Source organism: Callithrix jacchus, chromosome 1 (genome assembly GCF_049354715.1).
Source record: "Callithrix jacchus isolate 240 chromosome 1, calJac240_pri, whole genome shotgun sequence".
NCBI lineage: Eukaryota > Metazoa > Chordata > Mammalia > Primates > Cebidae > Callithrix > Callithrix jacchus.
Genome location: NC_133502.1, coordinates 57,517,517 through 57,589,605, shown reverse-complemented (window position 1 = coordinate 57,589,605; position 72,089 = coordinate 57,517,517). Strand labels below are relative to the sequence as shown.

Below are 72,089 nucleotides of genomic sequence, written 5' to 3'. Positions count from 1 at the left end.
AAAAAAGATTTGAAAAAAGATTCGAGGAAATGATAACAAAAATGGATACCTTAGAGAGGAATATGAATGAATTAAAGGAGCTGAAAAACACAATACGAGAACTTCGTGAAGCATGCACATGTTTCAATAGCCGAATTGACCAAGCAGAAGAAAGAATATCTGAAGTTGAAGACCAACTCAATGAGATAAAATGAGAAACCATGATTAGAGAAAAAAGCGCAAAAAGGAATGAACAAAGTCTCCAAGAAATGTGGGACTATGTGAAAGACCTAACCTACGTTTGATAGGTGTACCAGAAGGAGATGAAGAGAATGAATCCAAGCTGGAAAATACTCTTCAGGACATCATCCAGGAAAATTTCCCCCACCTAGCAAGACAGGCCAACACTCAATTGCAGGAAATACAGAGAACACCACAAAGATATTCCGCAAGAAGAGCAACGCCAAGGCACATAATCGTCAGATTCAACAGGGTTGAAATAAAGGAGAGAATACTAAGGGCAGCCAGAGAGAAAGGTCGGGTCACCCACAAAGGGAAGCCCATCAGACTCACAGCAGATCTCTCGGCAGAAACACTACAAGCCAGAAGAGAGTGGGGGCCAATATTCAACATCCTTAAAGAAAAGAACTTTCAACCCAGAATTTCATATCCAGCCAAACTGAGCTTCAGAAGTGAAGGAAAAATAAAATCCTTTGCGAACAAGCAAGTACTCAGAGATTTTGTCACCACCAGGCCTGCTTTACAAGAGCTCCTGAAAGAGGCACTACACAAAGAAAGGATCAACCAGTACCAGCCATTCCAAAATCACACTGAATGCTAAAGAGCATCAACATAATGAAGAATCTACAACAACTAACAGGCAAAACAGTCACTTAGCATCAAAATGGCAGTATCAAATTCACACATAAAAATATTAACCCTAAATGTAAATGGACTAAATGCACCAATCAAAAGACACAGACTGGCAAATTGGATAAAAACCCAAAACCCATCAGTGTGCTGTATACAGGAAACCCATCTCACATGCAAGGATACACAAAGGCTCAAAATAAAGGGATGAAGGAAGATTTACCAAGCAAATGGAAAGCAAAAAAAAGCAGGAGTTGCAATTCTCATCTCTGATAAAATAGACTTTAAAGCAACAAAGATCAAAAGACACAAAGAAGGCCATTACATAATGGTAAAAGGATCGATACAACAAGAAGAGCTAACGATCCTAAACATATATGGACCCAATGCAGGAGCACCCAGATACATAAGGCAAGTTCTTAAGGACTTACAAAAGGACTTAGACTCCCACACAATAATAGTGGGAGACTTTAACACTCCACTGTCAATACTAGACAGATCAACCAGACAGAAAATCAACAAGGATATCCAGGACTTGAACTCGGACCTGGAGCAAGCAAACCTGATAGACATTTACAGAACTCTCCACCCCAAATCCACAAAATACACATTCTTCTCAGCACCACATCACACCTACTCTAAAATTGACCACATAATTGGAAGTAAAGCACTGCTCAACAAATGCAAAACAACTGAAATTATAACAAACAGCCTCTCAGACCATAGTGCAATGAAGTTAGAACTCAGAATTCAGAAACCGACCCAGAACCGCACAGCTTCATGGAAACTGAACAACTGGCTCTTGAATGTTGACTGGGTAAACAATGAAATGAAGGCAGAAATAAAGAAGTTCTTCGAAACCAATGAGAACAAAGAAACAATGTGCCAGAATCTCTGGGACACATTTAAAGCAGTCTCTAGAGGAAAGTATATAGCAATAAGTGCCCATATGAGGAGAATGGAGAGATCCAAAATTGACACCCTATCATCAAAATTGAAAGAGCTAGAGGAGCAAGATCAAAAAAAACTCAAAACCCAGCAGAAGACAAGAAATAACTAAGATCAGAGCTGAACTGAAGCAGATTGAGACATGAAAAACCCTTCAAAAAATCAATAAATCCAAGAGCTGGTTTTTTGAAAAGATCAACAAAATAGACAGACCACTAGCCATATTGATTAAAAATAAAAGAGAGAACAACCAAATAGATGCAATAAAAAATGATAAAGGGGAAATCACCACAGATTCCACAGAAATTCAAACCATCATCAGAGAATATTACAAACAACTCTATGCGCATAAACTAGTAAACCTGGAAGAAATGGATAATTTCCTGGACTCCTGTGTCCTCCCAAGCCTAAACCAGGAGGAAGCTGAAACTATGAATAGACCAATAACAAGGTCTGAAGTTGAGGCAGCAATTAAGAGCCTACCACACAAAAGAAGCCCAGGTCCAGACGGGTTCACAGCCGAATTCTACCAGACACACAAGGAGGAGCTGGTACCATTCCTTCTAAAACTATTTCAAACAATCCAAAAAGAGGGAATCCTTCCCAAATCATTTTATGAGACCAACATCATCCTGATACCAAAACCAGGCAGAGACCCAACGAGAAAAGAAAACTTCAGGCCAATATCCATGATGAACATAGATGAAAAATCTTCAATAAAATATCGGCAAGCCGATTGCAGCAGCAAATCAAAAAACTTATTCATCATGATCAAGTAGGATTCATCCCGGGGATGCAAGGCTGGTTCAACATACGCAAGTCTATCAACGTAAGTCACCACATAAACAGAACCAAAAACAAAAACCACATGATTATCTCAATTGACGCAGAGAAGGCCTTTGACAAAATTCAACAGCCCTTTATGCTAAAAACCCTCAATAAACTCAGTATCGATGGAACATATCTCAAAGTAATAAAAGCTATTTATGACAAACCAACAGCCAATATCATACTGAATGGGCAAAAACTGGAAGCATTCCCTTTGAAATCTGGCACTAGACAAGGATGCCCTCTTTCACCACTCCTACTCAATATAGTACTGGAAGTTCTAGCCTGAGCAATCAGGCAAGAAAAAGAAATAAAGGGTATTCAAATAGGAAAGGTGGAAGCCAAATTGTCTCTATTTGCAGAAGACATGATAGCATACCTAGAAGACCCCATTGCCTCTGCCCAAAAACTCCTGAAACTGATAAGCAACTTCAGCAAAGTCTCAGGATATAAAATCAATGTGCAAAAATCACAAGCATTCGTCTACACCAATAACAGACTTAAAGAAAGCCAAATCAAGAATGAACTGCTATTCGCAATTGCTACAAAAAGAATAAAATACCTTGGAATACAACTCACAAGGAACGTAAGAGACCTCTTCAAGGAGAACTACAAACCATTGCTCAACGAAATCAGAGAGGACACAAACAGATGGAGAAACATTCCATGTTCATGGTTAGGAAGAATTAACATCGTGAAAATGGCTATACTGCCCAAAGTAATTTACAGAATCAACGCTATCCCCATCAAGCTACCATTGACTTACCTCACAGAACTGGAAAAAACCACCATGAACTTCATATGGAACCAAAAGAGAGCCCGCAAAGCCAAGTCAATTCTAAGCAAAAAGAACACAGCAGGGGGCATCACACTACTGGATTTCAAACTATACTACAAGGCTACAGTAATCAAAACAGCATGGTACTGGTACCAAAACAGAGATATAGACCAATGGAACAAAACAGAGGCACCGGAGGCAACACAACATACATACAACTATACAATCTTTGATAAACCTGACAAAAACAAGCAATGGGGAAAGGACTCCATGTTTAACAAATGGTTTTGGGAAAACTGGCTAGCCATGTGCAGAAAGCAGAAACTGGACCCCTTCCTGACACCTTACACTAAAATTAACTCCAGATGGATTAAAGACTTAAACATAAGACCTGGCACCATAAAAACCCTAGAAGGAAATCTAGGCAAAACTATCCAGGACATAGGAGTAGGCAAGGACTTCATTAACAAAACACCAAAAGCATTGGAAACAAAAGCCAAAATAGACAAATGGGACCTAATGAAACTCCACAGCTTCTGCATGGCAAAAGAAACAGTCACTAGAGTGGATCGGCAACCAACAGAATGGGAAAAAATTTTTGCAGTCTACCCATCTGACAAAGGGCTGATATCCAGAATTTACAAAGAACTCAAACAGATTTACAGGAAAAAAACAAACAAGCCCATTCAAAAGTGGGCAAAGGATATGAACAGATACTTTACGAAAGAAGACATATATGAGGCCAACAATCATATGAAAAAATGCTCATCGTCACTGGTCATCAGAGAGATGCAAATCAAAACCACATTGAGATACCATCTCACGCCAGTTAGAATGGCGATCATTAAAAAATCTGGAGACAACAGATGCTGGAGAGGATGTGGAGAAAAAGGAACACTTTTACACTGTTGGTGGGAGTGTAAATTAGTTCAACCATTGTGGAAGACAGTGTGGCGATTCCTCAAGGCCTTAGAAATAGAAATTCCATTTGACCCAGCAATCCCATTACTGGGTATATATCCAAAGACTATAAATCGTTCTACTATAAGGACACATGTACACGAATGTTCATTGCAGCACTGTTTACAATAGCAAAGACCTGGAATCAACCCAAATGCCCACTGATAATAGACTGGATTGGAAAAATGTGGCACATATACACCATGGAATATTATGCAGCAATCAGAAATGATGAGTTTGTGTCGTTTGTAGGGACATGGATGAATCTGGAGAACGTCATCCTCAGCAAACTGACACAAGAACAGAAAATGAAACACCGCATATTCTCACTCATAGGTGGGTGATGAAAAATGAGAACACATGGACACAGAAAGGGGAGTACTAAACACTGGGGTCTATTGGGGGGAAAAGGGGAGGGCCAGTGGGAGGGGTGGCCTGGGGAGAAATGCCAAATGTGGGTGAAGGGGAGAAGAAAAGCAAAGCACACTGCCATGTGTGTACCTACGCAACTGTCATGCATGCTCTGCTCATGTACCCCAAAACCTAAAATCCAATAAAAAATTAAAAAAAAAAGTTTTGATTAAGAAATGCTGATTCAATAGCAAATTTATTTAACCCTTGCTAGGTAGCAGATTTTCAATAACCTTTTGAGAAGATATCCTATTAGTAGAAAACATACGGGTATTCTAGTCAGAAATAAGCATAATCCACATGTTTGGCATTAATTTATTTAAACTAAGAACACTTTCTGTTTTCCCTGCAACCTCAAATGGCAAATCTCTGATATATCATCTTTTCACAACAGATGAAATATTCTTCCATATGTTGAGGGGAATAATTTTATGTAGTTTTCTTTCTGTTTAATTCTCCCTCCCAATAGGCTTTTAATTTCTAACATTCCTACCAACCCTCCCATTAGAATTACCCTTCCTCAGAACTCAGTAATTATTGACCAACTAGTTTTTAATTATAAGAAACATGTCTTTGAATTCTACTAAGCGCACTATTTATTCAGTAATCCTTAATCATAATTTCAGGACTCAGGGCATTAAAATTAATTTACTCTTTAGAGATGAGAACAGATTGCCCATCAGAAGAGGAAATGTTTAAATGTACTTTTTATAAGAAGCTTTAAGAGCTCACAAGGCATTGAAAATGCCTAAGGGCTATTAAAAAAAAGTCATCTGATATATTAAGTGTATGTGACTCAAATACAGCATATATTATTCTAATTATTTTTATTATATAAATTTATTTTTTTTTTTAGTTTCTAGAGTATCCAGAATGATTGATGAATTATCTCTGTTGATTATGCAATTTCTGGATATGAAAAACAAATAATTCTCTTTGTTTTGATTTTTTAATCTTTTACCTAAGCATCTATATCTCACCCACTTAGGTGTATTTAATTTTGAACCCCATAATCAAAAATCAAACTTTATTACTCTTTAATTTTTCTTAATTATTCCCTCTGGTATCTCAAAATGTGTTGATAATGAAATTTCCCAACACTCAATTATGAGATAAGGGCTCACCAAAAATATAATCAAGAAATATACTTATCTACTCCTTGCTAACATGACAGTGATTTACATTCAATCCAAAACATGTTAATAAGTGGCATATTTCACTCTGTCTATTCATGTACAATATGCTATTATTACAATTCATTAGTTATTTTCACCCTTTTTGTTATTTATATCATATTTTCCCACTAAGAGCCTTTTATCTTTTACATTTCTCCTTCTGTTTTTGTTTCCCACATTGAAGTTCCTTTCAAATATTTCCTAGCCATTGTCTAGTTAAGCCATGGGAACTCCTATGTTGCCTTACAAAGTGCCCTCCTTACAGTAATTATGCCGTAAATGCATACTTTTGAGATATACTAATACAATTCCAATCAGTATGTCCCATGATAAAAGTCTTTATGTACTCTTAAAATGATATAGTAAAAACTATCTTCTCCATAACAATGAATAAAATAAGGCATTACATATAACAATTGTTGAAAAATTATAGTCCAGACAGAATATGTGTTTTTGATTTCAAGTGGAGGCTTTGAAGAACATTAAGTTTACCCAGGCTTTCTTTAAGCAAGTGTACTGTGGATTATTACTTATATCCCTTGACTATTTCCAAATGAAGGAAAGGAGGCTACACAGTTTACCCTAAAAAAAAGTTTTATGATGCCGTAATCATCTTGAAAGCAACGCATCTTGACTATATCCACAATTATTTGTTTGAACTACTTTAAAAAATTGTTACTTATTATAAAATTTGTTTTAATATTTTTTCATTAAACTTATTACAACACACATTAAGTGTGAAAATGTTATGTTAAGCATAGTTACAAGATAAATAAAAGACCAAAGTCATGATAATTTTTTTAAAAAATGAGAAATTTAATTTTATCAAAATTAAAAACTTATCTGCAAAAGACACTGTTGAAATAATGAAATGAAAAACAAGCCACAGAATTGAGAAGATATATATATATACAATCATTAGTAGTTGCCACTAGGTGGGAATAGGAGATATGGAGTATAAGACACTACAAGGTGGGAGAACTCCTATATCACGTTATGGTGGCTTTAACTCAGTTTTCTGTGTCAAAGTTTACAGAACTGAATACGAAAAAGAGTGAGTTTTACTCTAAATAAATAAAAAGAGAAATCAGAATCATACTAGGTAGGTTAGCAGCAACCACATATAGACTATAAAGCCTGCCTTCTCTATGGGTGGGCTTTAATTTGTGAAAACACTATAAATTAAAATAATATGTTATGTCTTTGCTTCTAAGTTAGAATGCATTGTTATATTGAAATAACATAATAATTGCAGCTAGTTTCGCAGCCTGTTCCATCATGTGTCTGGATTTTAGTAACCTTATTATTTAATATATGTATAATATCTAACCTTCATCTTTCGGGAGATGAAGATGTGGAGAAATGTGTACAAAAATCTATTTTGACACACCTGAAATAATCAATGTACTGTTGGCTATAGTTATACATTAAGTGTTAGGGTCATAGATTTAAAAAAAAATACAAAATGTAAAAATGTGTTAATGTTCTTCATCTGTAGCTACACAGGCTAATTTTACCAGTCAATTAAATTGCAAATATTTACAATCATAGACCTAAAGTGACTAAAGCAGATGACAGTAACTGATGAACCTAAGGTAAGGAGATGCTAGAGAGTAAGTTTGGAAATGAGAAAATCTTGAAATTGGGAGTCCCAAGAAAAAAGTGTGTGTGTGTGTGTGTGTGTGTGTGTGTGTGATGTGTGTAGTGTGTTTTTAATAAAGTCATGTAAAGTTTGCTGAAAAGCACCAGTCTACAATATCATCAAAGTGTGAGTGTGTGTGTGTGTGTGTGTGATATGTAGTGTGTTTTCAATGAAGTCATGTAAAATTTGCTGAAAAGCTCCAGTCTGCGATAACATCACTATATTCTCCATAGATTGTAGTTGATTTAGCAAAAGAGTTAAAAAGAGGGAGACTTTCAGGTTTATTATATATCCACAAAGAGAAAATCTTTCATCCCCTTTCAGGAATTAAGGGAGAGAGAGATTGCAAAATTTAGAGATTTCTGCAAAGAATAAAATTGAGATTTTCTGATCTTCTCTTATGAAATTAAAGTGGGAAAAATGAAAATCAAGGACAAATAATGACTGCTGATGACTGCTAGAAAATAAGGCACTTGGTTCCTAGTTCCATAGATTTATGAAGTTGTATTCCTTCACAGGAAAATTCTCTACCGTGACTGGGAGTAAGCTGTATGTGAGTTTGGGGCCTATTTTCTTTCCTGGGAATACTATAGATGGGACCAAAAGTGTGTGCATAAGAGAAAAGTGGTGTTAATTTCCAGATAAGTTTGGCCAAGGATATAGTGTGGCACCCTTGGGAATGACATGTGTTTACATGAGCTTCATTTGTGGGAGCTCCATTCCACTGAGGCCTGCTGAAGCCATTAACTGTATACACTAAACCCATATGCCATAATCAAAGATGGTAATGACAGCAAACTAAAAAGAGGACTGCAAATTGATCATGGGAGGTCAGCTAATGAAATGTCTCAGACTTTCTTCTTCATTCCAACCAACCCAGACCTAAAGGAACTAGTATAGGAAGTTGAGGGAGAGGAGATGGGTTTTAGATAAAGTATGAGAAAGGTTTCTGAAAATGTATAGGAATAAACATTTAAGAACTAGAATGAGACTCCTCTAAAAAACCCATAATCACTGAAAAGTTATGCAAGTAAAATCAGCTGTTACTAAAGGGCACTACTACCCTTTGGAAAAACGGCAGGGTTAACTGCAATTACTGGGAATATTTGTTTTATGTTTGTAACCAATGAATTATGAAATCTCAAATAGTGGCTACATACATAATCCCATTTTCAAGTTAATGCTTATAATTGAAGAAATCTTGACTTAATATATGTTTAATTGTGCTATATTGGAAGAATGAAAGAAAAAGCTTACTTAAATAAAATATTTGAGAATTTATAACAAAAAGGTCAAATAAACATTGAGAGTCAAAGTTATAATTTGATCTTACATCCTAGAAGATGTGTCATTAAATCATTTCATTTAGATTGGTTGTTCAGAGGCAAGAAATGTTCAGATCCTCAATCTGAATGTTAAAAAAAGAAGCAAACTTCAGAAATAGATAAATACAATATAAATATTTCTGTAGCTCAGATATGTGCAAGAGGCAATGGGAGCAGAGAAAGAAATTCTAAATATAATTGTTATCAAAGAAATGCTCTCAAGTCTACAGTGCAATTACAGAATATTCTCTAATAAAAACAACTTTTAAAACATTATAAATACTAATAGTCCCACTCTATATTTATTGATGAAATTTTAACAAACTATTTATATTTTATCTCTGATTGAAAAGTGGCCCTATAAGAAATCATTCAGTTTGAAATTTATTTAATGCACTCTTGCACATAGGTAATTGTCCATTGAGCTCCAAGATTAGTTATATTTGGTAGAAAATAATGTTGACTAACGGATGCCAATCCTTTCATTTTAAGGATATGCAGGTATATTTTGTTGTTTATTTACAAAAATTTTATGAATAATAGTCACTAGAAATGTTCAGATTTTGGACCACACTGCTCAGGACACTGAATAGCTCTTAGTGACTACTTCACAAATTTGTAAATGCAGTATAAAAACTTAATCTTTGTTGAAGTGATAAACTCAACTAAATAAAAAAAATATTGAGTAGGTACTATATGATGTGTCTTGGATTCTGGGAAGTCAATGCTACAAGCTCGTTTGAGAAAGCAAACATGAAATACTGAAACTGGCGGGACCACAGTTACTATCAAAGGTTAATAAGTGCCAGGTGACATGGGATTTTATATAAGAAACGAACCAAGCAATAAAGAAAATGATGTGTCAGAGGAGTAATCCATAAAGAAATATTTAAAAATCCACAAATATTTTATTTTACCTTCAACAATACCTTTACGGAAGAAACTTGATGTTTTACGAAAAATACCATCCCTGATCTTTGCTTTACTGCCTGATATAATCCATAACAAGTTTCTTCAGAAAGATTGAATGTTTTATCTTTTATACCCTTTTCTGCCCTGAAACCTGATTTCAACAAAATCTGCTACACAGAAAAGGTAGCGTCTTGTCTTATTTTCTTAATACTTCTGTTCTGGATATTTGCCGCAATTATATCCTCAATTATACTTCGTATTAAATACTTGATCTTATATTTAAAATGTTGGTTCATTTGATCACCACAGATCCAAAGGAAAGTTATTAAATAATATGTATGTCAAGTTCAGTATTATATCAATAGTATTAAAATTAAGTTTTAAACATATTTCTGTGTAAATACAGTCCACTGGGCCAAGCCTGTCCCTGGGTTGTAAATTTGAGCAGTGATATGCTTTGTGACTAGAATATGGGTGCAACCAAACATACTCCTCATATGGCTCAGATCCTGTAAAACATATACTTGATACATTCTTTTTATCTAAGGTCATGACAGCACACTTCATGCAATCTTGAGAATAATAATTTCAACTGAAAGGGAGTTTGCTTTGTTATTTTCTTTCTTTCCTTTTCTTGGTTTTCCTCCCTGTGATATTTAGTCAAATAATAATTAACTTGGAAACCTGGAAGCCTAACTGTCTTTTTCCAGATTTTGTTTAATTTATTTGGCCTATTTAGCTGCCTTGCTTTTAGTTGTCGTTTCCTAGGTAGACATGTGAAAAACACTGCAGAGTGTTGTTCAACCTCAAATCTGTCACCTGATTTTCTGAAACAATCACACTTACTGTTTTAGTGTCGTGGTAAATATGGGGCAGGTTTTCCCATTTCTAGGCAGCTACGCATAGGACAGTAAAAACCCTCAGAGGTCATTTGATTCCTTAGTTTGCTATAGAGATTTTTTTCTTCCTTAGATATTTCAGGACACAAGAGCAACAAAACTCAGCCCTGAATCAATTCTGGACCACATAATCATAAAAGTCAATTGCCTTTCCCTCATCATGATATATGGAAGGTATACTATAGTATCCAGGTGCTAAAAAAAAGTGTCAATATGCCTATGAAGACTGAAAATCTTTGCAATAATTGAATGATATAGGATCTATAAATGGCACAGTGTGAAAATTATTAATTAGATACTCAGTTGACTAAACAAATTATCTGAAAAAGTGATATTGCTGGGTTTCCTACAATAATACATTGGGTTCCCTATAATAACTAAGAATAAGTCTTTTATTTCCCTAAAATTTAACAAACATGTATCCTAGAAATTCTATTCTTTTAGGCTGTCTTTTTCTTTCATTGAGTAGCTCTTGAGACTAGATCATTATCAAATAACAGAAATTAAATAATAGAAATCTAGGACTGAAAGGGATACTGGGAATAGTCTTATTCATGTCTCTCTTACTAACAGATTTAAAACTAAGACCTCAAGTTGTTAGGTACTTCATCCAAATTCACTCAGATAACTAATGAGTAATACCATGACTCAGAAATCAAGAAGTAATCTTAAGTATTTTAAGGAATGTATTGAATTTAGTGCAGTAAGGAACATGATTTAAAGTTCATGACAAATCTGTCCCTAAATTTGTTAGGAAATAAATAAAATGATAAAGGGAAATAATTATTTAATGAATCCTGGCTTGTAAATACAATGTTTGATCCCTCAGAATCATTTCTGACTGATTCACATTCTTTAGGGTTGTCTAAAAGAGGTTGTGGCTGCTCAGTAAATTGGTAGGTCTCCATGGTTAGATGAAAAAGGAAGACAATCAGTTGAGTATTTGAACTGGTTTCAACAGGGATCCCTGAGCAGAGCTTCATGGACTTGAGCATAGTATAGTGATGTCTTGAAATAGAGTACACTTACTTATAAAATATTGAGAAATATGCACATTATTTTTTATTTTTTACAATTTGATAAATGCATAACCAATATATCTCTTGTCATGTTTATATGAATGCCTTGATTTTAATTAGATCATCTATTATTGAGAAGTTAGACTTAAGGGTTTTCTTGTCATCTGTTTTTGCATGTGTTTTAGGATAATGCATTCAGAAATTTTAAAATGTAAAGAGCTGAAGGTTTAGGAATACTTTTATTTCTGTCTTGTTTTAAAATATGGGTTTTAGCATTAAGAGATAACAGAAATAATTTTGTTTGGCTAACCTTGTAATTTACAGATATTTAGATTAAGTCTTTCATTAATTAAGCAGCTATCTAAATCACATTAAAATAAAGCATTAGGAAAAAATGTTTTATACATTATATCCTTTCTATTTATTTCAATGTTTTCACTATTTCATTGGTTTTATTCTCTGTTATTTATTCAAAAGAATTGACAAGGCTTAAAAACATTACTTCTTTGAACTGGCAGAGAGAACTATGAATACTCTGAGTTGTAGATATAAAGATTATGAATAATGATACACAGTGGCATTTTAGCTATCCTTTTTGTTGGAAAGACAAACAAGAAAGTCACTACCTCTTCGGAGATTTGGAAAACCAAATCTATTAAGATAAGGAAATAGAAAATGATTGATGCTTCCCAACTAGATGGCTTAAGGGAACCATTTTAGATTCACAAACACCAATTTTTAAACAAGAAAATCAAGTATTCAATAAATATTTGTTGAGTATTTACTGTGAGAGCCACTAAGCTACATGCTGCAAAGCATGGACAAAAGGTAAGACACAATCCCACACTATAAATTGTATTACAATGTAGGAGGCAGGGAAAAAACCATAAAAATGAATAATTATTTCTCTAAAATGGCAAAACATCACATGCATCACAGAAAAGACACATGTAAGGTAGTATAAGCTTCAGACTCTACCTTCTTACCTCTCTGGAGATGACTTCAATAAATTTAAATCTTTGTTTCTGTTGTGTTACAGCTGCTGGCCCTTGAGTGACTGTGGTCTAGTGTGGAGTGTAATAGAGTTTAGGCATTAAAGAGATGGTAGTTTAAGTACAAGGAGGAGGAGGATCAACCTGAATGAGACAGCTGAATATTAGGAGGGGTGGAAATGAATGGGTACCTGGACATTAGCAGGGGACCGAGGAACCCAAGAAACAAAGAAGGAGGGATTGAGCTAACAGCAGATTAGGAAAATGAAAGGTACAGGTAGTATATTGTAGAATATGATGGTCAAAATCTAGTTCAACAATTTTGAACAAATCACTCTACCTCTCTAAGCTTTTGGTTTCATCAAAGGTAAAAAAAAATTCAGTAAATATTTATTAAACTCCTGCTATGCACCAGACTTTTTTCCAGGACTCAAAGATCCAACTTTAATAACTCATACCTTCTGCCTTTAAGAAGGCTGAAATGAATGCATAACACAAAAATAAAATTTTTGTTCTAAAATTCAGAATAACAAAATAAACAATCTTAATAAAATCAATCAAAATTAGTTCAATTTCTAAGGTACACTGGATATACATGGTGAGGAAGTAGTAAGGTGCAAGAGCTTTCAAGTCATGATAGATCTTGATTCGAAAGGTCTCATTCACTAGTTCCCTGGAAGACACTTAATCCCTGTGAGTGTGTTGTTTCTTGCTCTGGAGAATGTGAGTAATCACATGCCCATGTAACAAATAAACTATGTGAGTTATTTATTCTTTTGTGTTTGTTTATTTATCATTGCATACCCTAATGCCCAAGACAGTACCTTGTCCAATAGTCAAATAAAGAATATTTGTTGAATAGTGTTTTTGAAAAGATTAAATAATAATTTGTTTAAAGTGCTTATGAGGAAGCAGCAAATAAAGATGCCAACACATGCTTATTAATTTAAAAATAAAGTGATATGCCAGCTTTCAGCTGTAGTGTCTGTGATATGTGAGGAAGAAATAAACGTTTGAAGGACATATAGATTAGGACACTATTCAGTGAGAAAGTCTTAAAATTCATTTTATTCTTTAAACATTTAGATTACCAATTGGAAAAAATAACTTTCCCATTGATTGGAAATGATTCTGTCTACCAGTTTAGAAAAGTTGATTAAATATAAGTTCTCAGGGAATAATAACAAAATTTACTTTAAAAGAGCACTTTAATGATCTCCGAATAAATAAAACACCTACCTTTTTCATAATGCCTTTCACCTTAGAATCAATAGACCTGGAGCGACATTTTATTATTCTAGGGTCCAATACATTTTTCAGATACTTGAGGATTCCTTCCTTGGTATCCTTACATTTTCAGGGAAATTGTCTAACCAATCCAAAGAATGGAAACTCACATAAAGCCCATAAACTCTGATGTTGCACTATCAGACATAAAGGAAAAAGACCAAACGTGAAATAAGGACAGACTGTCTTCCTCAGGAACAGCAACAGTAAGCATAATTCTTTTAAGCAGATAGAGAAGTTTGAATTAAAAATAGTATCAGATGCTGGGCTCAGTGACTCACTCCTGCAATCCCAGCACTTTGAGAGGCCAAGGCGGGTGGATCACCTGAGGTCAGGGGTTTAAGATTAACCTGGCCAACGTGGTGAAACCCCTACTCTACTAAAAATATAAAAATTAGCCAGGCGTGGTGGTGGGCACCTGTAATCCCAGCTGCTTGTGAGGCTTAGGCAGGAGAATCGCTTGAACCCTGGAGGCAGAGGTTGCAGTGAGCCAAGATTGTGCCACTGCACTCCAGCCTGGGTGACAGTGTAAGACTCCGTCTCAAACGATACTCAAATAATAATAATAACAATATCAGACATTTTAATGGATGTAGCATTTTAAATGCTATGCAGTGCTTATACTTGCATTTAATAAGTGATGAGATGGAATCTTTGAGATTTGGACTGACCGGGTAAATTCACAGAGCTTGCTAGTGGCAGTAGTCGTCATATTAAAACAAGTCCTTGCATCTCTCTGATGACCAGTGACAATGAGCATTTTTTCATATGATTGTTGGCCTCATATATGTGTTTCGTAAAGTGTCTGTTCATATCCTTTGCCCACTTTTGAATGAGCTTGTTTGTTTTTTTCCTGTAAATCCGTTTGAGTTCTTTGTAAATTCTGGATATCAGCCCTTTGTCAGATGGGTAAACTGCAAAAATTTTTTCCCATTCTGTTGGTTGCCGATCCACTCTAGTGACTGTTTCTTTTGCCGTGCAGAAGCTGTGGAGTTTCATTAGGTCCCATTTGTCTATTTTGGCTTTTGTTGCCAATGCTTATCAAAACCACATTGAGATACCATCTCACGCCAGTTAGAATGGCGATCATTAAAAAATCTGGAGACAACAGATGCTGGAGAGGATGTGGAGAAAAAGGAACACTTTTACACTGTTGGTGGGAGTGTAAATTAGTTCAACCATTGTGGAAGACAGTGTGGCGATTCCTCAAGGCCTTAGAAATAGAAATTCCATTTGACCCAGCAATCCCATTACTGGGTATATATCCAAAAGACTATAAATCGTTCTACTATAAGGACACATGTACACGAATGTTCATTGCAGCACTGTTTACAATAGCAAAGACCTGGAATCAACCCAAATGCCCATTGATAATAGACTGGATTGGAAAAATGTGGCACATATACACCATGGAATATTATGCAGCAATCAGAAATGATGAGTTTGTGTCGTTTGTAGGGACATGGATGAATCTGGAGAACGTCATCCTCAGCAAACTGACACAAGAACAGAAAATGAAACACCGCATATTCTCACTCATAGGTGGGTGATGAAAAATGAGAACACATGGACACAGAAAGGGGAGTACTAAACACTGGGGTCTATTGGGGGGAAAAGGGGAGGGCCAGTGGGAGGGGGAGGTGGGGAGGGATAGCCTGGGGAGAAATGCCAAATGTGGGTGAAGGGGAGAAGGAAAGAAAAGCACACTGCCATGTGTGTTCCTACGCAACTGTCTTAATGCTCTGCTCATGTACCCCAAAACCTAAAATCCAATAAAAAATTAAAAAAAAAAAAAACAACAAGTCCTAACACTGCTATTCCTTTTGTATTATAACTTCTTAAGGTTACCATTACATTTACCTCAGTTGCAGACAATGTATTCACTGCCCTGAACTTCGGAAAGCTTTCTACTAAAAAAAGAGATTCTTGTCTATTCTGAGACACCCAATTATTTTCAAAGGTAAAATTTATATCAAAAATAGCCTTTTAATGGAAGGCATTTTTTCTTTGTACATTACATGTAGAAAATAACTAGCACATGTATTATATTTTCTTAGTAATCAATAATCAATACCTATGCTCAGCTTATTATCACCACAATTACTTGTTATTAATATACACACTGAAGGTTACCAAATGCTATTCCTTAACAAAAAAGAAGAAAACACAAAGAAAGAGGGAGAAAAAAACCTCTCAAATTCCTTTGTTGGTACTTAGTTCATTTATTTTGACAAGTGCAGTTTAATTTTAACAACAAGCTTAATCAGCCTTAATGCTGACTCACTCCAGGGAACACAAAAGAGAAAGCCAGAATCAACTAAAGGGCAGGAAAGGTCTTCCCTTCCTTGTGGTAGAACACAGAATGTTTACTGCTACCATTTATTTTATGATAGATTTTTTTAGACTAACAATTAAAACATTTACTGAGTATCTTTTATATCTGTAACACTATGAGAATCTATACTTGAAATAGCTTTAAGATTTTTCCATGACCCAAATAAAATTCTATAAAAATTTATATATTTTTTTCATTTCCTTCAAAGTTTGGACAATTCCCTAGTTTATTTCTGAAATTTACCTTACTATTCTGGGTTTGGTGAGGGCTCCAAGTCCTTACTAATTCTAAGATATTTACACATTGTCTTCTTTGAATGACAAAATCGCATGCAATGAAATACTAAGGCAACCACCATTCAAAGTAATAGAAAAACAAGCTCTCCTGCATTGCCTCAAAGTACAGACTGTCAATAGATATGGAAAATTAAATTTAGAGGAAGTACCATTATATATTGTTACAAAGGGTTAAATCATGTCCCTAGGAATATAAAGGCGAGGGAGCAGGTTGAGGCTTATATGTACGTATATGAATAAGTAAACAAAGTTAAGAGATTTTTTTTTCACCCAAGCTGGGGATAGAACATATTTAGAAGTGAATTTACCATACATTATAAAATATCATTAAACCTAGAATAATGCTTAAACTTAAAGGACCTCATTACACATAATCCCGTCCAAGGGCCTGGTGGAGGTGGTGATGAGGGAATCTAACGATGTATTCCTATTATCACATATCTTTGTAACGTTTTAAATTTTAATAAGTGAAAATCACTCTAACATTCTACTTCAACTTCACCTCCATCATAATCTTTCTTATATTAGTGGTTTTGGAGTAACTGTCAGCATATTTGGAATCTGTCTAAGGGAAGTTGAGTTGGAAATACATATGCTTTGACTTAAAGGGATAGATGTTTGTATGGTTCACTGTTGTTTACTTATAATGAAGCTGCCTTAAGGTATGAAAGTTTTCCAGCAAAACTTCTACCATCTATTGTTTCAACTTATATGGCATGTCTACCAATTCAGAACTTCTGGTAAAGCCAGAAGTCAAAAAATCAGGTGGACATATTTTTTTGTCCCCAGTACTAGATGTAGAGCTATATGGGCATTGAAGTAAAATGTAGATTTGACAAGGATGGAATAAGCAGCTAATGTGTTGGAAATTCTTCCAATAATCACACTTAACTTACAATTAAGCAGGGGATTTTAAAACCTAGTAGAAACATCAACTCTCTCTTGTCACAAATACACTCATCAATGTGGCATGCAATCATAAATGCACCACACAGGAAACTTACATTATTTCTGTGTGAAATTGATAGAAATTATTCTGACACCAAGAAGAAAAATATAACACAAATTTTCAAAGCTTAACAAAATCACTTATTAAAATATTTTGAAAAAAAGTAATGAATAGGCTCTGGAATTGTTTAGTAATACAACTAGTAAAAATGAATATATTCTAGAGATTTGCTATACAACATAATGCCTATAGTAACCAATACTAGATTGTTTAGATTGTTTACTTTAAATTTTGTTGACAGGACAGATCTCATGTTAAATGTCCTTAAAATTAAAAAGGAAATTAAAAATAAAGCAGAACACAAAGAAGTGTAAGAAAACTCTTAGTAGGAATGACTACATCTGTTACTTTGATTGTAGTCATGGTTTCATAGGTATGTCCAGACCCATGAACTTGTATCACATTAAATACATGTGGGTTTTTTGCATATCAAGTATACCTCAATAAAGCTGCTTTAAAAAATAAAAATAAAAACTGAAGCATATAAACATACTAGAAAACTTTTTTAAATTGTGAATATTTCAACTCCTGCCTATATAATAAAGTTAAATGACTGTAACATACCACTCATAATATACTACTAAATACAAATAACTTGATTAATGAGTTGCCTGAACTTGAAGCCTATCATTTATCATTGCGCAAGAAAATTTTAAAAGCCTTAGAGTTTTATATAAAAACTTGGTATGCATATAATACACTATTAATGGTGCTATTAACATGATATGGTTTGGATCTCTGTTCCTGTCCAAATCTCATGTTAAACTGTAATTTCCAGTGTTGGAGGTGGGGCCTGGTGGCAGGTGATTGGATGGTTGCAGTGGATCCTTCATGAGTGTTCTAGCACCATCCCCTTAGTGCTGTTCTTGAACTAGTCAATGAGTCAGTAATTGTGAGATTTTGTTGTTCAAAAGTGTGTGGCATCTCCCTTTTTGCTCCTAGTCTGTTCATGTTAAGATGTGCCTGCTTTCCCTTTGCCTTCGTCATGATTATAAGTTTTCTCTCAGGCTGCCCCAGAAGCAAACCACTATGCTTCCTTTACAGCCTGCAGAACTATGAGCCAATTAACCTCTTTTTGTAATAAATTACTAAGTCTTAGGTATTTCTTTTTCTTTTTTTTTTTTTTTTTTTTTTTAGACAACCTCGCTCTGTTGCCAGGCTAGAGTACGGTGGCATAATCTTGGTTCACTGCAAACTCTGACTCCCTGGTTCAAGTGATTCTCCTGCCTCAGTCTCCTGAGTAGCTGGGATTACAGGCATGCGTGACCATAACCATCTAATTTTTGTATTTTTAGAAGAGACAGGGTTTCACCACATTGGCCAGGGTGGTCTTGATCTCCTGATATGTTTATCCCCCTGCTTTGGCCTCCCAAATTGCTGGGATTACAGGGGAGAACCACCACGCTCGGCCAGGTATTTCTTAACAGCAATGCAAGAATGGACTAATACAGAAAACTGGTAATGAGAGTGGGGTATTATTATGAAGATACCTGAAAATGTGAAAGCAGTTTTAAAACTTACAGTCAGTTGCTGGAAGAGTGTGGAGGGCTCAGAAAAAGATTGGAAGATGAGGAAAAATTCAGAACTTCCTGGAGACTTGTTAAATTGTTGTGACCAAAATGCTGATAGTGATATGAACAATGAAGTCCAGGCTGAGAAAGAACCAGATGGTATGAGGGATTTAATGGAAACTGGAGCAACGGTCACTTTTATTACACCATGGCAAAGAGCCTGGATTGTGCCCCTGCCTTAGGGATCTGTGGAACTTTAAACTTGAGAGAAATGATTTGGGGTATATGGTAGAAGAAATTTCTAAACAACAAAGCTTTCAACATGTGGACTGGCTGCTTCAAACAACCTACACTCAAGTGTGTGAGCAAAGAAACTAGAACTTATATTTAAAAGGGAAGCAGAGCATAAAAGTTTGGAAAATTTGCAGTCTGGCCATGTGGTAGAAAAGAAAAGCCCATTTTCAGGAGAAGAATTCAAATAGACTGCAGAAATTTGCATAAGTAAAGAGGAGCCAGTTGCTGATAGCCAAGACAATAGGTAAAAGGCCTCTTACACATTTCACAGACTTTCTTGGCAGCCCCTCCCATGATGGACTTAGAGACCTACCAGGACAGAATGGATTAATGCATCATGCCCAGGGCCCTGCACAGCCTCAGCATCCTGATGGCCCTGCTCCCTGCATCCCAGTTGCTCCAGCTTCAACTGTAGCTCTCAACAGCCCAGGTACAGCTTAGGCTGCTGCTTCAGAGGGTGCAAGCTGTAAGCCTTGGCAGCTTCCACATAGTGTTAAGCCTGCTGGTGCCCAGAGTGTGAGAGTTGAGGCTTCAGAGCCTCCATGTAAATTTCAGAGGATCTATGGAAAAGTATCATTATCAAAGAAGAAGGCTGCTGAAGAAGCAGAACCCTCCTGGAGAACCTCTACTAGGGCAGTGCAAACGGGGAAAAGTGGGTCTGGAGCCCCCACACAGAGTCCTCACTGGCACTCCCCACCGGAGCACTGCCAAGTGCAGCTGTGAGAAGAGGGCAACTGTCCTCTAGACCTCAGAGTGGTAGATATACCAACAGTTTGCACCTGTCACTTGGAAAAGCCACAGGCATTAAACTTCAGCCCTCGAGAGCAGGCACAAGGGCTAAACCCTGCAAAGTCACAAGAGCAGAGCTTGGGAGCCCACTCCTTACACCAGTGTGCCCTGGATATGAGACATGGAGTCAAAGATCATTGTGAGCTTCAAAATTTAATGATAGCCATACTAAGTTTCAAATTTTAGTGGGGCCTACAGTCCCTTTCTTTTGGATGATTTCTTCCTTTTGGAACAGGAATATTTACCCAAGGCCTATACCCCCATTGTATCTTGGAAGTAACTAACTTATAGGTTCAAAGATTGAAGGGACTTGTATTGTCTTTTGACTGTGGTCTTGTGAGTTGATATTGGGATGAGTTAAGATTTGGGAGACTGTTGAGAAAAGATCATTGTATTTTGCAATGTGAGAAGAATGTGAAATTTGGGTAGGGCCAGGAAAGAATAATATGATGTGGATCTATGTCCCTTCCCAAATCTCATGTCAAATTATAATTCCCATGTTGGAGGTGGGTCTAGTGGGAGGTAACTGGATCATGAGGTGAGTCCTTCATGAATGGTTTAGCACCATTCCCTTGGTGCTTTTCTTGTGATAGTGAATGAGTGAGTAATTGCAAAGTCTGGTAGTTTAAAAGTGTATAGGACCTCCCCTCTCTCTCTTGCTGCTGCTCCAGCCAGGTAAGAAATGCCTGCTTTCCTTTTGCCTTCTGCCATGATTGTAAGTTTCCTGAGGTTTGCCAGAAACAGAAGCTGCTGTGCTTCTTTTAGAGCTTGCAGAACCATGAGCCAATTAAATATCTTTTCTTTATAAATGACCCCATCCCAGATATTTATTTATAGCAATGTGAGAACAAATACATAATAGTAACACTATTAATCATAATACTATTAATAGAAATACTACAGTGTAGTATACCATAGTAATATAGTATACTGTTAAACATTAATCATGTGTGTGTGTGTGTGTGTGTATATATATTATATATATATATGCATACATGTGATTATATAGTGTCCCTGAAAGTAATAGAATAAAACATAAAGATTTAATAGAATAAAAAGTAGAAATTTAAAAAGAAAAAAATGGCATCTTTTAATTCTCATGCTCAGGATTCAAATTTGGCTGGGATTTCATGAATGAAAAGAATTTGTGTTGATGAAAAAATATTAGGAAGGAAAATGTAGACAAAAATAAAATGTTAATAAACATCAAAATTGGTTCTGAAGGGAAAGAAATTTGGCTGGAGGAGACACCTTGTATGTGAGGTATATGATATTAAGTAGTTTGATCTTAAATAATTTATATTACATTGTTTAGGCTATGTGAAGTCATTAAACATTGTTAAATATTATTGTGTAAGATAGTCACCTAAGCTGTACTAATAATTTTATCTTTCTATTTCTACTGAAGAGAGTATACATGGTTGAATGACAATCTGGTATGAATATGAGGGAAAAGATTCGTGTATTAAATGACTGAGTATACTAGATGAATCTCAAGGTCATTTTTCTCCTTTGGATTCTATGATTGAAATTTACTTATGTAAATTACTTATGAAACTAAATAATATATAATTTTATTGTTATCCTATTCAAGGGAAAATACTGCTCTGATAATTTATTTTTTAAAAATTAAAATTTATTCCCTGGTTGTTTAAATATCAGGTACCTAGAAATAATATTCATAACCTGTTAAGAACTGAAGTTAAACTTGATTTGCCAACTAATCATCATTCATATATTGGATGACGGGCTGGATAACTTACTATGTTTATGTTTACCCTGATAGTTCAGTCAATCTATAGTCAAAGAAAAGGGAAGCAAATAGCTTCAGTTAGCCATTAAACATAAATCTTAAATTACTAAACAAACTAGAAAGTATCTAGTATTGACTCTTGATGAAACTTCATCTTCAAGAAATGAGAAAAAGTGTGAGTTTTTCAGAAATAAGAGTCTGTGTTGAACCACTTGCAAGTGTAATTTCCAGTGAATAGTTAAAATGAAATTTGACCAAGAATGATCTAATAATTGAGTAGTTTAATTTCTATTCCAGTAATGTTTCATCTGCTTCATTAAATAAAGCACCATTTTATGAGCTCTATTTGAACATTCTCCAACAAAGTCTTTTATTCTAATTTCTTTATCTTATTGGTAAAAGCATCTAATAATGCCTATGATTTTTGAATAACGTCTTACTTTCTTAATATATAATTGTGGTTGTTTTATGCATGTCTAAACCATATGAAAAATATAAGCTTAATGTAACTTCAGGTCTGGTGAAGCAGGATGATACTCACATAGCCTGTCATTATTTACACCTGTATATATTTGTTTTATATTTTGTTGTATTCTTTTCACAGTTACTCAAAGCCAGAAATCACCATCTCTACTTAGCTGAAGCCAAGATGTTTTATGTATTCCTTGCATCGTTGTCATGGCTGTTTGTACCTTCTAACTTTACATAATACAGAATTAATATTGTGCTTTTCTAATAAATGCCATTGTTCTACACTTATTTCTATATAACACTAACTTAACCAGTTTAAAAATCAAAATATCAGTAGTTATGTATGTAAAACAACCATTTTGACAGTGTATGTTTTTTATACAGTATTGTCTGGGTAAGAAAAAGCAAATAAAATGTCAAACTCATTGCATGTATGCTTATTTAGCCTCTGGACAATTTTTAAAAAATGAAAATCACAAATAAATCCAGCAAAAATTAACCTACTCAGTAAAAGGGAAAAAAATCCTGATTTTTTTTCCAGTAAGCATGCAGCTAGTTTAAGACAACACACTAAAGGAAAGTGATCATTATATAAATGTAGCTCTAAAAATAAAATATTGTCAAATATCCAATAACAAAGATCTACTCAACCTAACTTGTAATAGTAAACACACAATAGAATTTCTGTAATTGAGTTGTTTTCTTTGCAAAGTGGCAAAATATTGTTCCTTTATTGATCATTATTTTGGGGGTCATTTCTACTAATTTACTTATTTCTTCCTTCTTAGAAAATATTAGTCAATATAATATTTAATAATATTTTAAAACTCTGTCTCTGCTATATTTAATGTTTAATACCAATTGAAATTTTAAATTCATAATAAATAGCATTGATTTCCTTTCTGTAAATTTCTCACAGTGACAAATATTTTATTCTTTTCTAAGTCATCTGTATTTCCAGAAGAATGTAAGGGCATAAATTCCCAGTTACATGAATTTAAGGGCATAAAACAATGAAATGACATGAAAATTCATACCTTTACATACTGTGTTCACTATATACTTATCCAGATGTTAATGTTCTGGTTAATATGTTACCAAACACTGAATCTGGTTGACAAGGATTTCTGATACAGATCTTACTAGTAATACATTCCAAGTACTAGCATTTTTACATTTACTACAAAACTCACATGGATCATCAATAAATTAATTTTCTACAAATGACAAAATTAGCATGTTGATTTCTCCAAGAGTAAGACAGAGATATTCATATGGTTAAAAAAAAAAAAAACACTGAAAGCAAATAATAGTAAACTCAGTCAAAAGACAGATTGATAACATTTGCTATGCCTGATCCTACATATCAGAACTGTTTATGGTAAACTCACAGTAAGTTTAATCATTTGGAAAGATACCAAATAAATTAGAACATACATATGGAAAATATGATCTTGTAAACAATCCATATTTACAACAGTGTGCATTGCTTGATTGCCAATCTGCTGGTGGGATTTACGTATCCTCTTTGCACTTATCTGTTATTTGTGAGAATATGGATTTTGAAACTAATCTTTCTTTCCTTTCTTCCCATCAAATAAAGAAGGCAGCAATGGTGCACTGTCACCTGAATAAATATTACTTTCCTAAAGGTGACTCAAGAACCTTAATTTTGAGACTATGAAATAAATGAAAATGAGGAAAATACATTTTATAATGTTTCCTAAATAATTCTGTTGTGCTCTTATCTTAAAAGTTTTAGTATCAAGTTAATTTTATTTTTATTAAACTAGAAACAAATACATGAATATACAATTCTGAAAAATATATTTTAGCAGTATGGTGTTACTGGTTATTTTCATGCAAAATGTGCTTATTTAGGCCTAACTCATACAACAGATTGCTGTAACTCTCTATCCATGTCATGTAGGTAAAGAATGCTATGAAACTATTGCTCCTTTATGTAGTAAGGAATTTTACCTTGTCCAAAATAGGTCTTGTTTTGTCCTTGGCTAACCTCCAAACTCTTGTAATTTTCCAAGAGACAAGACTATCCTTTGCATCCCTTGTTATTCATGCTGGGTATCTGGGATTATTAATACCTGAAAGTTTATGCTCGAAAGGTGACTCAGGTAGGCCCCTGAGGTACCTAATATGTCACACCTTTTGGGGGTGGTGGTTAAAGTTCAACCAAGTGGGTCACACATCAACCAATCATGCCAAGGTAATGAAGCCTCAATAAAAATTCTGAAGGTCAGGTGAGCTTCCCTGGCTGGCAAAACTCTGAGCTTACTGTCACATGTTATAGTGAAGAGGAGGTGGAACAGTCTGTGTCTCCATGGAGAGCGAATAAGCAGAAGCTGGATGTTTGGACCCCTCCCACATCCTGCCCTATGTATCTCTTTTGGTTGGTTTTAATTCGCATCTTTTTCCTTGTATTAAACAAACTGTGAGTCTATGATTTCAGTTAGTTCTATGAGTCTTGCTAGTGAATTTTCATAGCTGAGGGTTGTCTTGGAAAAATACTAAATTTACGTTTGGTGTTAGAAGTCTTAGGTAGACTTGGCAGCCTGAAGAACGGCTCAGTAACTCTGTTTGGTTAACTCTGGAAATCCATAAGGTCAAACTGTTGTGGGACATTTCTTTTTTATTTACAATAGACCATAAGCAAAGACTAAGTAATCAAGGTATAAATATAATTCTGAATCTCTATAACAAACTGGTGGCCCCTGTAAGGTAGTAGTTCAGTATCTTCAATTAATCGGTTTCTAAAACGATGTATTTTTTAATTGAAAATACTTTTACATGTTAAAAAGTTTTCAGCTTTAAAAATAATGCATAACCATATAATTTACAATATATCTGTTTAAAATAATATGCGGTGACAGTTTTGATTAAGAAAACTTTAAAATTAAAAAATTGTATGAATATAGTCAATGCATGTTTGGTTTTCTTTTATATTTGATCCACCAGTTGTCCACTAGTTATTGTTCACTGTCATCTACTGGTTTATTAACTGAGACTATATAATTTATTCTTATAAGAGTTCTAACAATGACTAAGAGCAAACAAATTCTGATAATATCAAAACAATTATATTTACTTCTAAAAGATGCCATAAGCAAACATAAAAAATATTTTTTAATAAAATATAAAGTATTTCATAGACATAAATTGGTATTCTAACAACATTAGTGAAATACCTACTAGAACCTAGCCTGAAGACAATTCATCCTAAAAGCTGCTTGAAAGACTAGCAATAATGCTGTGCTCTACTGGTCATTATTTTAAGAGATTTAGGAGCCGATTTCCAAACACTAGAAAGCAAGATAATCTTTCATTCTTTTTTTAATTTTACTTTTAAACTCAGAACTGGCATACTTTCCCAATAGGTGAAGCAAAATATACATTTTTATTTTTGAGTGATCAAATTTTCCATCCCTTAGTGGCTTTTTCCGTTTGGATAATGATCTTCAGATCTTTGTAGTGAGAAAGAGACAAATTGCATAGATAGGAAGTGTTCCAGAAAGTGAGCTACAGTACTTCACCCAGAGTGAAGCTGGAGTCTGGCTGCTTTATTTCTCCACTTTAATGATGCTAACCTACAGTTATGATGGAGAAATAGAATATATTTCCTCATGGAGACCTGTTGTTTAGTATCACAAAACCTAGATGCTATGCAAGAGAATTAATGACTTAGTAGAAAAAAAATAGTTGAACTCTTCCGGCTTCTAGCTACAGAGCTGATCAATCTGTTAAGTTAACAGGAATGACCTGTTAACTTACAAGGTTTTAACTTCTATAATGATGAAAAAATACTTAGCAAAATACTTTTAAGAACTAACCAACAAAATCTTTTTCTAAAGTCATGAAAAATTACTAGAAGGCAAATTAAGTTTTCTGTTTAATATGTGAAATAAAACGTTTCCTTTTAAAGTTAGGTTACCCAAATATCAATAGTATGGTGAAGCATTAATGATTTTCTATTAGTTAAACTTAGTGCTTAAAAATCTTGCCATACATGGCAGGAACAAGAGCAGATGGAGTTAAGATGATGAAGAAACTTCTGTCTAAGCTCTTGGATACATTAGCAAATAATCAAACACTTTTGAAAAATTGAAATATGTTCTGGTAAAAGATGTGAAAGGATGCCAGTTTGTAGAGAACAACGTTCTTTTAAGAAGAAAAAAAAAACATGGGAAAATTATTATGGTGTTATCTTTGGCATTTTATTTTAAAAATGTATTTCCACATACTATGATAAAACACAATATATTAAGATAGTAGAAAATAGTCAACTAATAAAAATAAAATAAAATACAATACCACCATTTCATTAAGGAGTATTCCCAATATCCTGAATTTCAAGAATATAATTTTTCCTACTCAAAATTTCATGGTAAATTAAAGATAATTTTTAAAGTTGTCTACACAAGGTAGTTTGTATGTTTGCTGCTGCCAACTTTCCTTCTCTTATTAAATATACCAGTTTTCTTCTCAATAATAGTAACATTTTTAAGTAATTATTTCTGCTTTTATTTTATTGTAATCTAGTTTTTTTTAATTTGACATTTTGTTTCCCTGTTTGTTTTTTAATCTGACAGCATGTCATCCATTATTTCTTATTTTTATTTCTAAACAAAAAAGGTAGCTATTTCCCATCCTCGAACAATATTTTCAAATACAAGACAAAGCATCTTTATGCCATGAGATTTTATGCCAGAGTAATGTGATAAATAAGCATTCTGGTAAGTACTAATAACAGATCTTTTCTCATAAAAATATAAAACATATGAAGAAATGACTATATTTAATATTGAAGTATATTTAAAGCATCTGAGTTTTTCAGTAGAAAAGATTAATAGTAATTCAAATGAAGCCCTTCCCTGATTTACTCATTAACATTTCATATACAAATTGTCTGCAACAACCTTAGAATTTTTTGTATCATTAAAAAAAATAGCAACCTTACTTGATAAACATATGACTTGAGGAATCAAACATACTTTTGGTTGTTAAAAGATTTGAAAAGCAGCCCTAAGAACAGATTTGAAAACAGGAAGCCAAAGTAGTGGGGACTTGTTTTTCTCCAAATTCTCAAAATGTTTGCAAAATGGCACCAACAACTTCCAAGTAAGATTTCGGAATCTTGTTTCTCATTAGGAAAAAGCTTAGCATATAGAGAAAACCAACACCATCTCATGTAAAAAATAATTTTTATTATTACTAAATTCAAAAGTGATAAAGCTTGGACTTTTCACCTCTTCTAAATCATGTCTTTTATCTATTTAAATATGGATTTTCATTAAAACTTTCAATTCTAGGACACTCACTTTAATCCCTCTGACACCTAATGTTCCAAAGTCATTTCTCCTGAAAAACTATCACTATTAGTGTTTTACTTAATCAGCATTTTAGGCAGTATCTACAGCTTTAGACAGTTTTTATGATAATCAGAGTTAGTGTAATGTAACAAAACTTTTCTTGACATTTTTCAATTATCATTGACCCTATATCTATTTCCAGCTTTACTCAACAAAAAAAAAGGAAAATTGTCAACACTTATATTTAGAAAGTTACTTCTTTAAATGACCAAAATATCAGGAGTTAAAGCTATTCTCATGACAAAAAAACAAGAGGAAATGATACCCATGATTTTGAAACCAATAGAGAATATTTAATGTGATTAGGTTTACAGGATATTGAATATGGGTTCTGAGATAAAGTTCTTTAGAAAATGAAATAAATTTCCAAAGTTTCTCACTCATTTTCCACAAACTGCTTTAAGCTGATAAGCAGTAGTTAAGCTTTCATCTTTTAGATGAGAAAATGTTTGTGTTTATTCTTAATAATAAGTTATTGTAGCTTAGAGGGGTAAGAAACAAACACAAAAAGTACAAGAATCTGAAAGCCCTCACAAGTAGAATACTGCTACAGAATTTTTATTAATGACTTTCAAGTTTATATATTCCCTTATATAAAAATTTTATTCCCAACAGATACCAGGGAAAATAATGACTGTCTAAAGGGGACCCTCATTAGTCTTGGCCTCTAGCACTATTCTTTTCTAACAGTGCCCAATATTCTTGAATGGAATTGATTCTCTTCACAGAGTGTAGTCTTGCTAAAAGAATACTGTCTAGTTTTCTACTTTTACTTCCCACTTTTTTCATTAGAAGCCTGGTGGGCCAGATCCTTTATCCAACCATACTTGAGAATGCCCATGGCTGGTATGTAACCAACTGATAATGGGTTCCTTATCATAACGAAGTGATTATCATAGGTGGAAGCTGAAGGCAAGATGATAATAGCAATAGAGATGTACTTATCAAGGTAAATAGACTACTCGTTCCTGCTGAAGATGGTGGTTTTCTTCCTGCTTTCTCCTTCATAACTCTTAGGAGCTTTCATAATTTCAGCAGTTCCCAAGATTTCACTCTCAGACTTTGTTTGATTCTGCAAGTGCCCCAATTTATCTCCCATTTCTAATAAAAATCCCGATTTGCCTTAAGTTATCTGGAATTAATACTTATCACTAAGAATGCTAACTGTTGATACTACCTTTGTACTAAAAATAAATACACTAGAAAGCGAATTCATCCAATGTATTTCTTATTTTATAATGTTTTAAATTATCAATGTCAATCTATTTATAAGATCTGTAGTATTTGGGCTATAATTCTATATCTTTGTTATATTCAAGTTAATGCAACAAGACACTAGTGATTAATCAAAATATTAATAATATTTCATTACATTTTAAACATAATTTTAAAATTTTAAATATACTTAAATATAAATTGTTTTACCTAATCATTATAAAAGCTCAACTTAAAAGAGAATAAATGTTCATTTCCTATTTTACAAAGAAACTACCATGTAGTGTGGGTAAGTAATTTTCAAGTGTAGGTCATAATAAGTACCAGAGCTTTAAACCACATTTTAAAGTTGATAGTTAGTGCCCCTTACCATATAACCACTGCATCCCAGCACTGTGCATGGGACAATCAAAGAACAAATGAGTGGGATATGTTACTATCAAATAAAGAAATATAGAAAAGAGAAAAGTTTGTAGGCATTGTTCTTAGAACACTATTTTAAATCATATAGAATATTGCCAAGGGTTTATTGTAATGTCAGATTTCACTGACACAGTCAGAAAAAAATCTATAACAGCATCACCCGATTATTTCTCTCACATTTTAAGGGGCCTTGTAGAAATATCACCGGTCCCCAGGAATCTCCTTCTGCCAGTGTCTTTTACCATGACACTTCCTCTGGATAAATATGGGAAACTCAAGGGCTCTGGCTACATGAATTTTAAATTTCTTTCTCTCCATAAGGTACCCTTTTGGGTCAAGGACTCTCTCTATTGTGTCAAGGATAGAATATCTGAGTATTGATAGAGAGTGGCTGAAACAAAGAAGCATTTAACTTCATTTGTCAATTTTAATAATTATTATGTTTTGTAGGCTTTTAAATAATATTCAAATTTAAAAATTCCTTAATGTGGATCTTCTAAGGAGCCTCCTTCCTAAACAATTTCCAATAGACATAAGGAGAAATGAAGGGTGTGACAATATATATGTGAACCAGAATTATATTTGTATTTAACAGATCAATTATTCAGCTGATATTTCTATTTGAATACGCTTACACAGGAAAATGTAGGGATAAGTTGAATTTATGGTGATGAGCAGTGGAGCAGGTAGGGTCAGGGGGAGCACCATGATCCATGATGCCAAGGGGCCAAGAGGTCCCAAAGGCTAATGGATGAAAAGCAGCTGATAACATTATGTATCCAGCACCATGCTCCTAAGACCTTGCACATCATGTGAAAGGTGACTACACTGCTAGATAAAATTCCAAGTGGAACAGCATACACAGATTCTCTTAAGGGAATATTGAACTTTTGATCAAAAGACAGGCCAGTGAATTCTGGAGAAAAAGAGTCTGGAAAACATCAGAACGTTCTTGTTCTAAAGAATATACAATCTAGTTATATTGTATTGTGACTCATCATATTGCATTTTTCATAATATTTATTCTGATGTGATCTGTTACTTGAATGCCGTTTCTCTCTGTGAAATATGGAAAACTTGGATCCTACTTGACCAAATTACTGTAAACAATGACAGACTTATTGGACCTTACATAATGACATTCAAACAGAACAAAATTCAGCCCTGTATGAGGAAGATGAATACTTTCAACAGATCAAACAGAAGAACTTAATTTTTCCTCCTGCCTGAGTTATACATCCCCACTATTGTCAAACTACATATTTCCCCTCTCCAGGGCTGGATTTATACTTAACTCTATGCTTATTTGCTGCTATTGTGATGTTTAAACAGCAGGTCACTGAAGGAGACAGGAAAATGGTCAAATAGTATCCACATCACATCAACTTACAGTAACGCTGGAGTAACATAAAGCAGTTCTGTAGAGTTGTATAATTTTTTTCTATTATTGATTGACTGATTAATTTGAAATAAGGTCTTGCTCTGTTGCCCAGGCTGGGAGTTCAGTAGCACCATCACAGCTCACTGCACCCTCAAACTACTTAGCTCAGATGATCCTCCCACCTCAGTCTCTCAAAATGCTTTCTGAGATAAAACATGATGTTTATTTATTTGCTTTTACTTTGTGGTGAGCTCTAGTACTGAGAAAGGCCTTCTCCCTTCATTTATTTCCTGTCCCTAAGCTCTGTTTATCTAAATAACATAGGGATAAAACAGAAAAGCAGGATATTACTAGAGGCAAGGTTTTGAGCATTTGTTATTTATGATTTCATAGCCATGTCTACAGAGAATTAAGGAACAACACCTTTTATATGTTTATTTCTTACCCTACAACCCAGCTAATAGTTAGATTAGCAGAAAATTATCTGTCCAAAGGAAACTACTGGGATGGTAATACTGATTTAGGAGAATTGCTATTATCTTTTAACTGTTAAAATAAGATTTATCTGTTTTACTTCAATCAAAGGATACAAGTTTCAGATTTTGTCATTGCAATATGGATATATTAACTGGTGTTTTTTTGATTTGTAACACTATTAAATGTTATTTTCATCACTGAACCAAAGGGTAACTGAATAATCATTCTGTCTAGCCACTTCTTAAGCTAGTGAACTTCTGAGAGAAATGTGTACTTAATAAGCCATGCTGAAAGATGTAAATACTCCTTAATTACTAGCAAAGCTTGTGTTCCAATCCTGGCAGAAAGGTCTCTTTTAACAAACTCAGTGTGTGTGTGTTAACTCCAGAAACCTGAAAAATAGACTTTTTTTGTCAATCTGTACTAAAACCAAATATCTTGCCACCATTTCAGTGGTGAGAAAATAATACTTTACATTTAAGATTTTTTTAAAGAATGTAAGTATGTTTAAATATTATTACATTTGAAGAATATATAGCACAAAGAACATACGGAACTTTACATATAAACAGGAAAGAGTGAGGAAGAAAGAAAGGCAGAGGAAAAACACCTTAACACAACGTGACCAACCCTACAAAAGTGTGGTCAGATCAAGGTCATAGAACAAGATCAATCTGATTAGCAATTCCTCCTCCAAGGATTTAGTCAGCTAAGCAGATACTGCATTACCGTTTCATTTATTGAGCCAGTATTGATTTTAAAATCTAATAATTTCAGACTAAATTATTTTGTTAGTTTCTTTTCAAAGTTATCTTTTATTGAAGGGTGACATGTGAAGAAAAGCGTATTACTCATAAGTGTGTAGTCTGATAGATTCATATAACTATATAGATTAGGGGATGTTATCTAGACTCAAGAAGCCTCCCATGTGCTTCTGTACTGTCAAAACATTTTCTAGGCCAGGCACTGTGGTTTACACCTGTAATCCCAGAACTTTGCAATGCTAAGGTGGCTGGGTCATCTGAGGTCAGGCATTGGAGACCAGTCTGGCCAACATGGTGAAACCCTATCTCTACTAAAAATACAAAAAATAGCCAGGTGTGTTGGTATGCACCTATAATCCCAGCTACTAGTGGGTGCTGAGACAGGAGATCACCTCATCATCAAAATTATTTCTTTGTTTATTATTTCTTCTTTACTGAGCATTATAAAAAGAAATTATAGAGAAATTATGATTTAAGGCCTTATGTTCAAAGATAAAAAAAGTTATCTTTAATATATATGTATTATACATACAGATATATAGTACATAAAATTGTTGAATACCAATGTAAACTAAAAGCACAGCCTCTTGAACATAATTTCTCACTAGCAGCTGACATGGAAACAGTTGATTTTAAAGTATGAGTCCTCTGGAGAATTACTTAAAATAATTTTAGAGAATTATTAAGATTTCTAAATTTATCTGAAGGTACATAAAAATGTGTGATTAATGGAAAGGATACTACTATTCTAGGATTGGCGAACACAGTGAGAAAATCTTCAAAGCTTTGTTTAAGCAAATTGTAAGCAGAGCGGTAAATAGTAAAAATAAGTAATAAAAAGAGGGGAAAAAGGTCACATAGTGAAACATAGAGTAAGAAGCCCTAGGTCTAAAAGAGAGCTCAATGTAAAAGTATAGTTACTGGTATTTGTTAATTTGTAATTGTTTCTGATTGGCCAACTGAATGCTTTCTACTACAAGTAGGAGAAACAGAGATAGAGCTGAAATATTTAGTTTTAAAAGGTGTAAAAAACTGACCTAATACAACAATCCTCATTTAAACTTCATGAGAAATGTGTTACTCTAATTTTCAGGTCCGTTTCTCTGAGAAATAAACTTCCCATCTACTTTTAGAAATTCTTTTATTTTGAATCTGTCTTAGAAAATTCTCATTAACTTCTATCTTGCCAGTTTTATAAAGTCATAGCTTTCTTTCTTAGTCTAGGTTTGATAGATAAACAATCTCAAAATGTATTGTAATAGCAATAGAAACCAGCCAGTAGTAAAAAAGCAACAAGACTCACCCTCTGGGAGACATGACTGAATAAGATCTGATGACACATTATAGGCTTCCTAATTTCACAAATCTTACAGATAGATTATAGCAGACTTGGATTATATCTGACTACATAATATGGTAGAATAAATATTGGAAATGCAGTTATAGTTTGGGATAAAAAAGATCCAAATGTATTGTCATCCTTTTACTTAGCTAAAAGAGCTGGAAGAAAAAAAATAATTTTCTAAATGTAAATATTCCAGTGTATAAAATATAAAAAATGATGGTACCTGACATTGTTCAGAGTTATAAATATGAAAACAGTTAATGTATATTACATGTGGTGGACACTGTATCATGTGCTCAAATTCTCTTTCAGGATTAAAGATTTATTTGTCCAGTCACTGAAGGTGCTACTAGATGATAGCCCTCAGATGTTAGACTTGACCGAAAATTTCCCTAACCTGAAAGAATGATCTCTGTCTTATCTAAGATGATACCCTCCCTAGTGCAGCCATCATCTAATAACTGGAAATACAGGTTACACTTGCTAGAAGAATGGAAATTCTTGTTATCCAGCGGCAAATATTTGATTAATGTTTTTCTCAAAGCAATTTTGGAAATAGATGATTTATCGCATGAATCTGTATCTCTAAGGGAAAAGGATCTAAAAGAGATTGTTAGTTACAGCCATCAACTGTTGTTGGCAATCTATTACAGAAAGCTTTATTACCAAAATTGAATACATATCTTTTCCAACTCTTCTGCCATAGTTCCATTCATTTATTCTAAGCCAAAGTGAGAGATTTCAAGTCATCTTAAACTTTCCAATGTCTAATTCTCTCATCTAACTCATCACCATATTCTACTTTACTTCTTGTAAAATGTCTTAGATGTTCCTTTTCCAATGAGAAATTGGTCATCATGTTAAGAATCAGAAAGTATAGTAGAGAAAGACTGCATCTGAAACTAAGCAGATGGGATTAAAATCTAGGACCAAACACTACAGAGTCTTAAAAAACTCTTAAACCTTTCTAATTTTCGGTTTTCTCATATTATAAATGAAGATAATGACCTCTACATTTTCAATTTTTAAAAAATTAAAAAACAATAAATAATGTGCATGTGCTGAGTCACTGCATAACACATTGCATGTACTAAATTAATAGCAGCTATGTGTGATGGCACAAGAGATGTATTCATTCTGCTGTCCTATTCAAACTTTAGTGAGACAGAAGCTCCTACCTAGCCAGCTTCTCTCCATTTCCTTATCATCTATTTCATTTAATCAGTTTTTCATGAAATATTCACCATTATTATATAAAGAGCTTAATATATTATTTTCATTATAATATTCCTTTGAGTTTAGTGAACTTTTTTGGCTAACCATTTTTTCTATGCTAACTTTCCCCTAAATTAATTTTTCCTGAATCTCCAGTATTACCCTCAATTCCAGTAAGAAATTTCTTCTCATTTTTTTCCAATAAATTTGGTAGTTTCTATGCTCTGTGCCATTTATCGTTTTCTGCCTAAATCACATCAATACTTTAAAATTCACTCAATATCTACTCTATAAGATTTCATTTGATTAAACATGCTTTAATAATGTTTCTTCTCTCATAGTATAATGCATCTATTCAATTGTTCTCAAACTGTTTGATATAGTTAGTTAGATATTATTCTATTGCAGGAGAGAATACTTGAATTCAATTATCTTATATCCTCCCCAGAACATGAAAGGAAGCCACATAAACATTAAATTCTAAAACAGTTCTTTTGGCGTGTAGTTCATTTTTTCCTTGATGGTAAATTCACTAAGATATTTTATTTTATGTAATGTCATAAATTTACTTTATTCAAAATCAACAGCTAAACATAGAACTACTAGTTGAATTTTGCTTTATTGCATTTTCACATTAAAATTAAAAAGTATGTAAAATTGGAGAGAAAATTATTCTGTTTAGGACATTTTCAATTTAAATTATCACAAATTATATTTTGATACTTACGCAATATTTAAGTAAAAGATAATATAACCATTCCAATGAACTTATGTGATTTAAGCTGATATGTAAGATCTGCAAGGATAAAAATTAGAATCTTTTTCTCATAAAATCTGCATGAATTTTTTTTCTCAAATTTTAAAGACAACATTTTGGAGGACAATAACTTGATTATCTGAATAATTAGGATACAAAGCTACAGCAACTTTCTGTCATGTAAGTTATTCTGACAATTGTAGAAAATGTTCTATTTCTATTAAAAAATATAAAATCTTATACAACTTTGTTTATGCAACTAATTTGTTTCTCTATTAGTAGAGTTGCTCTTGCTGACAGATCAAATAGAAAATAAAAAATAATGAACAATATGTATTTTATTTAATCTTTGATTCTCTAAATAAGAAATATATAGGAAATTTCTATTGAGCTACCGTAATATTAAAACCTTCAAAATACTTCAGCTTATTTTCATTTATCAGCACACAATTTTACTGAAAAAATATTCATAATTATTGTGTATATTGGTGAGTGCTTTACACTTTCCAAGTGTCCTCATCTCAAGTGTGTTTTTCAACCTTTAGAATTATACTGGGAGAAAAATCCATAGGAAAAAATTGACTTCCAGAAGGTTAAGTAATTGGCAGAGCACACAACTAGTAATTGAACATCAAAATTAAAATCAGGTAATCTGACTACTGAGTTTGTGGTACATTTTACAAAAGGCAGTTGCTATTGAATTCAATGAGATTGTCTTATATAAAAAATTTACTCTACTGTCTTTTATATTTCAAAAACCACTCCCAAAAAGTTGAGCAAACTGGTCTCACTCTGCCAAAACATTTGTGAGAATTGACCATTTTTTTCTATCATGCTTTAAAAAAAATACACATGGATATTGTAATTCAGAATAGAAAATCTAATTGACAGATATATTATCCTCTTAATTTTAGCCTTTTTGAATCCTATTATATGTAAGAAGAGAATTACAAATTGAAAAAGTAAAGAGATTAAGGAAAGAAGATAATCATGGTAAAATTTCTGCATCTCTGAGTTCTCTCTATAGTTCCTAAGTTTTTCTTAAGTCCTAAATCAGTCTGACTCTTAGATTAGCCAGAATTCCTGACAGTGTTTTTAAATATCTCTGTTAATAAGCTATTTACTATTTTTGACCAAAGCCTTAAAGAAATTTTTAGAAAAAACTTTTTTTATGGAGATGTCATTGAGATATAAAAATCATATGTATTTAAAGTATGCAATTTGATGTTTGGATCTACATATACATTGTGAAATGATCACCACAATCAACCTAATTAACATCCCTATTTTCTTTACATAGTTACCAGTGTGCATGTGTATTGCGATTTAAGATCTATCCTCTTAGCAAATTATAAGTAAGCAATATAAAGAAATACTGAATGATATTATTTGTATGTGGAAAGTGGATTAGCTAAATTTGTAGAAGCAGAAAGAGGAATGGTGATTGTCAGGGTGTAGGGGAAGAAACGGGAAAAGGAGTGATGTTAGCCAAAGGGTGCAAAGTTCCACTTATGCAAGTTGGATAATTTCTGGAGATCTAACGCATAGTATGATGATGATAGTTAACTATGCTCTATTATATACTTAGAAAGAGGTCTTGCTGTGCAAGCTTTCTACTAATTGTTTTTGCTATACTGATAGCTTGTTTTTATCCTCTGCAGATTGTGGAAGATTAACAGGATGATACCACTGTTACTATCTCAATTTCCATGCAAATTTCTGTTTCTCAAAAACAAAATTTTGAGTTGGTCACTCTGCCTTCTTTTATAAGGTCTTCTTGATTTCTATATACCCCTGTTTAATAATTATATACCTACATGCTATCTAATACAGAAAAATAAAGTTCTGTTTTTTTGTTTTATGTTTTTTTAACCTATATATTAATTTCTGCATTCATATAAAACCATCTTATCCAGTTTACTGAAGATTTTTTGCCACTTCAAATATTTTTTCATGAGCTGTACTTCAGATTCTGCATATCAATGTACTATCTCAAGGTAGTAAAAAGTTGCTTACAAAATTCTGAAAGAGGAGAGCATGATCCTTAGATGGCATATCCTGTCTAGATATCCTTTTACAAATAAGAAACAGACAAAAAATATATTGAGCCCTTTTTGAAAAGAGAATAATGATTAAATGCAGCCAGTCAAAGGGTAAATCAAAGAAACAAATTCTGAAATACAGAAGCCAGATACAAATATGGATGAGCAATATCTATTAATCCATTCATCAATCCGTTTCACCCCTTTATCTACCTATTTATCCACTCATGGGTGAGCAACTAACAATCGTACATAAACAAGGCCAAGCAATTACGGACATTAGAGATTTTCAAAGAAGAGGTTATTGACTATATGAAAACTAGGAAATAAATATTTTCTATATTTCATATTATTCTTATTGAAAAATAGATATTCTCTAATGTAGGAAATGCAGCTTACAAAGCTTAGCAGCTCTAAAGTTATTTATCTATGCTTTGCAGAGAAGATTGAGGAATTAATACTTAGTTGTAATGAAATAATTATATTTTCACAATATAGTCCATTTTGTTTTGTTAATTGGTGCTTGCTTATATGAAAGCAATACTAAATTTAATGATTTTCATTAAAATTAAAATGATTAATGTTTTCTAAAATATACTTTGTATAGATCAATTTCTCCTTTCTTTCATTTGCTTATTTTTTTCTATTTAAAAATGTTATCTACATATCACATAAGTTGATGAACTTTAAATGTTAATAAAAATAATTCCTTAGTGGTGGGCTTTTTGATTCTGTATAAAAATTATTTTCAGGTTGGGCATGATGGCTTATGCCTGTAACTCCAGCTCAGCACTTTGGGAGGCCAAGCAGAATCACTTGAGCTCAGGAGTTTGAGATCAGCCTAGGCAACATACTGAGATCCCAGTCTCCATGTTTATTTTTTAAAAAAAGAAAAGAAATCGAAAAAAATTATTTTGTGTTTTTTATATAACTTATTTTTAGTTTGCATACACTTTATGTTATATTCAATTTAATAATGTTAAATTAGTATTTGGAGGAAAATTATAAATTCCAATAAAAACTCACAAGAGAAAGTGATTCTTAAGGGCTATATTGTAAAGAAGGTTATGGATTATTTAAAATTTTAGTTTTTTTCTTGTAAATTTCATTGGATTTTCACATATAACAGATAATGGGAGGCCATTCTAATCACAAGAAGCAAAATGACAAAAATAAATTCTTAAAGAAGACCGACTCTGGTTTGATATAAATACCATGAAAAGATTAGTTGAAGGTGTAGAATGCATTGTAGAGTTGCAAGACAGAATGTTAGGAAATCATTTTATTCATTTCTCATGTATTCATCTGTTCATTCCCTTGACAAATACGTATTTAATCTCTAATGTAAGCCAGGTATGATTTTAGCACCTTGATCCTTGGTATGTTGAATCTTGCATTCTGAGGATAGTGGAGACTGAGTGTTGTATGGGGATGCTGAGAGGACCTCTGCTAATGTAATGACATTAGCAATGGATATAAATGAAAATATAGAAAAGACAAATTAGCAACATTGCATATAACCAATTAGTTATTTAGGAAATGTGTTGCTCCCAGTAAGCACATCTGGTAGACTTGTGCTATCATTTGTGGATGAATTATCATGAATTCCACCTAAATGCAGTAATTTACCACTTTGAACGTGTGTTTGTTTACTTACTACAGAGTTCAAAAAAGGATTTAAAGAACCTTACAGAAATATGTATATTAAAACAGGATAAATCTCTGTACTATTTTTTTTTTTCAAAATTCCCTGGATATTGAGTTTATCTAACAAAAGTAATCCCCTTATCAAGATCACATAAGTATTCATAAAACAGAGAGGCTAATAGAAAATTGTCTTTTTTGGATACTAAATAATTATTTTGAGAATTACATGCCTCTATAATTCTTATTCCATTGGAATTTAAGGATTGATGAGCTCAGAATCTGTTAAGGATTTAAGAGCTTTTCAAGGAATGATCTATATAAATACAGGGTTTTACATTACAATATCTTCCCTTTCTACTGCCATGTCAAGGTGGGGCTCACTCAGAGAGCAGCTTATGCAGCATTTACTCCGTAAGCTGCTGATTATGTCCTTTAAAGTCTGCGAGGCTCAGTTTCTCACAGATGGTACCTGCTGTACTCAGAACTTCTGAACATGATTTGTCAGTCATCATCAGATCTCTGCATGGCCACAATTCTTTTCAGGTTTAGGGTGACATCTGAAATACATAATATTTGACAGCTACACTTACTTGATAAACAGCGTTGATGACAAAGTTTTTGTAATTTTCATTTCACTGACTCCATTTACAACTTAAAGCAGAGTTAATTTCTGTTTACATGAAGAAAGTAAATGAATTGGCAAATTACAATAATTTTCTAATTAACTAAAACAAAATTAAAAACAAAAATTATCCTCAATTACCAGTAAATTTCAGAAAAAAAGAAACAAACAAACCTGCAAATTTATTCATTTATTTGGCTGCTGTAATTTTCACATTTTTCTTTTGTTCTTTTTCTCTTTGACTTTGAGAAAATTATTCACACATTTTCTCTCTTTTCCCCATAACTTCATTGTGTGAAATTACTTAAGACTTGCACCAATATCCTGTAACAGTAATAATGATCCATTATATACCCATGCTATGTGCTATATGTGCCTTCTGACCTCTACAGTGCAAACTAAGTTAAGAGAATACAGTGAAAAATCTAGAGGAAATGAAGTGTGGTACAATGAACTCTATGTAGGGGGCAGGCATGGGATAATGTAAAGTAAATTCCATAAGACAAAAAATAAAAACATTTATCTTGTGTGGAATGTTTAAAGTTAGCTCTTTAATGCTCCATTTGTTTCAGCCTTCTCTAGGTATTACGTAGGTTATGGCTAGAGCTCACCTAAAGGGTCTTAAAGGTCCCTTCAGCTTGACTGTTACCTAGAGGGTATTAAAGGTCTCCTCAGCTTGACTAAACTTCAAACAGCTTTCTTTCTGAGTATGGGTCCTGATATTCTTCGTTAGGGCATTTAATTTAGAAAACATACAATTATAAACTCTTTCTCTGCCTCTTTGAGATGTCACCCTTCTCCCCACCTTTTGTCAGTTTTACAACCCAGGGATGTCTTTCGCAAGAACCTGAGAGCCATCACTTTGAAAGTAATTATCAGAAAGATACTGTCTCTATACCAGTCTCTGTGGGAAGGTGGATGCCTAACTTCAATAAGCGCCAGGTCACAAATACAGATGACACAATCACATTAACCAGTCTCCATCCTTACATCCTCCAGTGCATTTCCTCTGAAGGATTTGCCTGCAACTGTTGATTACATTCAGTGCTTAAAAATTCTCCTACATTTTTTCCCCTAGTGGAGTTCAGTATCTATTTCTATTGCTATAGTCTTAACCCCTATCGCAATAATTTTGTGTTTAACTTGTCCAATGCATATTTTCTTTTATACCAATTTTGATAGAAATGACATAACTCCTGTTATATCTGAATCTCTATAATTATGAGCTGTATTTCAGCTGAGGGTAACTGTATTGTAGAGTTATTAGTGTGGTGAATTACTTTTTAAAATGAAATAGTAATGATCACATTAAGAAACAATGAAGATAGCTCTGCTACTTTAATTAGCACACATTTGCTTGAGAAGCCTAGTTCTCTTTGCTTCTGAGAGTAGAAAGAGGCTGCCATGATTTCAGAGAGTTGGCTGATGATTTAATGGAGGATTGTAGAAATTAATCATTTTTTATTGTAGCTGACTCTATGTTGGGTCATTGTATTTTGAAAACAGCATGGCTAGAGAAACCTTCAGAAAAAGAGATGTATTTAAGAGTGCTGGAGCACTTGGGCAGTCGTTCCAGTGCCATCTCCAGAAAGCACTTAGGATATCATCTTAGAATCTGAATCCTGCTCTATTTATGTCATTCCTGTAGCATATGGTAGCACACACACAAAATGCAGAAAATAGATAATTTTTCTTGTATATATTGTCTTTTTATTAATTTTTTTCCCAAATTTTGAAAAGATTTTTGTAAGTTTTCTTAGCAATTTAAATGGAGAAAATATATTTTCATAATCTTTTCTACTTCAGTTCAAATAAAATATTATTAAAATTACTCAAATTATACTCATTTGCTTGAAACATAGATCATGTATATGTGTGTAGTATAAGCACATTACATATATTTCTCAGCATTTGCAGAGATGTCATGTACGAGTGGTAAACATTAATATTTGCCTACATTATCAACACAAATATATGTTGTATTTAGAGCTATATGCATGTTATATATGTGCTTTGACCTCTGCAGTGCAAACTTTCCTAAGTAGAGAAGATATAGAGACTAAAAATAAAGGTCGTGTCTTTACATATTATATAAATTTTATGTATGTGTATATACATATAAACACAGATATATATGTGTATATATGTATATATTTACAAACTGGTTATTTTTCATGTATATTTATATATAATGCAAGTGTTTTTATATATAATTTATATATATATTTTTATATATAATGTATGTGAATTTTATGTATATTTATATATAATGTATGTATATTTATATATATGTACGTGTATATACACATACATATATATACGTACATATATATAAATATACATACCAGTTTATACATACATATAAATATACATACATATAAATATACAAAATAACCAGTTTGTAAAAGAAACACAATCTGTGCATACTGTAATATCACACTGACTTGAAAAAATACTAGAAATACAAGAAGCAGTTTCTTAAAGAATTACACATTTATTCAAATTTCTTTAATATAAGATAATCTTTCATAAATTTATATTTTACTTTTACTTGAATTTTGATCTACTTCTCTGATAACCAGGATCAAAACATCGAACTGGGACCTTTGATGGACTTTAAGCCTCCAAGCCCTTTCTGGAATCAATGGAAACACTATAAAGATTTCCTTTATTTAACTTCCACTTTGTCATTGACTTTTCAGGATGTATGTTTGAGTATAATCTAAAGAAAGATTGTAGGACTGCTTAATCAATATGCCATTACTCTTCATGAATGTGGTTGATTATCCACTTACTTTATTGGATATTGGGTAGTAGTTCAACAGCACAGTTCCTGAATTGTAACCTTTTGTTAAAGCCAAAAATCTAGCTAATCTTGAGTCTGAGCAAACATTAAACTTAATAGTAACCTTCTTTCACATGATTCCAGTTCTCTCAGATTCTACTGCTGCAATTTAAGTTTAATTAACATGAAAATACTTGGCCTTAGAAAAACTTAGCCTTCCTCCTTGAGTAAATATGATTCAAAGAAACATCAAGTGAAGTGGCAACTCAATTTAATGGGGATTAAATTTCCTGTGACTATGTAATGAAAGGTAACTAGAATTACATTTACTACTACAGAAATATTTAGTTTTTAAACAGATAAGAAGAGCGATAATTTGAGGGTCAATGGCCGAGGTAATGAAGGGCACCTCAAAACAAGAATAGTTTTTTTTTTAATCATTTTGTAAAGGATAGTATTAGGTTTTTCATTTGTGGGGACCAGGAATTTGCCTGCAACAACTGAACACATTCAGCCAGTAAAAATGTTTTACATTAATTTCACCTGATAGAGTTCTATTAGCTCAAAAACTTATAACAAAAATAAATTGTTGCAAATATCTGAATTGATACCGTGAGATAAATCATAAATATACATTAAGATATAGTTTACATTCAGCAACTAGAAGTAATATTCAGAAATTAATGACATTAGCACACTTTCTATAAAAGGAAACAGAGGTTTAGAATAAACAAGTTGACAAAGTTTACAGAACAAGGATAAATTCAAAAACAGAAAGAGCTGACCTATGTGCTATGTTTTTTATCTTTATGCTAACCACTTGATGTACTTTCTGACAGAAAGTTTTCAGAGAATTGTTTCAGTATTGATTCTGGTTAGGGTCCTTTCTTATGGAGGCTGTTTTCTATTTCCAAAGCAGACAGATCACTTTCTTCCAACACACATGTTGTGATCTGGGAAAGTTGTTAGTCCCATAAATGGATCTATCAATCATCACAAAACCCCAATGAAGAGCACCGACCCACTCTCTGCATCATTCACCCACAGTGATGCCTGTTTTTGTGACCTGGTCACCTGATTCTTATTCTAATCCCCCATGATTCTCAAACTCTCCTCTGGCTTTGCATTTTGCTTCTCAAAACTTGCTTCAGGTTTGCTTGCCATTGGGCTCTCTTTGATGGGCCTCTCAACACAATCCCTCAGTAATTGCTCTCAGATGATCTTAAATTCAACTTTATAGGCCTCCCTACACAACTTTGCTAAAAGAGACAGACCCTTCTTTATGATATCATGAGAAAAACAAAAAAGACCTGTTTGGGCCCACCCCACTCAATAGTTCTTGTCTGGGAAATTAAGAAAATATTATCAGCATATACATAATTAGTCAACTTAGGATCTCTGAGGCGTAGATTGTTTATTGAATGTAAGTCCCTTACAGTTAGTTCCTTTACAAATTTGTTGTTTCACACACCTGTGAATATGCTAGAGTTGTGGCTTTTATCCATTTTTCACAATATGTCTGTCATTGTTTCCTGTGGTTGCCCATAAATGCCATCTGTGGCTTCAGTGGGAGAGGACTTGAAAACCTCACTGACGATTGGCAGAAAATCACCTTTCCTAATCTGAATGACTCCCTACTACCTATGATTTTATAGCTTTGCATACTGTGGTTACTTCCTATTTTCAAAACCACCCCTTTGCCTAACTCATAATACCTATAGAATGCTAGTCATCTGACCTAACTGGAATTAGAAATGGATTCTAATTTGAAGGATTTTTTTTCTTTCAATTTTTTAATTTCTAATTTTAGTTATATCACTAAAATATCTAAGTAAGGAAGATTAATAATGTAATAAGCAAACAATAGGGAAGTAAAATATAGTAAAATTTTTTAAACATTAAAACAATCATATAAGTACCATTTAAAACTAATAAAGTTAAAAATTGTATTTTTTCAGGTACTCAAAAAAATAAATAAATGTAGAGTTATTACTTTGTGCCAGAACATGTGCTAGATACTGAGAGATACCAAGAAATTTGAAATTTAACATAGGAAAAGAAATTTGAAGAAATAATGACAGCATAAGTTATGTATGTAAAAACAGTCATAAGTACATCAAAGTATAAATGGGAACTCTGCAGGAAAGACTTCACCATATACTTTTTTTTTTTAATTTAAGTGTAAGAATATACAGGTGGCAAAGAGGGTTACTGAGGCAGTTACAATAATATGTGCTGAAACTTGAGCCATGAAAGAATATTGTATCTTTGGAAAAAGCCAGATGTTGAAGAATGAGACAGTATAGATAAAGGCAGATTTGAATTCAGAAATGAAGAGATTAAATTAGTGCAAGAAACTTATCAATTCTTGGCATTTAAGAGGGAAGGATTTAATAAAAGAAATTAAGAGTTTACAGATTCGTTGAGATGGCTAGAGAAGTATATATCATGAAACTGCCCCAGGAGGTATAGACAGCCAGGGCAAACTATTTTATTTAAGCTGTGCTTCAAGTAAAGGAGCCACTGCCCATGTGTTGACCTTTAAATATCCTCAAAGCAGTCACCAGATACTAGAACACTGAATCCAACCACTTAAGTTTCCACTTACTATTCACCTTGCTGTGACTTCTACTGCCAGCTGAAAGGGCAGCAAAAAGATTGATTTTACCTTATCTATCGAATATCATAAAAATTCATTTAATTTATAGAACCTAACTTTTATAGACAATTACTTTTCAGTATAAGAAGGTATTCATGACAAACAATTGAACTTACAATATTCTCCATTGATCATCTTTTTCAGTATTCAATATTTATATATACACTTCCACGAGTACTTTTACTTCCCAAATTTAGCAGTAGAACCAGTATCTCCAGCATTATTAAACCACCCATTTTATAAAGATTCACTTACCCTCTTCACAACGGCAAAGATTCACAGTGCTATCAGTCACCATTATAAACTCCAGATGATGCTTATTCATCTTCTAGTTTGGTAAAAATCTACCTGGCATCCTATAAGAAAATGAAAAAGCAAATCTTTAAAGTATATCTTTTATTAAATAATAAAGGCTAATGGAGTAAAATTACTAAAGTTTTCATATATCTGTATATCTGTGGAGCAACTACATTCATTATTTCTTCAAATGATTATGAGATCACAGGTAGTATTGATAACTTCTGGTTCTCCTAAATAGAAGACACATCAAATGCTAGTGCTCTGCAGCCTAGATTCGCTGGCCTTCTCTTGTTCTGAATTTTGTTAGTCATTCAGTGAATGAGTCAGAGCAACATATCAAATACATGACACTATCTTCAACATCCAGAATCTTATAAGCCATTTTTTCTTTAAGTGCTAGGAAGAGCCAGGCACTGAAACTTTTGTTGCTCCTTGAAAGGGTTATTTGCACCAGAACACAATATACCTAGAAAATTCGTCAAAATACAAAGTCCCTAAGTATTTATTTCCATATTTTATGCTCTAATTTGCAGTTAATCCATTTTGTCAAACTTGGTCTTTCAGATACTTTATTCCAGGTGACCACAGCTGATTGATTACATAACAATTTTGCTAACAGGTTATTAGACTATCAGTTTCTTATTTTCTGGTGCCATCAGGATTGTTCTTCAGCCCCCACATATTCAACCAGGTCAAATAATCAATGCCTGAACTTCTGATACAAAAGGGATGCAGTAAATAAAAGTTTTCTAAGGTGTTTTAAAGAAAAATTGATTTATTGCACAAAATTATGGGCAAGCAAAAATAGTGAAGATATGAGGAAAGTAAACTCAGAAGTCTACTTTTTAAATGGCTTTAATATAAAAACAACCAATTTAATGTAGCTTCAATTAAATCTCAGGATGTTGTAACTGCCCTCACCATTGTACAACCACCATCTGCTACCCGTTGATTGACAATTCCCCTGAAGATGATCTCTGGCTGAAACAGTAACTGCCACTGACATACTCATGAAGCTGATGATTAGATCCTGCAAGGTTGAGTCCAGGCATTACTGCATCAGTCTCTCGATTCACCTCTTCTCTAAGACTTTTAATGCTAGCAGAAATAGCACTGAGGAAATGCTGCCTACCTCACTTCTGCCTTCCAACTCTCAAATGGATGCATATAAATGAAAAAAACTTAACTACAATTCAGAATCCAGATTCTCCAAATTATTTTTAACATTGCCAGCCTCTTTTATAAAAAACGATATCCCAGAAGTGTGAATGCAGCCTAAGTAAATCAATCCATAATATCCTCTTTCAGACGAAGCTTTTCAGACAAAGCAAAGAGAAAGAAAGCTTTGTCATAATATTTAAATTTTACGCAGTTTGGGATGGAAGTAGAAGTTTTCAGGTGGAAGGGTAATATTAGATTTGATTTTTAAATTTGTGTTGGAAAGTTCGAGTTTCGTTTGGTAATATTTGAGGTTTGGTTGGGTAAAGACATGATTGGGAAATAAGAAGATACCAGCTAATATGCCTGTTAAGAAAAGAATGATGACATAATGACTGAGAGAATATAACAACATTAAGAAGATTGAATCACAGGACTTGCCATAAAATGACAGTTTTCCCTATGAATGTGTTTGGCTATGTAAAATTAAAGTCCACAAGAAACAAAAACGTAACAAAATTTTGGAGATTCTCTCTTATTTTAATATTCACAATTTTAAAGCTTAAAGTTTAAATATAGTACAAAGCATAGAAGAAGCTGTACAATGAAAGTACATTATAAATTTTCACCATTTATGTAAGTAAAAATACAACACAAAAAATCAAAACCTTAAACATAAACAAGTTAATAAACTGGTTTTCATAAAATATTAAGAGCTATTATTTTAAAAAATACACTAATGGGATGAAAAGACAATCTGAATTACTATATGATCCAATAATTCCACCTCTTAGTAAATAGCCAAAGGAACTGAAATTGATATATTCAAGAGGTTTCTGCACTCCAGTGTTCACTGCAACATTATTCACAATAGCCAAGTTACTAAATCAACCTGTGTCCACCAATGGATGAATGGATTTTTAAAAAGCGATACTGTATATATAATGCAGTCAGTACTATATAGTCTTTAAATTAAAAGAAAATTCTGCCATTTGCAACAATATGACTAAACCAAAGAATATTATTCTGAGTGAAGTAATCAAGGCCCAGAAAGACCAATACTGCCTGATTACACTTATATGTGACATCTTAAAAAGTTTAAGATGTAGGCAGGCCAGGCATTGTGGCTCACGCCTGTAATCCCAGCACTTTGCAAGGCTGAGGCAGGCAGATCACCTGAGGTCAGGAGTTCGAGATCAGCCTGCCCAACGTGGAGAAACCCTGTCTCTACTAAAAAATACAAAATTAGGGGGGTATGGTGGCACATGCCTATAATCCCAGCTACTCGGGAGACTGAGGCAGGAGAATCGCTCAAACTCGGGAGGCAGAGGTTGTGGTGAGCCAAGATCACACCATTGCACTCCAGCCTAGGCAACAAGAGCAAAACTCTTTCTCCAAAAAAAAAAAAAAAAAAAAGTTTAACATGTAGAAGCAAAGAATTATATCAGTGGTTACCAAAGGCTGGGAGGTGAGGAAGATGGAAAAACAGCACATGCTGGTCACAGGGTACAAAGTTCCAAACTGACCCCAGGAATAAGTTTAAGAGAATCTACTGAAGAGCATGGTGACCATAGTTAATAATGCATTATATATTTCAAAAATCTTTTAAAAGTAGATTTTAAACATTCTAATCATAAAACATATAAATAGGAGAGGTAATATTAAATTTGCATACACATATCAAAACATCACATTGTACTCCATACATACATACAATTATTTTTGTCAAATCAAAATGAAAATAACTAAAATAAAGAGAAACTACAGACTCAGAGAAGTCATTTGTCAATCACATATTTGATAAAGGCCTCATATCCAAGCTAGATAATGTAATCTCAAAACTCAACAAAAATAAAGAAAAAAAAATCTAAAACAAGGGAAAAGATTTGAATAGACATCTCACCAAAAAAATGTAGATAAAAAATAAGCACATAAAAATATACAAAGAGGGCTTACATCCCACAAAATTTTACTAATTATTAGGAAAATGTAAAGTAAATCAAACCATAATATAATGAAAATCCAATTTGAATTTTTAAAATTAATACTGATCACACTAAATGTTCCTAAGAACATGGCATAACTCAAACTCTCACACACTGCCGTGGGAATGTAAACTAGTACAATCACTTTGGAAACCTTTTTTGAAATTACTTAAAACTTTAAAAGTACTTCTAGTATATGACCCAGTCATTTCACTTCTAATATTTATCTCAGAAATATAAATTCTTGCATCCAATCAAAGGCTTTCATAAGAATATTCATGGCAGGTTATTGCTAATCAAAACCAGGAAACAGCATAATGTCTATCAAAGCAAACTACATTATATACACATAATGGAATTGTATTCAGCAATAAAATGAATGAATTAGAATATAACAGCATAAACCTCCAAATGACTATATTGAGTAGGAGTCATAAGAAACATATACTATATAATTTTGTTAGTATACATGTTAGAAAATGTAAATAAATCTATCGTGATAGAAAGAACATCAGTGGTTGTCTGGAAATGTGGGAGTATGGAAGCAGAGGATAGAGAGATTAAGTGATTAAAAGTGAGCACAAAAAACTTTAGGAGTTATGGATATGCTCATAATCTTTTAACAGCTCTACTGAAGAACTACTCATGCTTCGCCACAATCAAGGTAATAAATAGAATCCACCAACTTCAAAAGTTTTTTTGTGTTCCTTTGTGTGTGTGTGTGTATGCATGCATACAGTAAGAACATTCAGCATGAGATCTACCTTAGACAATCTATACAGCAGACTTCTAAATTTATTCAGCCTGTGAATTAAAATTAATATCCATTGAACAACAACTTCACAATCTCCCACATCCCTGACAACTCTCAATCTGTTCTCTGCTTCTATGAGTTTGACTACTTTTCGTATCTCATGTCAGGTTAATCATACAAAATTTGGGTTTCTGAGACTGGCTTATTTCACTTAGCATGATGTCTTCCAGTTCATCCACATTGTCACAAATGATAGAAATTCTTTATTTTTTAAGGCTGAACAATATTCCATTGTGTATGTGTGTGTGTGCATGTGTTTGTGGGTGTGTTTATATACACACCCCCACACCCATCCACTCTCCCAATGCACATTCACATAAACATACCATATTTTCTTTATTCATTCATCAATGGGCATTTAGGTAACTTACATATCTTGACTACTATAAATAATATTGCAGTAAACATGGACGTGCAGATATCAAAACCACAACATGCTATCATTTCACACTTATTAGGACAAGTCAAAAAAACAAAAGACACATTTTATAACTCTTGTATTTTTTGGAAATGTAAAATGGCATAGCTGTTATGGAAAATAGTAAGAAAGTTCCTCAAAACACTGAAAATAAAACTGCCATATGAGCCAACAATTTTACTGCTGGATATATATTTTCTTTTTTTTTTCACACTATCAGCATAGGTTTAAGAGAAAAAACATTAAACAAATTGATATTATTGACAATACTATAAGAAAAACATTAACCTACATATAAGAATGCATAACCTCAGAAGCAACCACTTGAAAGCAACAAGAACAAGGGCACTATTATTATTGAGTCTTCAGGGGTCTAGTATAACATTAAGTAAATTGGCATTCTTACTATAAAATTAAATTAAGAAATCCAATTTACTTTGAGAATATTCTGTAACTTTTTTAAAATTATACTTTAGGTTCTGGGTTATATGTGCAGATCCTGGATATATATTAGGATGTCAAAGAGATCATTGTTCATTGCAGATATGCTCATTATTTCATTTGCGGTGATCATTACACAGGTGTATACATATATGAAAATGAATAAAATTATATACATTAAATGTACAGTTCATTATGTATAAATTATATCTCAAGAAAGTGAATCTAAAAATAACCAGTTGGGGTTTATCACTTTTTATCTTTGATCTCATCATTATTTTCTTCCTTCTACTTGCTTTGAGTATACTTTGCTCTTATTTATACTTAAGGTATAAATAAGGTAAAAAATTAGGTTACTGACTTAGGGCCCTTTTACTTATGTAAGTATTTAATGGTATAAATTTATCTTTAAGTATTTCTTCAGCTGCTCCTCAAACATTTTGACATATTGCATTTTAATTTTCTTACAATTCAAAACATTTTCTCAATTATTCCATAATTCTTTTTCATCAGATCATGAATTTTAGAAGTGTTCATTTCTAATATTTGGGATATTTTGTAGTTATCTCAGTTATTGACTTCTATTGAGTAGCTTCTATTATTTTAATGCTCATAATTTGGCCATAAAGTGTTTTTTTTGTCTCTGCTTACTTCTATGTTGCTCAGTTTCTTCTTCAGCACTCTGCCAAGGGTAAGCCAATGTTCACATCATATCTCTATGTGGAGGTACCCATTTCTCCTTGGATTTCAGACTATTTGGTTATCTTCATTTAGAGAATCTACGTACCTAGCAAATAAATTAATGTGAGGTTCTATTGTCAAGAAAGAAGAAAATTACAGAAATGTAGAGACAGCATTTGGTTTCTCTCACTCCCAATTATTTCACTAATGAATTTGAAAAGAAAACCTTTAGAATATTTGTTTTGAGATAACAATTCTTTAGAACATTTAGACATTGTAAAATGTAAAGTTCTTTTTCTTATTTATAAGAATGCTTCTGTATGTGATTGTTTTATATGAATCTATTTAAGTGCCTGTTATGTGTGATTTTAAGTTACGTGTATGTTAACACATTTACTGTGTTAATAATGCTGGGCCTAGAGTCTGATAATAACAACGCATATTATCCCAATTAGGTATTTTATTTTTCCCATTCTGCTTTTTCATAATGAAGCCATTACTCATTTTTTAATGGAAACTGTCATTATTGTCTTCAATATTCAAATATGAAATAATCAAAATTTTAATAACTCCCATGGAGGTTAGCATTTTTTTATTGCAGCTGCAAAGATTTTCTTTTTGGTTGTAAACACAGAAATTATACTATTATATAAATGTGTTATTCTGCAGAGTTTATTTCTAATGACACACTTTAAAAAATTTACTTTCTACAGTTATTTGGAGGAGAGGAGGCATATAAATTTAAAAAATGGAAGTAGAAAGAGATGATGAAGAATTGACCTATGGCATTAAGTGATCTATGTGATCTATGCAATATAAAACACTAAAAGTAAAACCAGTTATTATTTTTGGCAACAAAGGTTATTCTTGTTGGTCATTCAAAGGAACCAGACATCTATCTTATTTTATTGCTAATTCACAAAGTGTTATGTTTAGACATCTGATATATTACAAAAAAAGGTTTATAAAACAAAAGTAATTTATTATAATGTAAGTAGGTCAGTCTGCGCTCTTACAATGAGTTAAAACCTAACTGATTTATAAAGCTAGACAGCTACAATAATAACACTTCACTAAATTATATATGGTGAGTTGTTATTTCGTTTAGACACTAATCTTCAAAAATGCATGTAGCTTGAAAATATACATGCGATCATCATAGAATTGTATCCCATGATTGAATCTTGAAAGTATTTGACAAATATGATAGAAATATACATGACAAAGAAGTATTAAGAATATAAGCATGGATGATTTATCTAAATACATATGTTTCAACATAATGAATAAACTCATGCATCAAACATTTTGATTGCAAACCCATTTAGATAATGTTTTCACTTGTGTAATCTTCTACTTCTCTTTATTCTTAAGTCAAAGCACTACAGTTGGATTCTAGAACCAAATGAAATGAACTGAAAAGGACAAAAGAAATTAAGTGTTCAAAAACACAATGATCATACCAATGCTTTTTTTCACCCTGTAATAAAGAAAATCTTTAAAAATAGAGATGAACCTTCAACCCTCAAATTTAGACGTTATATTATGCTTCCCAATTATTTTAAAGATAGTATAGATTTCCAAATATTTCTGTGTTGCTGATATTACTGAGCTCTGACATTTCAGCCATGTGTTAAGCTTTGTGCATTCATTATCTAATTTAATTATCAAAAAACTCTACCGTATTTCATTAATTTAAAATAATCATTTCTTATTCTTTGTTTCTATTAACATCTCTGAAATCAGAATTCCTGTTAGAATTGATGGGATACTATAGTGTAATTGTTGGCCTTTGTTTTTATTAATGGTGTGTGAAACAATGATGAGGTTAACATTCTACTGAATCTCAGAGTATTTGAAATATGGGCCCATCACGGTGGCTCAAGCCTGAAATCCAAGCACTTTGGGAGGCTGAGGTAGGCGTTTTACTTGAGGTCAAGAGTTCAAGAAGAGTCTGGCCAACATGGTGAAAACCTGTCTCTACTAAAAATGCAAACAAATTAGCAGTGTCTTGTGGCACACACTTGTAATTGCACCTACTCGGGAGGCTGAGGCAGGACAGGAGGCAAAGGTTGCAGTGAGCTGAGATAGGACCACCGTACTCCAGCCTAGGCAACAGAGCTAGACTCTGTCTCAATAAAAAAGAAATATGGCAGTGCCAATTTTGTATATACACAAAAAGCCTATCAGAGAGGCTATCAAGCCCGATTGAAGTAAAATAACCAACAAGTTTTAGAACCAAGATTCCAACAGAGAACTCTGTTATATCTTTACACTGATATAACTAGTTATCCTATTGTGCTTTCCCACCTGTTATTTGTATGCAATATTTTCAACATTACAACTTATTTAATGATTCCAGTAATCATTTTATCATTATTTTACCTGCAGTTAGTTAATTTTAACAATTGTTACTATTAAATGAAAACATATTTTTATTTTTATTTTCTCATTTGAATCAATAATATATCTTATGTTATTAGTGTAATAACCTAACCTGGGTTAGCCTAACTGACCCCATCTTGGCTGCAAACCTGACAAAGCTCTCTGGAACCTCTCCCTCTCTGCTGCAGCCCCTCAGGTGCATTACTGGGCTGCACTGAAAGCTTTGAACCGTTAAGAGGGTTCACACTGTTCACAGTACCTGTAACCGTCATAACCACATCCTGCTTGGCAAGTCTATCTGCTATTGTGAATACCTTCCTTGGTGATTGACTGTATGGAAAGTTCCCCTGCTTCCCGGCTTCGTGACCGTACGGAAATATCTTTAGCAACCAACAATCCTGGGAACCTCCTGCCCTCTGTTTACCAGCCTCCTCCTACTAAATTGCTTGTTTTGTTTCTGTAAAATTCTGCTTCAGCTAGGCTGCTCCCTCCTCTACCTAAATCAAGGTATAAAGGGAAATCAAGCCCCTTCCTCCGGCAGAGAGATTTTGAGCATTAGCTGACTCTAGGTTGCCGGCTGAATAAAGGACTCATAATTTGAACTCAAAGCATTTCCTTCTAACTTGCTCAGATATTACATTTGTTCTAGTCTTAGAACTTGAAAGAGTGACAGCAATGACCTTTGATAACAATATTATAAAGCTAAATTATTGCTGTCACTATAATGTTCATCAACATACTGATAACCTTTGAATGATTGTGTGAGAAGTTTTTTGCATAAGACATCAAGAGATACTATGTAATTATCAGAATTTACCTGTAAACAAATCATTTGTAATCATGCCTTCACTGTGTACCAAATCCACCTGATATTGTACATGACCTGAAGATAGTCAATTTATTTTATACAACTATATTTTATACCTAAATTTCCTTTTCTTTATGAAGATTGAGGTAAAGATCTAATTATTATAGTTAGCTTATTAATTTAACAGATATTCATTAATCACCTATTAAATTCCAAACTGTTATTGCTATGGTGGATATATTATTAAAGAAAAATGATGTCTGCCCTCAAGGATCCTTCAACTGAAGAACGAGATTTATATTAAATAAAGACTTTTAAAAATGCATATATAAAAACAAATTCTGATATGCGCTAAATAGAAGAAAGGACATAAAGTTCTGGTAAGAAAGCACTTTGGGAGGCCGAGGCAGGCAGAACACGAGGTCAAGAGATGGAGACAATCCTGGCCAACATGGTGAAACCCCGTGTCTACTAAAAATACAAAACTTAGCAAGGCATGGTGGCACGTACCTGTAGTCCCAGTTATTAGGGAAGCTGAGGCAGCAGAATCACTTGAATTTGGAAGATGGAGCTTGCAATTAGCCCAGATCATGCCACTGTACTCCAGCCTGGTGACAGAGCAAGACTCAGTCTAAAAATCAAAACCAAACAAAAAAGCTGTTAAGGCTTCCAAAAAGGAAGAGGGGAGAGTCATGGGAGACGTCTCTAATAAAGTAACAAGAGCAGGCGCTGCGGCTCACGGCTGTAATCCCAGCATTTTGGGAGGCCTAGGTGGGCAGATAACGAGGTCAGGAGTTCAAGACCAGCCTGGCCAAGATAGTGAAACCCCATCTCTACTAAAAATACAAAACTTAGTCAGGTGTGGTGGCAGGTGCCTGTAATCCCAGCTATTCAGGGAGGCTGAGGAAGGGAATTGCTTAATCCTGGGAGGCAGAGGTTGCAGTGAGCCCAGATGGTGCAACTGCACTCTAGCCTGGATGACAGAGCAAGACTCCGTCTCAAATAAATAAATAAATAAAAACCAAGAAAGAAACATTATAGATGAATCTCAAAGCATGAGTAGGAATTGGCCAGTATGAGAGGAAGCGTTTTCCAGGCTGAGTGAACCACCTATACCAGGGCTGACATGACAAGAGTGCCTTTTACACACCACTTGAACTTCTCCTGGCCTCATCTGTTTCTTGTTCCACCTGACCCTGTAGGGAGCAGGTCTGTGTGGGCTCTGACTGCCCTTATGCAAGCATAACTTAATGGTGCCTCAACTCATGCTAATACCCCCTATCTTGCTTTCAATTCTCCAAACATTTGCTTCTCTTTTTATGCTCTTGGACAATAACTAAACCTTAAAAATGCATAATTTTAAGTGCCGAGAATTTAACATTTTCTGGGGCAAAATTTGCACCATTAGGAACAAGGAGGTTATGATTCCATTTCTATGCCCTTTATCTCCCACCATAGATGGTCTAAAAACACAGTTTGAAATGCTCTTTAACGTTTTGTCGCATTGGATCTGGAAATCACTCACACTCAATGGAGGCTAGCTCAATAACAAGCCCTGATACTCTCTCTTTTTCTACCTCCTTCCCTTTCTTTGTGCTGCTCCAGAGACCTGTACTCCCTAATGATGAAATTCCACAGATTCCTCTGACTTAGTTTCTGGATAGCCAGTGTTATAGCAGTCATATTCCAGGGACTGCTATTGAAGTAATGAGTGTCAGGTGGAAGAAAAAATAGAATCCATCCCTGGTAGTTTTATCAGAAAGAGCTTTATTACATTTAAGTAGGTGGTTTTCATCTGGTCTTCATAAACTTACAGCATATAGGATGTTTAGGCTTCTCTTGTCCAAGCAGGGCAATCTCAGGGATTCTGATCTACTACCCAGAGGCCCAAACTAATTGTTCAGTGGATGAGAAGAATTGATATATAGGCATCCATATCCAATTTCTAATAACTGGCATGCATGACCCATCACTTGGAAGGCTATAGCTGATATGGTTTGGCTTTGCTTTCCCCATCCAAATCTTATCTAATGGTAATTTTCATAGTCCCCACATGTCCTGGGAGTTTTATAAGGGCTTTTTATAAAATTTTATAAGGGCTTTTGCCCCTTTGCTCTACACTTCTCCTTGCTGATGCCATGTGAAGAAGGACATGTTTGCTTACCCTTCCACCATGTTTGTAAGTTTCTTGAGGCCTCCCCAGCCATGCTGAATTAAACCCATTCCCTTTAAAAGTACCCTGTCTCGGGTAATTTATGTCTTTATTAGCAGCATAAGAATGGACATGCCAACATGGAAAGCTTAAAGAAACTTATCTTTTCTTAGTCAGGCAACTGCTGCTGCAGTTACCAGCTCAAGAATAATTTCATTTATGACCTTCTGTAAGAGAATGAAATGTATTTGCAGCCTTGCTCTTTCCTAGTTCCCTCAGTTCCAATAACAGGTGCTGACCAAGAGCTACATATGATTGACAGAAAGCAAATTATATTTGAAACCTGAGGACTAAGGAGTGCTAAAATATATAAACATATATGGGTATGCACATATGTATACACACATTTAGTTGGTTACTTTGGTTAATTTGTTAGTTACATAGGTGGCAGGAATGTCTTGTAGAAAATTGCCACTCTTTTCCAAAGCAACTTCCTAAGATGAGGTCATTATAAGCCATTTAGTAAGCCCCTGTCAGGTAGGGGAGAAGGTTTTCTTCCACTATTGGCTGCCAGTTTGAGGACTGATTATTCTTCTCATTACAGGTCATGTAATGAGAAGAATAATCTCATCTGACTTTTTGAGTACCTGACAATACTTGATTGAAAACTTGATTGAAATTCACACTGTGAATTTTACCTTGTCAGGTTGTGGATATTTTCTTGATCTTCCTCCTGAAATGCAGTTAGATTTTTGGAAAGAATTTTATTTACGTGAGTGTTGCTTTAATGATTTGTTAGGTGACTCTGGAGTAGAACTCTGTCTTGAGGTAATTGCTCACCACAACTGAGGAAATACTTTGCTGCGTACTGAACCCAACTTCTACGAATCGTGAGACTTTTTTTTCTGACCAGTGAACAGGCACTGGGACAGCACTGGGCATTACTTCTTTTAATCATGTTAGATGGTTCACTCCCTGGCTTCAAGCGGTTTCTTTCTATGCATGTACTGATTAGAACATTGAGGTTCTTTTTAACTGTGAAGTTCTTTCTTCTCTAGAACTCTGTCCTTTGGAATCTAACTCCCTTGGTCTCCCCATCTCCTTAAGCATGGAATCTGCTGAGCTCCAACTCAACTTCCCTGCTCTGCAGGAATCCTGAGTGTTTTCTCAAGACACTGAGCTGAGCAATCAGAGGGATTCCTTTGCCATTTTCCAAGGATTACTGTCCTTCATTGCTAGACGTCTAATGTCTTGAAAGCCATTGTTTTATATATTTTGGGGCGGGGGTTGTTGTCGTTGTTTTGGGAGTGTTCTCCTGAGAAGATGAGTAAGTACTTTTATGTTACCCCATTTTAGGTGGTAGTGGAAGTTCTCATGGAAATAATTTTTAATTTCTAAAAGCTCAACCTACTTATAAAGAGTGGATTAATATGCTACTAGAGTGGAGACAGATCAGTTTGAAGCTATTCTAGAAGAAAAGTAAAAAGCTGATGCTGAATAGAACTAGATAGTTGGCTGGGTAAATAGAGATAGATATAATACATATTTTAAAGGTAAATCATTGCAAAAACCATGCAAAGTACTTTTAATCTATTACAAGGTCCATTACTAATAGAAGTTATTATAAATATTTTTTAACAAACATAGGCCAAACTTTATATATCATAGTACTGAGATCTAATAAATAAAAGATGGAAAAATTGCCTTTTTCATTTAATAGTAAGATTCAGCATTATCAAGCTTAAGTTTATTATAAAGAAATACTGGCCCTGTTTTTGGAGATTTATGGAAAAGTAAGAAATGATGTAATTTTAAAATTTGTCTTAGACTCTTTTAAGCACATATGCCAAATTTAGAAGCATACTTAAATAAGTTATAATCCAGATAGTTATACTCAAATAATAATGTATGCACTTGTAACTGTGCTGGCATCCCAGTTAGTTTATTAGATTTATTTTCATGATTCTTTTTTACCTCAAGAGAGAACTTCACTTAGATTTAGACAATGATGGAAGTCACAGCGATTTATTTGATTGCAACGTTCTCCATGTAATACCACAAGTAATACACGGAATATGTAAAAAATGTTACAATTTGACAATATATAGTGTATGTAGAATATTTTTATATCAGTCCAAGAAAACTAATTTCAATATAACTGAAAAATCCTAGATATACAAAATAAAAGATAAGTAGATATATATTTTTATAAATAAAAGAATGTATAATTTTCTAATAAATGTGCTATAAGTATACAATTGTCCTTTGATATTACTTATTTATAACTTAATGACTGATTTTAACACACTTATGTAACCATTATGAAAATAACTCATTGAAAAAAATTTTTCTGGGCTTCTCATAACTCAAACTGAGCAATACAAATTCTATGACTTCTTCTATTTTGTGCTACCAGTTCTTTTCCAAGAGTTCTTTGCCTTCTTTAGATGTTGCTATTCAAATATTATCTCTGCCTTATAGTTATTCCATGTTCCATTTATCTTTTCCCAAGGAATATACAGGGTCATACTACTATAAACATTTTATTGTGTTCTTATTTTATTGTGAAGAAAAATATGTAATAGTAGATGATTTATTATGGGTTTTTTTCTGTAATTATTGGACCTATCAATATATTGCTGAATAAAAGTACATGTAGATATTTTAAATTTAAACATAATATTTAATAACAATTATTTTTAGTCCTTGCTTTAACCTACTCTTTTTCATTAATTAAGCAATTAATGATCCCAATTTTATTTTAGAACTAAATTTCTACTAAGAAAAAAATAAGATATAAAATAAAAATTTAATATACATCTGATCCAGAGTAGGTATATTAAGAATTATTTTCAATTATCAATGACATATATATGGCACCCAGAACTCACTGCCTCTTTCACTTCTACTTCCACTAGTGTCTTTGGATATTAAGAAGTCAATTACTTAAATAATCCTTGATTATGCAAAATGATAAAATCAAAGTTTAATATATACTTCAGAATGTACATGTTCTGTCTCCTAGTGATAATTTATAATAATTATCTCTGATTCTGAAATAATGATATTAAATATCCTTCCTTTTAAATTGAATTAATATGAATAGAATTTAGATTCTGTAGGAAACAAAAAAGTTCCTATAAGAATCAAAATGCGTAAAGTTGATATGTCTTCATAGTGTATAATATGTCAGGTCTTTCATTGAACCTTAGCCATTTACTTGGTTCATGAACATTTGTTCTGGGCAAATATGTACATTTTACCTGTGCAATATGAAGAGCAACTAATTCTACTGATATGTATATGACAGGCCATTTCTGTTCATCCACAATTCCTAAATATTCTGCTAAGAATTGATGAGGGTGAAAATGTGGGTATATGATCCAAATTTAGAAACTGATGCCATTTTAACATGTAAACAATAGTATTTACAGGGCTACTAATTACTTTCTGTTACTAAAATGTAACTACTGTACCCATCGAAGAAACACTGTGTTTCATTTGAACTTTGTCAAATTTTGTGTTGCATTTTGTGAATGCATGTCACTGACAATAGGAATCTTCATGGTACTACTTGATGTAATTGCTGATGAAATATACCTAAATTAAATACCACTAGTCGCTTCCATATGCATAGTTACTACAACTACACATTCAAGTATCTGATTACTTCATTCTGTCTTTTGTTGTAGTAATCTCTGATAATTATATATTGAAATACACTTTTTTTAACCTGGTGGCATGTGCCAATAGTCCCACCTACACATATATAGAGTATGACAAGTATATATCCTTTGGTTGATTGGGGTGGTATTCTGTGGATGTCTACCATCAGATCTAATTGGCCAGGTGTTGAGGTTAAGTCCAGAATTTCTTTGTTGGCTTTCTTCCTTGATGACCTGCCTGATGTTATTAGTAGGATGCAGAAGGCCCTCATATTGTTGTGTGGCTACTGAACTCTTTGCAGGTCTGGAAGCACTTGTTTTATAAATATGGGTGCTTCAGTGTTTGTTGCCTATATATTTAGGATAGTTAAGTGTTCTTGCTGAATGAACCCTTTATCATTATGTAATGCTCTTCTTTGTCCTTTTTTTACTGTTGTTGTTTTAAAGTATGTTTTATATGAAATAAGAATTGAAATTTCTGCTTTTTGTTTTTCATTTGTGTGATGGATCTTTCTCCAATGCTTTACTTTGAGCCTGTGGGTATTGTGAAATGTGAGATGGATCTCTTGAAGATAAAGGATGGATGGGTCTTGTTTTTAATCCAACTTGCCACTCTGTGCTTTGTAAGTGGAGCATTAAGACCATTTACATTCAAGGTTACTATTGATATATAAGGTTTTCATCCTATTGTGATATTTTCAGATGTATGCTTTGTAGTCTATGTCACTGCTTGTAGGTTCTGTAGGCTATATACTTAAGTATGTGACAGATACTGTTCTTTTGTTTTTAGAGTTCCCTTAAAGAGCTCTCATAAGACTGATCTAGTGATAATGGATTGTCCTAGTGATTGCTTGCCTTGAAAATATTTTATTTCTTCTCCATGTATAAAGCTTAATTTGGTGGATATGAAATACTTCTTTGAAATTTCTTTTACTTGGAAATGCTAAAAATAGACCCCGAATCTCTTCTTGCTTTTAAGGTTTCTGCTGAGAAACCACTGTTAGCTTAATGGGGTATATGTGTCAGATGACACTCCTTGTACGTGATCTGACCTTTATTCTCAGCTGCATTTAACAGTTTCTCTTTAGTGTTGACCTCAGATGTTTTGACTATATGTCTTGGTGATGTTTATTTTGTATATTATCTTGCAGGTATTCTTCAGATTTTTTTCTATGGATATCTATCTCTCTAGCAAAATTAGGGAAAGTTTCTGGACTTATTTCCTGAAACATATTTTCTAGGTTAATTTTTTTTAACCATCTTAGGAATTCCAATCATTTGTAGATTTGTAATCTATAAAGATCACTTTATGTAATCTTGTATTTCTTGAAGACTGTTCATTTTTCTTAATTCTTTTCATTATTTTTGTCTTACTAGGTTAGTTCAAAAGGCTAGTCTTCAAGCTCTGAAATTTTTTCTTTGGCTCATTATAATCTATTAATATAACTCTCTATTATGTTTTGAAACTTCATAAGTGATTTTTTTCATTCCAGAAGCTCTGATATCTTTTTAATATGTTTACTCCTTCATTTCCTGAATTAATATAAAAGTTTCATTGTGTTTGGCTATGTGGGCTCTCTTTTGGTTCCATATGAAGTTTAAGGTGTTTTTTTCCAGTTCTGTGAAGAAGGTCATTGGTAGCTTGATGGGAATAGCATTGAATCTATAAATTATTTTGGGCAGTATGGCCATTTTCACTATATTGGTTCTTCCTAACCATGAGCATGGAACATTTCTCCATCTGTTTGTGTCCTCTTTTATTTCCTTGAGCAATGGTTTTTAGTTCTCCTTGAAGAGATCCTTGACATCCCTGGTTAGTTGTATTCCTAGGTATTTTATTCTCTTTGTAGCAATTGTGAATGGGAGTTCACTCATGATTTGCCTCTCTGCTAGTCTGTTATTGGTGTATAGAAATGCTTGTGATTTCTGCACATTGATTTTGTATCCCAAACCTTTGCTGAAGTTGCTTATCAGTTTAAGGAGATTTTGGGCTTAGACGATAGGGTCTTCTAAATATACAATCATGTCGGTTGCAAATAGAGACAATGTGACTTCCTCATTTCCTAATTGAATACCCTTTATTTTTCTTTTCTGGCCTAATTGCTCAGGCTAGAACTTCCAATACTATGTTGAGTAGGAGTGGTGAGAGAGGGTATCCTTGTCTGTTGCCAGATTTCAAAGGGAATGCTTCCAATTTTTGCCCATTCAGTATGATATTGGCTGTGGTTTTGTCATAAATAGCTTTTATTATTTTGAGATACATTCCATCGTTACATAGCTTCTTGAGAGTTTTTAACATAAAGGGCTGTTGAATTTTGTAGAAGGCCTTCTCTGCATCTATTGAGATAATCATGTGGTTTTTGTCTTTGGTTCTGTTTATGTCATGGATTACATTTACAGACTTGCATATGTTGAACCAGCCTTGAATCCCCGGTATGAAGCCCACTTGATTGTGATGGATAAGTTTTTTGATGTGCTGTTGCAATCAGTTTGCCAGTACTTTATTGAAGATGTTTGCATTTATGTTCATCATGGATACTGGCCTCAAGTTTTCTTTTCTTGTTGAGTCTCTGCCAGGTTTTGGTATCAGGATGATGTTGGTCTCATAAAAGGAGTTGGGGAAGATTCCCTCCTTTTGTGTTGTTTGGAATAGTTTCAGAAGGAATGGTACCAGTTCCCCTTTGTAAGTCTGGTGGAATTTGGCTGTGAACCCATCTGGATCTGGACTTTTTTTGGTTGGTAGGCTATTAATTGCTGCCTCAACTTCAGCCCTTGTTATTGGTGTGTTCAAGGTCTCAACTTCTTCCTGGTTTAGGCTTGGGAGGGTGCAAGTGTCCAGGAATTTATCCATTTCTTCTAGGTTTACTGGTTTATGTGCATAGAGTTGTTTGTAGTAATCTCTGATGGTAGTTTGTATTTCTGTGCAATCAGTGTTGATACCCCCTTTTTCGGTTTTATTGCATCTATTTGATTCTTCTCCCTTTTCTTTTTTATTAATCTTGCTAGCAGTCTATCTATTTTGTTAATCTTTTCAAAAAAAAAAACAGCTCCTGGATTTATTGATTTTTTGAAGGGTTTTTTTGGGTCTCTATCTCCTTCAGTTCTGCTCTGATCTTAGTTATTTTTGCTAGCTTTTGAGTTTTTTTTTTTTTTAATCTTGTTCCTCTAGCTCTTTCAATTTTGACAATAGGGTGTCAATTTTAGATATTTCCTCACTTATCATGTGGGCATTTATTGCTATAAATTTTCCTCTAGACACTGCTTTAAATGTGTCCCAGAGATTCTGGTACATTGTGTCTTTGTTCTCGTTGGTTTCAAAGAACATCTTTATTTCTGCCTTCATTTTATTGTTTATCCAGTCAACATTTAAGAGCCAGGTGTTCAGTTTCCATGAAGTTGTGTGGTTCTGAGTTAGTTTCTTAATCCTGAGTTCTAATTTGATTGCCTTGTGGTCTGAGAGACTGTTTGTTATGATTTCTATTCTTTTGCATTTACTGAAGAGTGATTTACTTCCAATTATGTGGTCAATTTTAGAGTAGGTGTGATATGGTGCTGAGAAGAATGTATATTCTGTGGACTTGGGGTGGAGATTTCTGTAGATGTCTATTAGGTCTGCTTGGTCCAGAACTGAGTTCAAGCCCTGGATATCCTTCTTCATTTTCTGCCTTGTTTATCTGTTTAATAAACCCAGAGGCATCATCCTACCTGACTTCGAACTATACTACAAGGCTATAGTAATCAAAACAGCATGGTACTGGTACAAAAACCAATGTAACAGAACAGAGGCCTCAGAGGCAATATCACACATCTACAAGCATCTGATCTTTGACAAAACTGATGAAAACAAGCAATGGGGAAAGGATTCCCTGTTTAATAAATAGTGTTGGGAAAACTGACTAGCAGTGTGCAGAAGGCAGAAACTGGACCCCTTCCTGACACCTTACACTAAAATTAACTCCAGATGGATTAAAGATTTAAACATAAGGCCTAACACCATAAAAACCCTGGAAGAAAACCTAGGCAAAACTATTCAGGATATAGGCATAGGCATGGACTTCATGACTAAAACACCAAAAGCATTGGCAACAAAAGCCAAAATAGACGAATGGGACCTAATTAAACTCCAGAGCTTCTGTACAGCAAATGAAACCATCATTAACGAGAGACCTGGCAACCAACAGAATGGGAAAAAATGTTTGCAATCTACCCATTGGACAAAGGGCTAATATCCAGAATCTACAAAAAAATAAAACAGATTTATAAGAAACAAACAAACCTACTCATTCAAAAGTGGGGGAAGGATATGAATAGACACTTTACAAAAGAAGACATATATGAGGCAAACAAACACATGAAAAAATGCTCATCACTGGTTATCAGAGAAACGCAAATCAAAACCACATTGAGATACCACATCACACCATTTAGAATGGTGATCATTAAAACATCTGGAGACAGATACTGGAGAGGATGTGGAGAAATAGTAACACTGTTACACTGTTGCTGGGAGTGTGAATTAGTTCAACCATTGTGGAATACAGTGTGGTGCTTCCTCAAGGACCTAGAAACAGAAATTCCATTTGACCTAGCATTCCCAATACTGGGTATATACCCAAAAGATTACAAATGGTTCTGTTATAAAGACACATGCACACATACATTTATTGTGGCACTATTTATGATAGCAAATACCTGGAACCAACTCAAATGCCCATCAATGATAGACTGAATCAAGAAAATGTGGCACATATACACCATGGAATACTATGCAGCCATAAAAAAGATGTGTTCATGTCCTTTTTAGGGAGATGGATGAATCTGGAAACCATCATTCTCGGCAAACTGACCCAAGAACAGAAAATCAAACACTGCATGTTCTCACTCATAGATGGGTGTTGAACAATGAGAACACATGGACACAGGGAGGGGAGCATCACACACTGGGGTTTGTTGAGGGGGGTCAGGGGACGGACAGCAGGAGGATAGAAAGGTTGAGGAGGGATAACATTGGGAGAATGCCAGATATAGGTGACAGGGAATGGAGGCAGCAAACCACATTGCCATGCATGTACCTATGCAACAATTCTGCATGATCCACACAAGTACCCCTGAACCTAAAGCACAATAAAAAATAATAACAATAATAATTCATCACATCAAAAAATGTTTCATTGTGTTGATTTCCATTCTATACTTGGGTCTCATTGAGCTTTATTGAAATCCATGCTTTAAATTATTTATCTGTCATTTCTGAAATTCCATTTTGGTTAGGGGCTATTGCTGGATAGCTAGTGTGATCCTTTGTAGTGTTACAACATTCATATTTTTCATGGTACCAGAGTTTCTGCACTAGTTAATTTTCACTGGTTGACACTGGTACTTCCAATTTTTGTACTAATTTTCACATGAATCACATCTTATTATTTCTCTTCCTCCTTTTATTAGGGCACATGACTTTAGAGACTGTGTGTAGCATCTCTTGGCTTTGCTTCTACAGCCCTATGTACTTCTGTTAGCACGTTTTGTATTGGCCTGTGCATTTCAACCTACCAATCAGTAGATGGCATTTATAGGTAAGAGGTGATAGTGGCCAATGTGGATGGGTGTAGACTTGATCCTTATTCATCTTTACTGCTTCAGGCAATGGGCTGATCTATAGAGTGCACAGTGGTCTCAGCTTCCCCGTTAGCCCTGGATTGAGGAACCAAGATGGACAGGGTAGACCATGCAGGGCCACCTGTAAATACCCCAGTGGCAAAACAAGCACAAGTAATAAGGTGGTATTTTGTGGGCAGCCATCAATTACCCAGAGATGTGCCTAGGTGTGTATCCAAGAAAGATCCTTGGCCCCAATTTTCTGCACAAGGAGTAGGGGGTAGGAGAGCAGCCAGAACTTCTACTACTCCAAGAGAGTGAGCACCCCAAGATGCCTGGAGATCTGCCTGGGTAAGGAGCAGAGAGGCCCCTTACCCGTGACCTATGCCCAGATCTCTGCACAGGAATGGTGGGATGACACAGGTTACCAATCTGGGTGCACAGTTGTTCTGAATGCCTAGAGATCTGACTGGGCACGGAGTGGAGAGGACCCCACTGCACTGTGATCTATGCACAACAAGGATGGGGTGACAGGTTGTCAAACTGGGCAAGCAGGTGCTTCAAATATCTGGAGATCTGCCGATCTGCCTGAGTATGAAGAAAAGTGAGCCCTCTTGCTTTTGAATTATTTCACAGGAAGGGTGAAGTAACTCAGACTGCTAATCCATGGGAGTGGGTGCTTCAAATGCCTGGAGAGCTGCCTAGTTGTGGTATGAAGAGGGCCTTGCTGCACCACAATTCATGCACCAGAAGACGAAGTGGCTCAGACTGCTGATCCAGGCAAATGGAAGCTCTGAATGTCAGGAGATCTGCCTGCCTACTTTAAATATCTCTCTGAGTGATGAAAAGATCATTCCCACTCATGAGTTCTATTAGAGAAGGAATTAATACTTAGAATACATAAGGAGATTAAAAAACTCAATAGGAAATATGAATTTAATTTTAAAAAGTCAAAAGATCTGAATAAACATATCTAAAAAGAAGACATAAAATGGAAAACAGATAAACGAAAAATGCTCAACATCACTAATCATTAGAGAAATGAAAATCAAGGCCACAATGATACTATCACACTACTCTTTAAAGAAAACAAAAACCAAAATGATATATCATATCACCCCAGTTAAAACTGCTTGTATCAAAAAGACAGTGAATAACAGATGTTGAAGAGCTTATGGAAAAGAGGAAACTTTGTACACTGTTGCTTGGAATGTAAATTAGTGCAGTAACTATGGAAAAAAGCAAAGAGATTCCGTAGAAAACTAATAATAAAACTCCTAATTGATTCAGCTCTTCCACTACTGGGTATATATTTAAAAGAAAGGGAATCAAAATGTCAAAGAGATAGCTGCACTCTCAGGTTTATTTCAGCATTATTCATAATAGTCAAAATATGGAATCAATCTAAGTGTTCATCAATACATGAATGGAAAAAGATAATATAGTATAAATACACAATTAAATATGGTTCGACTATAAAAATAATAAAATCCTATCATTTGCAGTAACCTGAATAGAACTGAAAGTCATTAAGTGAAATAAGCCAAGTATAGTGTTCCATAGATCAGTAGGATGACTATAGTTAACGTTATTCAATTGTACATTCCAAAGTAGCTAGAAGAGAATAATTCAAATGTTCCTAGGATAAACAAAATATAAATATTTAAGGTGATGGATATCCCAATTACCCTGCTTTGATTTTATGAATGCATCAAATTACCATATGTATCATGAAAATATGTACAATTACTGTTATCATTAAAAAAATTAATTGACTAAAATATCAGTCATTACTAATAAAATTCTAGGTAAACTGGAGTAGAAATCTATAATGAAATATTAAAATAATTCCTAATAAAATCAAGACCTAGGCAGAATTTTCTTTTATCACTCTTATTACTTGTTTTCTGTAATGTTCTTGTTAATACAATGAAATTGTGTAAAGTGGCATAATCACCACAAAGAGAAAACATGTTTTGTTGCTAATATGTTTGTTGAAATAAATAAGAACTGAAATTAAAATTAAAGTATCCTAACTTGATTTTATATTAGTTTTATGCTCTAATAAATGATTTTCCCCAGTTTCGCAATAAACTCATAAAAAAGGAAATAATACACGTTACACAACAGTAGTATATGTTAAATTTAGAACATTTTGCTAGAAAAAAATGCAACCTATATAAAATCTAATTGAATATAAAATTGTATCTGAACTATGTGAATAAAATTCATCTACTTAGATACAAAAACTGTATTACTGAAATTTTTAATTATTATAAAAACAAAATATTAACCTAAACAATTTTAATTATAATATCACCATAGTTGTATTTATTTTAATTGGATAATATTATTTTAATGTTTTTACAAAAGAACAAATGTCCCTAGATAAAAATAGTGACAGACATATTTATTTTAAGGTGTCAGAACACCTATTAAATTTATCAATTGCATTGGCTAAGAGATCAAAAAACAAAAAAGGAAAAGGAGAAGGAATCTGAAAAGAGATCTCAAGATATATTTTCATTTAATATGTGTTAAGGATTATTTGAAGTCAGTTAGAAAAGGTTACATTCTTAATAACAAGTAAAAGTACAAATTTACATTTCCTGAGAAAAATAAAATTATATCAATAATTTCATCATATGTGAAAATGACTTACATATATATTAGATGATTAAATATGAAACAATATAAGAAAACTACACGAATGGCAAAGGTGTTGAGGAGAACTTCTTAATGAAGCTAAAAAAGAAAAGATAGTGATATTTTATTAAGAAAATGTGAACATGGGAAAAAAGCATGAACAGAATACATGGGTAGTATTCTATAAATTATAAAAAATATTTGCAATGCTGAAGATAGAGTTATCTGTAATTTATAATAGTAATTGATAAATGACAAGAAGAGTGCTAAATGTTAGAAAATATGCAAATTACTTGAAGAGGCAATTAATAGAAGAACAAATTCTAATGAAAAGATTCTCAAACTCATTAGTTTTCAGGGTAATGCAAAGGAAAGGAACAATGAGCTATATCACATTTTAGGAACCAGATGTCAAAATTGAAAAACTCTTTTAACATCTTTCTGGTAGAAAATTATGTTCAAAAGTACTGTAATATATTGTCCACACACATATAAATTGTTACAGTCTTTTAGCAAAGTATTTGGGAAACATACACAGATACACAGATTTGTCTTGTTCAACCCATCAACGTCATTGATCTATAAAGTATCGATCTGTAAAGACTGGGGACAATTATATTCATATTGTTTAGAGTTACAAAGAATCATTAAATGAAATGGAGTTCTACTTGTAAGAGAATAATTGCATAAATTTTGTTATGATATATCCACACTTTATATTATTACTATCTATGCATTAAAGCGGTGAATTGGAGATGTAATAAGTGATTTAACCAGATAAATTATAATTGAATTAAAAACAAAGACAAATATGTTGACATAAATTTTCAGCTTCACACAATTATAATAAAAGACCTTTACATACAAATTTAATAAAAGTAAATAAACTACATATAAATATAATATTTAGGTTACATATATACAAAATTATCCAACTTAGAGAAAGATATGGAAGAAAAGATGTGTACAGGGGCTGCTCAGCATCGCTTTGTATGCATTTGTTGGTTGCGGATGTATCTGGGGGAACTGGAGTAAAAAAAGAGAGAAAGAAAAGCCGAACAAAATGAAAATAATAAAATTAATGAAAAATATTTTTAAACCTATGATGTTATGAAATGTATGAATTTACAGAAATAAATGATTAAATGATTGTGTCATTAGGCTTTTAAAGAGGAGATGAGAGTCAATGAGCCTTTTACTAAGCTGATGAATTGGAGATGGTAGACTAGACACAGTTACCTTCAAGCAATCTATTAAATGCCATTCATAATACCACAACTCCATAAATAATGAGAGAAACATATAAACACACTGGAAGCTTGATCACGTTTCTAGAATACAGGTAGCAGATTGCTGTCTGTGGATAAAGAAGAGTTATTGGAAGCTACAAGTCTCTGAAGAAATAAACTAAGCTTTCCAGCCACTACAAATGATGGTGAGTGCAACTCTTTTTTTTCTTCTTCTTCTTGAGGAGTCTCCCTCTGTAGTTCTGGCTGGAATGCAGTGGCGCGATCTAGATTCACTGCGTATACCACCCCACCTGGCTAATTTTTGTATTTTCAGTAGAGACGGGGTTTCACCATGTTGGCCAGGCTGGCAGTGCAACTCTTATGAGGACTGTTTGAAGGAACCAAAAGATGCTTATCCTGGAAAATAGTTCCTTAGAAATTACAATTCGATCTAGCTGAATAGTTACCCTGTGGATTATTTTTGACTCCTAGCTTCCACATGTGGGTTCCCCCAAAATAGTTTACAACCAAACAGAACAAGTCTAGTCCAGAAAACACGTCAGAGCCAGTAACCCCACAGAGGTAGAAAGTTATGTGAGAATTTGCCTTTGGAACTAGGATGCATTTGACTTCACATAACTTTACCACTGGTATCTTATGACGATAATTCCAAACTTAGAAAGTCTCTGTTTTTTTTTTTTTTTTTCTTTTTTTGAGACGAAGTCTTGCTCTGTCGCCAGGCTGGAGTACAGTGGCACTGTACTCGGCTCACTGCAAACTCCGACTCCCAGGTTCAAGCGATTCTCCTGCTCCAGCCTCCCGAGTAGCTGGGCCTACAGGCACGTGCTGCCACGCCCAGCTAATTTTTGTATTTTTGGTAGAGACGGGGTTTCACCATGCTGTCCAGGATAGTATCGATTTACTGACTTCACAATCCGCCCACCTAGGCCTCCCAAAGTGCTGGAATTACAGGCACGAAGCACTGTGCCTGGCCTAGATACTCATAAAATAGTCACATAAGTTCTTTGAAGATACGAAATAAACTTTTTTATTGTAAAGATGTTTGATATAATTATAATAACAATATCTTTAAAATTTTTATTCACAGCAGTTATGCATTATATTTTAAAATCATGGATATGTAATATGCAATTAAAAATAATATCTTTAAAATTTTTTATTTAGAGCAATCAGCATTATATTTTAAAATTGTGAACAGTCTTGACTAACTGAGGTAACAAAAGCTAAGGAAGAGGTTAATAGATACCATTGCCACAAGGAGAAAGTGAGAATTAAGACAGTTTTCTTCAATACGTCTTAGCTTTTTAGGATCTAGTTGGGAACCTCACTATAATTAAAAAAGATTATTTTTCAGTGGGGTGGAGAGATAGGATGAAAAATTAAATAAAAATGGTAGAAGTCAACATGCATAACTTCATCTCTGTGTCTTATACTTAATACTGCATATATCATAACACAAAATAGGCAAGTTTTAATTGCTACATCATGACAAATCCCATTAAGAGATGTAACTTCATATTTCCAAAACAGTTCAAATATAGGTAAATTTTTTTTAAAAAGTTTTTTTTTTCTTTCTGGCATACAAAGGAACAGTTTTTAAAATGGCAAATCTTATTTCTAAATTTTTGTACAGATTATCTAGTTATTTGCAAAGTGATTACTAAAAAAGAAGGACTTTATAGACAGCATTTTCACAGACTCTACAATGAGTACTAAGACATACAGGGAAGATAATTTGAGTCCCTGCTTTGAAGATTCTGTTGAGACCGTATTTACAAGTATATATTTACCTGCTTTTGCTCTTAGATAGACTTTTATGTGTTCCACTAATCTGTGAGCTCCATGAAGATAAAACCTGTGTATACTCTGCTAAGCATTTCATTTCCCACTCACCAAGCACGTGGCCTAGCTGGAGTTGATACTTTATTTATAAATAATAAATGAATTAATAAAGAAGATGTAATAATGGTTGACCTAATAAGAGGGTGCAAATCATCATTGAAATCAATCAGTGTTATGTGACATATACCACTATTAATAGAATCCGAATAAATTTGGATATGTAGTTATTTTTGTATTTAACCAGATAGCCACATAGAGTAAGAGATCTTGTATCTTGACTAAATTAAGGTTATTTTTAAATTGAATATAGGTGTATATAATAGTCTAAAAAGACATTTTAAGGAGAAAGGGAATTTCTGAAGATTTTGAGTCAACTTTTGAAGTTTGCAAATATGTGATCCTATAGTAAAAAAAAACTAACATAAAAAGGTATGAAATTGGGATTAGTAACTCATGACAAAATGATTGGGCTACATAATTAAGGATGATTTGTTAGAATATAAGTTATGTAAGTTGGAAGATACTGTCTATCTTGATTTTCATTTCTTCAGAAACTAGAAGAAATTCAGGCATGTATTAGGTGCAGAATACATATTTGTTGAGTCAGTGAACTAAGCACAGACTTGTACATATGTTTAGTTGGATTTCCTCAATTTCCAAAAGAAGCTAAAATACATAAGTAGATACTCATATATCTATATTTTATATAGACATTTAAATATACATAGATTTAACATTACAGTATATTGA

The 72,089-nt window shown here is 33.6% G+C and overlaps 1 long non-coding RNA gene across 1 annotated transcript; it reads right to left on the bottom strand.

Moving 5' to 3' along the window:
* Positions 1–38,540: 38,540 nt before the first annotated feature.
* On the bottom strand, positions 38,541–54,822 carry LOC144578771 (uncharacterized). Its single transcript, XR_013525168.1, has 3 exons — positions 54,700–54,822; positions 45,455–45,555; positions 38,541–39,690 (listed from the first exon to the last, which is right to left on the bottom strand). It is a non-coding gene; the product is annotated as an uncharacterized LOC144578771 (long non-coding RNA).
* Between the last annotated feature and the right edge of the window lie 17,267 nt (positions 54,823–72,089).